At 40.1% G+C, this 51,733-nt stretch overlaps 2 protein-coding genes across 3 annotated transcripts; both read right to left on the minus strand.

The window, feature by feature from the left end:
• Positions 1 to 12,210: 12,210 nt before the first annotated feature.
• LOC137137125 (leucine-rich melanocyte differentiation-associated protein) lies at positions 12,211 to 19,267 on the minus strand. The gene is made up of 5 exons (XM_067523055.1): positions 18,522 to 19,267; positions 17,380 to 17,614; positions 15,278 to 15,460; positions 15,095 to 15,172; positions 12,211 to 13,254 (listed from the first exon to the last, which is right to left on the minus strand). The coding sequence occupies exons 2-5, from the start codon at positions 17,541 to 17,543 to the stop codon at positions 13,062 to 13,064; spliced, it is 618 nt and encodes a 205-aa protein (XP_067379156.1). The 5' UTR covers positions 17,544 to 17,614; positions 18,522 to 19,267; the 3' UTR covers positions 12,211 to 13,061.
• A 133-nt stretch (positions 19,268 to 19,400) lies between these two features.
• On the minus strand, positions 19,401 to 51,369 carry frem1a (Fras1 related extracellular matrix 1a). 2 transcript variants are annotated; one of them, XM_067523036.1, is made up of 37 exons: positions 51,210 to 51,369; positions 45,607 to 46,002; positions 41,858 to 41,952; positions 41,442 to 41,752; positions 39,426 to 39,622; positions 39,019 to 39,342; positions 38,823 to 38,931; positions 38,362 to 38,493; positions 36,604 to 36,948; positions 36,369 to 36,511; positions 35,712 to 35,908; positions 35,543 to 35,633; positions 35,286 to 35,453; positions 34,996 to 35,204; positions 33,495 to 33,588; positions 33,160 to 33,412; positions 31,493 to 31,693; positions 30,488 to 30,673; positions 30,202 to 30,398; positions 29,904 to 30,114; positions 29,641 to 29,785; positions 29,401 to 29,542; positions 28,019 to 28,211; positions 26,277 to 26,541; positions 25,546 to 25,963; positions 24,380 to 24,581; positions 24,146 to 24,290; positions 23,945 to 24,074; positions 23,719 to 23,791; positions 23,436 to 23,585; positions 23,023 to 23,222; positions 22,886 to 22,933; positions 22,622 to 22,795; positions 22,350 to 22,481; positions 21,789 to 21,904; positions 21,624 to 21,709; positions 19,401 to 20,334 (listed from the first exon to the last, which is right to left on the minus strand). In XM_067523036.1, the coding sequence occupies exons 2-37, from the start codon at positions 45,871 to 45,873 to the stop codon at positions 20,132 to 20,134; spliced, it is 6,552 nt and encodes a 2,183-aa protein (XP_067379137.1). In that variant the 5' UTR covers positions 45,874 to 46,002; positions 51,210 to 51,369; the 3' UTR covers positions 19,401 to 20,131. The 2 variants fall into 2 exon arrangements, 1 of the variants encoding a protein (XP_067379137.1); XR_010915680.1 differs by lacking the exons at positions 19,401 to 20,334; positions 21,624 to 21,709; positions 21,789 to 21,904; ... (17 more) ...; positions 31,493 to 31,693; positions 33,160 to 33,412 and having other exon boundaries at positions 34,996 to 35,179.
• Positions 51,370 to 51,733: the final 364 nt, after the last annotated feature.

A 51,733-nucleotide genomic window follows, 5' to 3' on the forward strand; every position in this document is an offset into this window, starting at 1 on the left:
CTTTTTTCTTCAGTAGTTTTCATAATCATCACTATTTTTCTCTCAGTATGCAGCTTATAGCATATTCTTTTTCTCATTTTTCTAACTGAGCTAAATTATCGTTTGTGAGCGAAAACGTGTCATTTTATTTTGAAAACGCATTCACTCCGTTTCCGGTGTCGCTCTGCGTTGATGCGTTTCAGCGGAGTTCCGAACTAATTCAAAGCGTTAATCTCTATGTTCGTTTTCCTGCCGTGCGTATCTTCAAGTTTCCCCTCGGCAGATGGGACACAGATGGAGCCCGAACAGATCCGAGGACTGAGGAGCGGCAGAAGTGAAACCGTGCCGTGCTTACTGACTTCCCGTTATCTGCTTAAAATGCACAGTTCGTCCTGTTGAGTAATCCTGTTAGAGAACCAATGACCCCCCCCTCCCCCTCCCCCTCCCCCCAAACACACACACACCCACCTTCCTCTCCCTCTGACTACCTCACCATCTACCTTCTGCTGCTTTCACTGGACAGACTGCAGACATAAACACCGCATGTAATTTTCATCATAAGACAGTTCATAACACATGTATTTGTGTAAACTGAGGGACAAGGTTTCCATGCAGTACACTCCAGCACTACTATACTGTATAAGCGCTCACATGTATTATACTTCCTGTATAATCAAGCACATTAACTAGTTTTATTGTGATTTGGCTCAGTGGGGCTACTCCTACTTCATTTTGAGGAATTAAAATCTTTCCCCGTCATCATGTATCCGTCCATCCTCCCATTCAGCCACCCTGCAATGACTGCCGTGGCCAGATGTCAGGAAGTCTTTTAACCGGCTATTTTGGCAGGAGGTGGGGTGGCTATTTTCCAAATCCCTCTAAGGAATAGCGTCTGAATTGCACTTCTCCGACGATACACAGGAAGGTCTCTGCAGACATATGCAGGGGTGTCATGGGTAACTGTGAGCCGGTAGCTGGTTATAATCACAGAATGGACTTTAATGAATGGGTGGGTTTGTATTACAGGCCCAGACAGAGGAAGACTCACATTAGTAACATCATATTCAGGGGAATATAATTAGTGGTTTAATTATGTTCTAATCCAACTGGGATTATTTGTTCCTTAGCTCTGTATCTCCCCTGTGAGAACCGTGGTGTCTGTACACGTTTGACACACTTTGACCTACTAACATGATTGTCAAAAAGGCCTCACTTTGAATTGCAGTAGCCTTGAGTCAGTCGACGTGTGTAAGCAAGATAAAGACCTGTCACAGCCCAGACAAATATGCAGCACGTCACTCACTTGACTGGTCATGTTCTGCAGAGGTGAACGCACTGCTTTTAAATATTTATGTCCTCCAGTCATGAAAAACAGAACTTCTCACTTTATTTTTTAGCGTAATGACAGAGGAACATTTCGCCTGTTTGTTTTAGTGGCGGTTGCCTTCCTCTTCCTGAAAGTCAGGTGCAGCCACTCTAGGGCAGATCGTGCGTGATCAGACCAGAAGAAAATGATTAGAGTGTAACAGACGAGAAGGTGACGACGATGATGAGCGGAGAGTCAGTCAGAACATTTCCCAACTAAGAGCAATCCTCAGTTGAAATCCATCACCTACAAAAAAAACCTGAAATGCTTTAACAGCTGTAAATATAACTCACTCATAACTTTTGGTAGTAGTAATACTCAGTCCTGAGTAATTCAGAACAGATAATAGTGTTAAAGTGTACTTAGATCCAATAATGCTGTCTATCCAATTAAAAACAACTACCATTTCCACATTATTTGACCATCCAAATTAATTCTATTATAAGACACATTATAGTCGGGTAGAGGTGTCAAGTGGTGCTAACTTGCAAAGGTCAGCTTGTGCAGTTAGCATTTAAACACGAAAACTCAGCAAACTCACTCCCAATGTTCAAAAACTGCTGAAAACAGAACTTTTCTGCACCTTCCTATGCACATAAAAAATTTTTTTTTCTGCTCTTTCTTGCACTTGCATCTGATGAGACAGAAACACTTCTTCTGTTAAGACTTTGCTACGATGTTTGGGACATCTTGACTTAGATTTTTGCTGCCTTGTACGTCACTTGTAAGTCACTTTGGACAATAGCATCTGCTAAATGACTAAATTCTTCTACCACCTTCGGAACATTTGCCAAAATTAGGAGCATCCTGTCTCAAAGTGATGCCGAAAAACTGGTCCATGCATTTGTTACCTCTAGGTTGGACTACTGTAATTCCCTACTTTCAGGATGCCCCAGTAACTCCCTAAAGAGCCTGCAATTAATCCAAAATGCTGCAGCAAGAGTGCTGACTGGAACTAGCAAGAGAGATCATATTTCACCTTCACTAGCTTCTCTCCATTAGCTTCCCATTAAATCTAAAAAGACCTCATAGCACCATATCATCCCAGTAGACCACTTCAATCTCTGAATGCAAGCCTACTTGTGGTTCCCAGAATTTTCAAAGTTAGAACGGGAGGAACAGCCTTTAACTATCAAGCTCCATATGATTATGTATACCGGTGCTTGTTATAACTTCATGGATGGCTATTTGGTAGTCTTTAATTGTCATGTAGCCTTTATATTTGGTGGTCAGTTGACTTGGTTTATGCGTTATATATATTAGTGCTTATTAAACCACAGTTTTCAATGGAAAACATTTAACTGATCTCCTCCTGTGCATCTTAGTTCATGTATATGAACTATTTTATGTTGGACGTTACTTTTGCATGTGGGTACATGTGCACCTCTGCATATAGATGGTATTTATTTACATGTATTTGCTCGCCGTTACTTGGGGACTGGTGGCTCAGTGGTAGAACATTCGGTTGGGATGCAGAAGGCTTCAGGCTCGAATCCCATTCCACCAGGTTTGGCCCTGCTGAGCCACCAAGGGGCACCTTGGTGCCGGTCCCGAGCCCTTATAGAAATGGGAGGGTTCCAGCAGGTAGGGCATCCAGTGCAAAAACTCATGCTAAATCAAGGTGCGGAACACGTTCAACCGTGGTGACTCCTGTAGGGACAAGCTGAAAGCCATTGATCTTGATTTACTCTCTGTTACAGTTTATTTCTGTTTCATGTAAAATGCTAATGTTAATAATAAAGACAGTACACTTATAAACCCTGTTGAGAAACGGACTGGTCTTTGTTGGATTATCGGTTTCCACAGCAACGTTGAGCCAGCAGCAAAAAGCTGTCTGTGATCCGCTGTGGCGACCCTGAACTCACGGGATAAGCTGAAAGGACAAAAAAATAATAATTCTTGGTGCTTTTCTTTTCTGTTGTGTTTAAACAGGAACTGTCTCTGCATCTTATCTTGCACAGACAGTTTTCCTCGTACTCACGTCTCGTTTTCAGTTAACAGTTATCAAAGTTTCAAACTGTCAAAAGTTTGAAACTCTACACTGTTGCTAGCGGAAGTTAGTGTGTTTCATACAAGAGCTCAACTTTACCTAGTGAAGTGAAAGCTATGGTTCATTGTTGAGGTTTGGTGAACGCACATGGCTTTAAGCTGAGTTTATGACGGTTCAACTCTTTCAAATTTGCAGCCCAGGCTCACCGCATTTCCATGGAAACCACAGAAATTACAGACGGGAAATGATACAGGAGCCCATTTCACAGAGCCTCAGTTATCTGAATGACACATCTTTCTCCCAGCAGAGGAGCAGCTTCACAGTTTGATTTCCTGCTATGAGGAAAGAAAGAGAAAACAACGTTTAGGATGCTGGTTATGAAACCCTGCATCACAAGGTTAACTATTTCTTCCCTTTTATTTCACTGTCCCTTGGCTTTAACTGCTACGTGACATTAGAAGCTTTGAAGTGCAGCAGTCTGTGGTCCAGGCTACAGGCTGATTGACTGATAGGACTGGAATGCTGCCACAGGGAATCACATCCTGTTGCTGCAGATGCAAAGCAGAGGACTTGATGTAGCTGAACACTGAAGTTACCTCTTCACGGCGTTGTACTAAACAAACAATCCCAAACCCAAACTGTATGAAGCTCTGGAAATCGAAAAACACTTTATTAATACATCTACACAATCGAATACAAGCCAGAAGCTCTGCCATGAAATCTACTTTAACAAAGTTAGAATTTCTCTGTAGTTCATTGATTCCCAGAGAAATTTAAGGCACTAAATGCTCAAATAAACTAAATAAATTCTGAATAAAAACAAAATAAAGAATGAGTAGGACAAAATGAAAAAAATACATAAAATATGAATATACATAGAATAGTGGAAGTACACCCTTATGCCGAGCCAATAAATGAAGTTAGCTTAGTATTAGAGTGCACTTTGATAATAGTGCTAAGGTCGGGGTTGCACCATTGAAACACAGTACCACAGTCCAGGGTGCAACAGCACAGTGTTCAGCCTTGTGCTGCAGAGCTAAGTCAAACAGTCTGATGGCCTGGGGGACAAAAGTTATATGCTTATCTGCCTGGTGATTGTGCTGTGCAGAGGTTTTATTAGTGTTATTGAGGATCCTTCTCTCAGCCACTGATGTGAAAGGATCCAGTTCTGTCCCCAGCACAAAGCCAGCTTTCTATGATGCCCCCAAGTCCATTACCAACTTTGTCCTCTACAATAAACAGAGAGTAGCGTCATCACCTCTCTGACAGTTCAAGCTCAGCGGGCTTTCCAAAGCCAATGAATTAAAATGTTATTTCTGTCCTTCGTTTAATATTTGCATAAACATAAATAGATTTATTTGAGAGGAGCTTTAGAAATACACTTATAAATGTGTATCTTTCTAAATATTGTCCAATAAATCTAAATGAAGCTTTGTAAGTCTTATAAGTGCAGTGAGGCGTGTGAGCATCGACCATCATGACTGGTGCTAGAAGAATGTGGTCATTGAGGAACATGTTTGTGTGTGTGTTAGGTGTGTGTCACCTGCAGTTTGGAAAGAGGGCTGATGATTGATTCACTAACCAGGAAAGTAGGCATAAAACTCGGCGCTGTATTGAAGAAAAGGAAACCGTGGCTTCCTTCCCACCATTCAACAGCAGACAATACACTTTACCCGTAAACAACAAACCTAGTAAACATTATGTTCTTTGAAAGAATATGAATCGACAGTCACCAAAGCCCAGGTCCGGCTCAGGCTCCGGATGTTCCTCTTGTTGGCTTTGGGATGTGGCATCAATCTTGCGGTCACACGTGGTCACACAACTGGTATGAAATTAAGTTTTGAAGAAGCAAAGCTGCATGGCTTTATACTCTTCATAGACTCTTCTGTATTTTGTAGTTTGAAAATAGCATTTTGATAAAAGCTTTCTGTGCGTCTTTTTACTGTTTATATAACATTGTCTTTATTCATTATAGAAATATAAAGCATTATGATGCTTAGTGTTAAAACAGTTTCCACAGGCTGAACTGGAAATTTTCTGAACCTGACCCTGTGGTCTGTCTTCTGGATACTGGATTCTTGGACCTGGACCTCGTCAGTGCTCTAACCCTGTTGCTCTCTGCCCCAGCCTTCTCCTGTCTCCACAGTTCTTTTTTGTCCAGTTCCTGTCTCCTGCAGTACTGCTCTGGGCCCGACCCAATTTGCTCTGTGGACCTCAAACCCTTGGAACTCACTGTCAGGACACCGTCATTGAACTGTATCCATCTCACACACTGGTCCAAGTCCTCATTCATTTCACTCATTCATGTACTGAATATTGCACATTGTTTATTTTGTTATGCAATATTCTTAATATCCATTGGACTGGTAGAATTTGCACATACTGTTTATAAATACGTTTTTAATGGTTATAGTTTCTGCTGGGACTTAGAATAACACACGTTCATCTGTACATTATCTCCATTGTACTTCCATCTGTATATATTAGTCCATAGTTATTCCACATGTACATTATGTCCATAATAGTGCTTATCTTGTAACTACTGTAATAACTATATTTTGCACTGCTTATTGAACTTTTAGTTAATACTCCCCTAACAATACTTTACAGTCACTGATGTCTTTCAGATTACAGCGTCTACACAAGATGTCGTCCACCTGAGTGTTTCTACCTCTGCTCTTATACGTCACCTTATGTTCCTGCCTCTTCTGGAAGAAAGTTTTCACTACAGCCATTTCCATCCTCTTTGCAAAGTCAACCACCATCTGTCCTTCTGTGTTCCTGTCCTGAAGACCAAACCTGCCCATCACATTCTCATCACCTCTGTTCCCTTCAACTACATGTCCATTGAAATCTGCACCAATCACCACTCTCTCACCTCTGGAGATGCTCTGCATCACTTCATCTGACTTATTCCAGAATTTCTGCTTCTCTTGTAACTCAAATCCTACCTGTGGGGCAAAACCACTAACAACATTGAACATCACGCCTTCAATTTCCAGCTTCAGACTCATCAACCTGTCTGATACTCTTTTCATCTCTAGAACATTCCTCACAAACTCCTCTTTCAGTATAACTATCTGACCCATGGTAGAACAACTTGAACCCTGCTCCTAAGCTTCTAGCCTTGCTACCTTTCCACCTGGTCTCCTGGACACACAGTATGTCCACCTTCCTTCTCTGCATCATGTCGATCAACTCCCTAACCTTCCCTGTCATAGTCCCAACATTCAATGTCCCTTCTGTCAGTCCTACATTCTTAGCTTTCCTCTTCTCTCTCTGCCTAAGAACAGGCCTCGCTTCTCTCCTTCTTCCAGCAGTAGCCAAATTTCAACTGGCGCCCTGTAGGTCAACAGCACCGACGGCAGTCATTGTTAACCCGGGCCCCAACCGATCCGGTGGGAAGTCATGATTCGCATGTTTAATTTGGCAAGTGTTTTACGTCGGATGTCCTTCCTGACTCAACCCTCTGCATTTATCCAGAGTTGGGACCCGCACAAGAATGGACTGGCACAAAAAGACACTGGCTTGTGTCCCCTTCTGGTTGCATTTTTTATTACACTCATGTATGCAATTATTTATGTGTGTCACTTTTGGACCCACATAAACAAGCAGCTTCAGATTCATTCTAATCTACAGGTATGTAAGCAGTTCTATACATTCTGTGATAGTAAATGTCTATGTTTGTTGGTGGTCTACAACATCTGTTATAGTGTGAAACACTGTGAGGAGTTTCATTTTGTCACACCAGGAGGGTAGGTGTCCCCAGATAACATCAGTTCAAAGGTCACATAAGGCAGGTACACTGATAGTTCCTGTTGGAAGACAGACACGAGGCTCAGAAAGATGCTTACTTTAAACAGGATGCAGACTTTGTCATAGCTCCTGCAAATCGCTACTGGCCTTTTATAAAAGATTTAGTGCAACAAAAGACAGGAAACACACACATGCTGATAGTTTGCTTTGCATTCTGGTCATTCTGAGCTGAACGAAGGAGCAGAGTGTTGGGTGGCCCAGCATTCAGTGAACAAGCAAAAGGAGCAGGATCCTTCCCCTCCTCGCTCCACCAATTTCCGGCCTGCACACTGGAGATGAATCAACGTCCAGAAACACTGATTGTGAGCCTATCACAAACATCCTCCTTCTGCAGATTTTTCAGATGGCACCAGCCTTTTTCTTCCATGACCTTTCTGTTTGCTTTTTCTTCAGTTTTCTAATTTCCTCTGTTATTATTAAATACTTATTATTATTAGTCCTGTAGTCTCAGTATGAGCCTCAAAACAACATCACATGTGGTCCTTCAGAGACATTTTTAGACACCCTGACACTGCATTGTACAATGCCTATAAAAAGCAAGCTATAGCACTTTCCTGTTTTTAAATACGTTTATGCATTAGATGATCACCCTGTTCAAGTCAGTATTCAGTAAATACACCTTTGGTAGCAATTACAGCATTGATTAGCACTTAGCTTTAATATGTGGGCAAATTTTCCACATTCTCCTTTGCAAAACTGCAGAACTTCTGTCAGGTTGCACAGGGAACATGAGTGAATAGTCCTTTCAAATCCAGCCACAAATTCTCAGTTGTATTGAGGTCTGGGCCCAGACTGGGCCAATCCACAACATTAACCTTGTTGTCTTAATCCAGTTGTGTGGAGTTTTGGCTTTTTGTTTTACCATCAAGACTATGAGCCCAAGCAAAGATTTAAACAAGTAGCAGTTCTGTTTTACACTGCAACAAGTTTCCCTCCAGTGATGCTCTAAACATCTGGTAAAAATTACCTGAATTCTGCTTTAAATAATCTTTTCACATTTTCTTGGAGTGTACTACGTAGTTTTTGGCCAAAGTATTGATTCGCCAGTAACTGGATTAGTCAAAAAATAAATAAATAAAAAAATGAATACATTCATGATGATTCAATATTGTAAAAACATTGAGAGACACTGATATTTAACTTGTTTCTGCTGAACTTTTGACGACACTTTTGATAAATTTATAAGGTTTTACATGCACAAGCGCTGTTCCATTACCTTCCATTACAGTTTATTACATGATTACAAAATTACTAATTGTGAATATATACTTTGTTAAACGTTACTAATAATTTTGAAATTGGCACTTTACTTTTTTGTATATATTTGATCATAGCTGAATGGCTGGTCAGCCAGCTGGGCCTCATGGTCCCTGTAACTGGCCAGTTTGGCACACCAGTGCTCACAATCTGCAAGTAACAGAGAACGAGACAGGCATTTAAAGAGACAAGGAGGGGTCGTGGAAAGAACATCCAGGAACAAAGGGAGTGGAGCATCGACAGAGGAAGGAACCAAGATAAGATAAATAGCGATGAAAGGAGCCGTGATATGAATGCACCGTGGCACAGAAAGTAAAGAAGGAGTCATTCTGAAACAACAAAGCATGTGGTAAGAAGTGTCAACAGGAGGGAAACAATGTTTGGAAATAGTTCACATTTCTCAGGTTTTATTTTTCACTTGAACAACTGTGTTGGTATGGTTCCCCAAAGTGGGTAGTGTATTAAATTAAGTTCCTAAAACTAGTGATAATGTATATCAGCCTGTTATCACCCACATGCACATGTCTAGTATAAGCCTGTGCTTCTGCCATGTGCATGACATAAATAAAACTTTTGTACACGTGATGTGGTTGAGCACTATAGAGATTCCTTTCAACTCAACGTGACAAATCAGTGGGGTCATATTTTTCTTGCAAACAAAAGTGAAAAATAGCAAACTATCAGGTTAAATGTGGGTTGTTAAGGTTATGGTTGTTTAGGTGTCCCAAGCAGTGAGAGTGTGTTTTAGATATAAAGGCACAAAAAGTTCTTGCTATTTTTGAAAATAAAGAAATTTGGGTTTACGTTAATGTTCTTTGCCTGACAGAGGTTGTGTTGGGAGGCTGAGGGAAGGTGCTGCTTGCTGAATCCTGAGCACACCGTGCTGCTATGTTGGGTGTCCAGCAGAGGGAAGCCAAGGTTTGGGGTCACAAAAGCAAGCGGGAGAGAAGGGGTTATTCCACTCAATTCAATTCAACTTTATTTATATAGCGCCAATTCACAGCAAAGTCATCTCAAGGCCCTTTACAGAATAAAGTCAAGGCTATATAGTCAAGACACTGCAGGATTAGACAGCAACCCTATTCCAGCCCCAATGATGGAGGGAGGTGTCCAGCAGAGGGGCACACTAAGGGGTTAGGGTTAGGTAGGGCGGGGAAGAGGGGTGGAAGGGCCAATATGGCAAAAGGCTATTATCAGTTTGGTCACGACATCTGTAGGTTGCGTGGAGCAGAACAGAGGTGTGAAAGTTGGTATTTTGGAGGCCTATATGTAAAAAAGGTCATCTGTGTGCAATCCCTGCAATAAAATCTTCTGACATGCTTTGCATCTCATGTGGCGAAGCAGTGGCAGCCTAAACCAAACCATGAAACTCAGACTGTTTTTATATGTGAGCTCTCTAACCTCGCCCATTAGGTGGCCACCTAAAATCTAAAGGCACCTGTTAGTTATTAGTCATGGCTATGCAACCGGCTTGTAGTGTAGCATTTACTGGCACTACTTTGTCACATGTCTGTTTCCATTATTGTTGTATTCCTTTTGTGTTTGGGCAGTTGCAACTTAAAACCCAAACACACATACAGAACATTGGTTATGATCAAATCCCCACTTGAGTTCCCCTCTCCTTACTCAAGCTCACTATCATCTCCTATCATCTTGTCCGTGTTGAGGTTGAGGTTTTGGTCCTCACACCACGTCATCTGGCCACCTCCATCCCGTAGGGTGATCCATCCTCTCTCTGTGGTTTCGTCTGCAAACTTCAGGATGATGTGACACATATCATGTCTCAACAGTGTGTAGAAGATGGGGCTGAGAAAACACCCCTGTGGGGTGCCAATGTTTGGTGGCTGTTGGTCCTATTTCCAATCCTGACAGACTGCAGCCTGCCAGTCAGGATGTCTAAGAGCCAGTAACACACTAAGAGTGTGGGTTATGATGTTGGCTGTAGTCTATAGAAAGTATCCTGATGTCGGTGTCCTTATCTTCCACGTGGGAGAGGGAAATATGGAAGGAAGCGGCAATGCCGTCTGTTGTTATACGAACTGCAGCAGGTCCAATGTGTCTGGTACGCTGCTCTGAATGTAGGCCAGCATCACTCTCTCAAAACACTCACAATGATTGGAGTGAGTGCTAGTCCATCATGCAGGTCGCGGGGTTCTTCTTTGAAAGGGGGGATAATTGTTGTGGTCCTAAAGCAGGTGGGTATGGTTCTCTGACTGAGGCAGAGCTTAAACATGGAAGTGAGTACGCCAGTCAGGTCTGTACATCAGCCCCTGACCCCAAACCAGCCCCACTATAGGAACAACGTGCTGGTGGCATTGTGCTCTCAGCCAATCAGAATAAGAAAATGCAAAGTTCAGTAGTTCACACTGCTGTGGTAAGCGTGCGGAATGTCAAGATGCTGCAGCTTGGAAATATTCTGCCATGTCCAAACGGGTTAGTTTATTCTACTACATTTTTGTAATTTGGGAGCTTTTGTCCCAAACAAATTACAAGTTACAGATAGAAAGGAGTAACTTTGGGTTCAGGGTAGACTGGGAGAACTGCGTGGGGAGTGAACCCGATTCCCGATGGATGATAGGGCAATGTTCCTTTGTCAAAAAAATTGGGAGGTCTTCACTCCACACTTCTTTGCTTGACCTAATTTATTTTTGTTATTAATTCATCTTATCCTTAAGTTGCTTATAGTTCCCCCTGTTCTGTTATTTCCTTTGTTGAATTTGCTTTTTAGGGATGCCACAGTGCTTCTGTATGGTAACCTACATGTTCGCATATTCAATTCACTGTTAAGCTTTGGTGATGATAAAATGTGATAATAAAGCATCTCCTTGATGAAACATTTGTTCAACATCCTGCAACTTGGAAGTTTGATTTTTTCAGGTTTGTCATATACACTGAAATCTACTTTGGGCCTTTATTGTATTTTACAATATTAGGGCGACTTTACCAAATTTCGAACTTGCTCTCTAGGGCTTTGTTTTATGGTGTTAACATACATTAATGCTTTTAAACTTCCCTATATTAAAATATTTCTCTGCATTCATTTCATTTCTACATGAAAAACTACTCCACATGACATCACCCAGGAGTTTTTCATAATTGGTTCAGGTGAAATCTGGGTGAGCTCGGGAGTTTGAGCAACAAGATAACATAATCTGAACTGAAGGTTCTTCTAGTAATGTCGTCTGGAGGCATTTTTCAGCTAAAAGAAGAGATATGTTAATGTAGGGAAGTCAGATGGAAGCTTAATGGCATTTATGTACATGTGCTACCCAAACTAGAATCAAAAGAAGCAAGTTCAAAGTCAGTGAAGACTCGTCCTTTAACCCTGATCTTAAATGGTCAAAAGGTAAATAAATGTGAACTTTAAATATGGTCAATGTTCTGCACTTATATTGTGCTTTTCTACCTATTGGCACTCAACGCACTTTTACACTGCTTCTTATTCACCCATTCACACTCACAATCACATACACATTCATCCACCGATGGGGGAGCTGCTATGCAGCTGGCCAACACTCCCAGGGAGCAACTAAGTTGGGCTTCAGTGTCTTGCTCAAGGACACTTTAACATGTGACCAGAGGAGCCGGGGATCGAGACAACTGTTGGATTGGTGGACAACCGCTCTACCTCCAGTGCCACAGTTGCCCGATAATACATAATACTGCAATTTCCAGTAGGAGTCAGTAGGTTTGTCTTGAAAAGATGTTTACTCCTGCGTTCAACTAGTGGACATTTTTACTACATGCTGCCACAAAAATGATTGTTCAGACACGAGCCAAAAGGTTCATGGTTTTATTTTAAATAAAGCTTTCTCCATTTATCTTTGTACAGTAGTACACATAAGTTGATGTTGACTGTTCTCTCTCTCACTTCTCATACTTATTGATAGATTTGGTAGGGAAGTCACGATTCACATATTTAATTTGGCATGTGTTTCCTGACAACCCTCCGTATTTGTCCAGACTTGGGACTGGCACAAAAAGACACTGGCTTGTGCCCCCTTGTGGTTGCGTTCCTCATATTTTTTTATTTTATTTTTTGGATAGTAAAGCCTTAATTCTAGACCAAATGTATCCAGTTTTGCGGATTTTGGTAATTTCCAGATTCAAGTTTATGAGTTGTTCTTTCAGTCATTCCTATACATCTAAACAATACTGGGAAATATTGCTGGACTGATGGTAATATCATAATTTGGTTGTTTGAACCTACTCATCTTGTGGTGGTTTAAATCAGCTTCTGTGTTTCAGATTCCCTCATGTCTTTGAAAAGGTTAAAGGTCAGTACATGGCAGAGCATAAACTGCTGGAAAATCTGTGGATGAAAGTAAAGGACTTTGAAAATGACTGTAGCTTAACTGTGTGCCACAACATATGGACATCCGTGGATTAAAGTAGTACACAGAGCATGGAGTGTTAAAAAGAGAACGTGCACAGATAATGAATGATGACCACATCAAATTTGCTTCTAAAGCTCAGAAAGTGGCCTTTTTAAAGTTCATTTTTGTACACAGTGAAAAGACTTTCATGTGTGAAAGAGGCTTAATGGAATAAAATGTTGAAATGCAGACATCACTTTATTGACTACACATACAAACAGAGCACACAATGCATGATAATGCTGACAGAGATAAAGGTTCAAACACTCACTATAACCTATTGTTGAAAGATGGAATGGGACTTTTTCTGCATGTGTGTGTGTTTTATGGATGAATCTTCTTTTCTCTTTCTGCTGCTGTGACTGCTCTGGTGAAGCCTGTAGGTTTTTCTAGCCTGGACCCTATCTTTCTCCAGGACCTCGGTGTCATCCAGAATCTCCAGACCGGGGATTTGGCTTATGACATACTGTCTAAGGAGGCATGAAGAAAATCATCATCGAGACATAACAGATTTACCACACAATAAAACTTCATCCAGGAATTTAATGAAACAAATTATTCATAACATACTGTGTTGTAAATAAGTTTTTGTAGAATTCAATGTAAGTCTTCAAATGTTTATTTAAAAAAGTGTTCACTTATTTCACATAACTCACTCAACTGAATAAATGTGTTTTTAAGTTAAATGAACTTAAAGATTTTTCAGAGTACCAGTAAAACAAGCTTAAAATGGAAGCAGGAGTCATTCTTAAGGAATAAGGGATGATGAAGCCTGAGAAACTGAATTGTTACTAGCTTTAGTTGCATTTGGCATTTTAGCAATAGCACACTTTCAAAGCTGGAGGGCAGTGTTAATCCAACTCTGTTTATTTCTGAAGCTGTAAGAAACATTGACGTGATAGAGGCCTTTAACTAAAGCTCAAATGTTCCACAACAGTTTTGGAAACAGATACTGTGCCTTTTTTTTGGTTCACCGCATCTGAAGAACACAGCGAGATACAGCAGTTCCCTAAAATGCAAAGCTTATCAAATGCATTTAGGCAAACAGTCAACGCACAAGGGTTACATTAAAATGTGTGTATTGAAGACATAATTCTTACTTTACTTTCAATAATTTGGTAGTTTCTTAATCCAAAGCAACTTAAATACAAAATCCAAAGCAAGCAAAAAGTCTAAGTCAGGGAGAAGACATTTCTTTTATGCTTTAGGAAGTTGAAGAGTTCAGCTCTGCTTCCAGTGCTGAGATCTGGAGTGATGTGACGTTTCCTTATTTTTGCTTAAAATGAGACGTGTTGCTACATTCTTGATTCGCGCTGTCATTTCATTTTTGGACGTCAGTTTTCCCTGATTCCAGGTTTCTCAGCAAACTGCTTGAGAAAGCCCACGGAAGATCTACTACTTGTGGTCTACCACCCTTTCCACTCACCCCAACCGGTCAAGGCAGTTGGTCGTCCACCCTGAGCCTGGTTCTGCTGGAGGTTTCTTCTGTTAAAGGGAGTTTTTCCTCTCCACTGTTGCCTATGGCTTGTTCAAGGGGGGAATTGTTGGGTTCTCTCTATACATCTTTATAATCTTGACTTTACTCTGTAAAGTGCCCTGAGATGACTTTGTTGTGAATTGTCGCTATGTAAATAAAGTTGAATTGAATTGAATTACCACTACCAATTTAACACACCGGGTGCCACTTTCATGAATTAAGTGTTGCCAGTGTTTTTAAAGATAGACAGCAACATTTTGCACTGGTAACTTTCATTATTTTACTATCAAACGTTCCTTGACCATTTGTACTACCTGCATGTGTATTAGATATGCTGATTAAATATGTTTTTCCATTTCAATATAAGCATTCAAACATTGTAATTAAAGCTCAGGACACTTTAGTCTTAAATAGGCCACATGAATAAGTCATTGCTCAAGTAAAAAATTAATAAATAGAATATCCAGCATAAATTTCTTTGATTTATTTTTAAGTAATGTCTGGCTGCAGACAAAGATGGCGGACTACCAACCTCAGCAAAAGTTGGCTAGGGTCCGAGTGAAAGTGGGAAAAGTTATTGGTCTAGGTGCAAATGACTATTTTCACTGTATTGAAACATCTGTATTTTTATCAGTAGCAGCAGTCAGTATTTCAGCAGACCCCTCCCCCGAAATATATGTAGCTCTGCACATGAGCAGAATATTAATTACCACCTGTAACATTATTTCCAATAACACAAGCAGTAGAAATACAGTTCAGAAAAGTAAAATGTCCCAGCGACAAAAGTAACGAGACCTCTCACTTATAGTTAAATGATAAAGTTTGATGGTTACCTGTAGTCTTTGTACTGGGTAAGACTTCCCCCATTAAAATAGCTTGGTGCTGCATCATTGTTCATCATACTGAGGATCCTAGATTTTTGCATAAAGGGAGAAGAATTAACTTTTTATTTTTATGCACAGTAAAAAGAGACAAAACTATAGTTCCTCTACAGAAATGTACAATCTCTGGCTCACTTGATGTTTGGGAATTTTCGGCGAATTTCCTCCACAAACACGGGCAAGTTGTTGATTTTGTTTTTATTGATGCACACTGTGGTGACGCTGGGCATGTAGGGGAACTTTACATGAGACGTGTAGTTATTGCAGTCCAGAATCAGAGTGCTGAGCTTCTCCAGCTGACTCAGCAGAGCTGGGTTCCCATAAAGAGTGAATGAAGGAGAACAGTGTGCTCTTTGAAATACTACACACCAAAAAAAGGAAAAGACAGTTTTATGTCTGATTTAAAAAACGGTGAATTCTTAATCAGGTGGTTCCAAGTTGAGCCAGTGGTGCTATAAAAGGTCACACTAGCCTAATCTGTTAGCTGTACCGTGAGACCACATCCGGTAGAAATATTTAAAGGTGCGCTAATACATTTATTTTCACTAACAATGGGTCCAGATCTGAAGTTTTTCTTGCCCTGAAGACAATGGCAGCATCTTTCAATTCAATGATTTGCTTTTATGACCAGCAAGTCTTTTGGTTCGGCCTACAGGTTTTCATGAAGCTCATTTCCAGCAGCGGCCAGCTGTTTTCAGCAGCCCAGCTGTGGTGACAGAATCTACATCTGCCCAGGACTGAACAGCAGACAGTAACTAGCTAATTCATTAAGAGCTTGTCGATTCTGTCCGACCACTGAAAGGTTTGGGTAAACTGAGTATGTTAGAATTCTGAGGGTTGGTCAGTAACAGCAACACCTTTTACATTATAACTCACATTGAATATATAAAAAATGTTAACCGCTGCACTTTTGTTTAATCCTCTTTTAAACTGCAGTCTTGCAAAAGTTAGTACCCCTTTTAATGCTTGTTGTATTAAAAGAAAATCCTCTGATCGTAGCAGGTCTTAGTTTTAGGCAAATCGAACCTCAGACAAACATTATTTAAAGCAAAAAAAAAAAAGGGAAAAACTGGGCAATATACTTGTAATTCCCTATTCAATAACCTTAGCAGCAATAAGTTGAATGTAATCATATCCTGTATGACTATTTGGCCCATTCTTCTTTACAACATTGTTTTAGTTCATATATACAGAGCTCTCTGAAGGTCCCACCACAGCTTTTCAACTGGGTTGAAGTCTGCATCTTGACTAGATCATTCCAAAACCTTGAATACTTTTATTTTCCAGTCATTCAGATGTACGTTTACTGATGTGCTTCAGATCATTGTCCTGTTGCATGACCCAATTTCAACTAAGCTGTAGCTCTCAGACAGATGGCCTCATATTTGCCTCAAGAATACGCGAGTCATTGACTCAGCTATGAGGTTTTCATGGTTGATTCAATAACTGTAAGGTGCCCAGGTCCTGTGAGTGCAAAACAAGCCCAGATCATAGCCCCTCCAGGGCCATGTCTGACATGGATCTGATGTGTTTCAGCTGAAAAGCTGCGCTTGGTTTTCACTGGGAATTAAGGACAAACAACTCCACTTTGGCCTCATCTGTCCATTGGACTTAGTCAGAAGTTTTTTTTCACACTCACACTCATAAAGCAATGGGGGAGCTGCTATGCAGCTGTCCAACGCTCACCAGGAGCAACGAAGTTGGGTTTCAGTGTCTTGCTCAAGGACACTTCAAAATGTGACTGGAGGAGCGGGGGATTGAACCAACAGACATTTGAGATTGGTGGACAACCACTCTACCTTCCTGCGCCACAGTCGCCCCTAAAACATCAACCTCCAAAAGTTGTTTGGAAATACTTTCCCAATTGATGGGCACCAACACAGTAAGACCATTATTATGTGTTTCCTTTGCTGCAGACCTGCAAACTGCTTTGATAGATGTCTACACACCTGCTGAGGAGCAATTGATCAGGGGCTGATGATGGCTTCATATTTACTAAATAAATAATGTCATAGTAAAAAAGGTAAAATGTTGATGTTTGTCTGAGGTTGAATTTACCTACTAAGGCCCCCGTATGATCCGGTGATTTTTATTATGTTTTTATACAAAACAATTTAAACAGGAGCTACTCATTTTTGGATATGACTGTAGCTTTTTGGAAATTGTGCAGGCTATGTAGCAGAAAATGGCTTTTGTGGTTGTTTTTTTTTAGCTTTGGGTTATTAGAAAAAGGATACTCATCCAGTAGATTGTAGCTCAGATCCAGCACCTCCAGGGTGTCAGTCTGTGTCAGTATGGTTTTATAAGGGATTTCAGTCAGTCCCTGGTAAGCAAAAGAAAGCCACTGAAAGCTTGATGCTTGGCTGGGTTGACTGGCTTGGCCTGATGTATGAGGATCCATGACAAAAAAAACCCAGCAACTGTACCAATATAGCTTAGGAAGGAAGTCAGATGATTATGCCATGGTCAAACCTGAAACAAACATGATGTACGATAAAACCAGTTTGCAGTATCAACAAAATGATCACAGCAGCAGCAGCAACACCACATATTTCTCTGAATATGTCTAATGCAACATGGTTCTACATGGAAAAAAACCGTCTAAAAAAGTCTAAAGACGGAGAAAAATGGGACAGTAAAGATTATAAAAAGAGCCTGATGAATATTCGCACAACATTCTTTGGTCGGATGAAACCAAAATAAATGAGTTTGGCTCACATGGGTTCCAGCATGTTTGTTATGGACCAGGACGACCACAGGGACTGAAGGATCCTTGTCTCTTTTTTGCGTGTGTGTCTAATGTTGCCCTAATTATTTAGCCTTAAAAGTCTGGGCAGGAAGAGGATTTTCCAACATGACAAAGACCCCAAAAACCTTTGGAACTGCCACCACAGGGTGTGTTACATCTTCTGAAAACTTTATTTGGAAACTAATTCTGGATTAGATTAATTCTGGATTCTGGAGAGTCTACAAGATTTGATAGGATTATTCAAAATAGGCCTCCACCCTCAATCTGAAGAAAGTCACTGAGTAAATTAGTGATTTATGTGTAGTTTCCATAATCCACACCTGCCCATAATAAGCTGTAAAGAAATGAGCAGCTGCTAATGCTTGTGATGAGTTACAAACCTTAGCGGAAAAGACTTGACACTGGTGGTGAAACATCAAAGTCGGACTCTTTTCCTGACTGACTGATTGTCCTAAATGCTGATATTGTTATATACCTTACAGAAAGGATATTTTTTCCTCAATAGCAATCGACTATAAAAACACATTACTATTTATCTTAATCTCGACAAATACTTGAAGTTGTGCAGCTACTTTGTGAAACAGTCTCAAAACTTCTCTAGATTCAGTATATTTAGTTAAGAGAACTCACCCAGATATGTTGTATCTTCTCAGTACAATCCAGCTTCTGAAAAGTAGCCACTAATAAATGCCCTCTTTCATACCCAGGCTGCAGATCACATGATAGTGATAATCACATTGGGGCTTAACCTTGTGGTTCACTGGACCCACTGGCCCAGATCTAAACAACACTGATAGTTTGGAATTTTCAAAAGAGGAGCAACAACAACACAAGCTCACAACAGTTCCATCAAACTATACTGTGCACATAACTACAAAACGCTAACATCAAATCCAGTTAAGGAAAGTTGTTTTATTGATCCCAGATAATGGATCACTGGATTTGCTAATAACATAACCTTTGTAATATTATTTTAAAGGGCAAGTTCACTCATTTTCAACTTGTATTCTGTGCCTTTAGTTTCTGGTGTAAATATTTGTACATTAATGCTTTAAAACTTTCCTCTGACTGCTCCACTTCCAGCTAACAGTTTCTCCAGATGACATCACCCGGAGGTTTTTTATCAATAGCAGTTCAGATGATATCATCTAGTGGAGCTCTAGAAAAGAAAGATTACAAACCCCATAGTGTGAGCAACAAGATGAAATAATCTGAACTGAAGATTCCTCTAAGTTGTGTCATCTAGAGTTTTTCAGCTAGAAGTAGAGATATTTTATATACTGTAGGGTCAGAGCAACGTTTAATGGCTTTCATTTAAATGGAAAATGCAAATTAGAGTGAAAGTGTCCTTTAATGTTAAACTTTAGAAAGTCATTTACATAGGATCCCTGTTAAAAGTAAATAGTCTTATTAAAACAGGTTTCCTGAGGCTAATTTACAAAAATGAAAACAATAATTTAACTGAATATGGAAAAATAAATAATTCAATTAGTTCTTCATTTAGACAGCTGATTTCAAAATGGAATTTAATTCAATTGAATTATTTCTGATTCACATGGCCAAATAAACAGGAATTTATATAGTTTAAAGACATATATGAATAAATGAAATTATAACCTGAAGCAATAATTTCATTAAGTGGAAATAAAGTTGCTCTTCATGGGTAGATTTGCCCTTTATGGGTCCCTGGGCCTCCTCTTCACACCAACACCACATGTACATGGAACACACACAAGACATTTTTATTATATTTTGGCTGTAGACACAAAAACCAAACAGAACTGCTCTGCTGGCGTGGTAATCTAATATATATATATATATATATATATATATATATATGTATATATATGTGTGTGTGTGTGTGTGTGTGTGTGTGTATATATATATGTATATATGTATATATATGTATGAATGTATGTATGTATATATGTACAATCTAAGAATTGCTTTAAAAAGATATGGACACAGTAATAGGCAATATTTCTCATGAACTTTACATATATAACACTATTTTAAGTATTTATTTAGAATAAATGCCGCGTAAACAAGGTCACCTTGTGTAGCAGGTTACTTTTTTGACACAATAGTGGTCTCACTGTTGATTATAAATCATGGAAACAGTTCCAACAGTGATCCCATTGATCATTTTCTAGAAAGTGGATGTGTCCTCAGTCCTTTCTCCTTACAGCTCTTCTGAAACAACACAGTGCATGACTGTGACACTGTACACAGATTTAAATTCAAGTCTTGACCGAGCACACAAAGCGATGACCTCTACTTGTCTTGCAGTCCCTTATTTGCCACTTTGCCCTTCTCCACACTAGGACGCACTTATTGCTCTGCTTCCTTTTGGACACAGGAGGCGTTTTTCTCCAGTTTGTGTAGCCAACAGGCTCACCGCCTGTCCACTCCCAGCGTCCTTGGCCTTCCCTGTCATTCAGGCCTTAAACAATTGGAGAAAAAACAGTCAGCTGGAGAAACTAGAAGATACTATACAACCAAAAACATTTTTAAATCATGATGGATGCCACTGCACTTTGGCAAAATGATGGACACTGTAAACTGTGATGTGAAAATGAAAACATTGTTTTTACTGATTCTTTTATTAGAAAAACAAACATTCATTGCAGTATTATAAAAAGTCTTGATAACGATTTACAAGTCCCTACTACAGCCAATTTCCTTCAGTGAGCCCCACTTTTGCTATCAATGACTACCTGAAGTCTGGAACGCACAGACATCATCAGATGTTGGCTTTTTTCCTTGGTGATGCTCTGCCAATCCTATACTGCAGCTCTCTTCACATCCTGCTTTTTAGGGGGGGTTTGTCTACCTGAAACCTTTTTGCCCCCAAGAAGTTTTGAGTACTCTTGTTCTCAGCTGTCCCATTATGAATATGTTTGAGGAAACCAGTTCTGTTTGCACCCATGCCATAACTTATCAGATGAAGTGGTAGCTTCTAACTGTTTTCTTCCTTTTTTTCCTGGTGCAAGTTGATCTAGGTCTTAGCTATAGGATATTCTTTCAGAACTTAAAATTCTAATATGGTATTTTTGTTTTTGAGAAGTACCCATGATTTACATCTTGTGATAAAACCTAATTTTTTACCTTGTGATATTTTCTCTCAATTCTTGATTCTGACACAGACCCACCTACAGTACATCCTGGAAGGTGTTCTTGATCTTGACTATTTATGTAAAGTGATTGTTCTACCCCAGGAAAAAAATCCTCCACAGTTGTTTTAAATTGTCTTCCAGCCCTCAGATGTTCCTGAATTCACTAGAACCATCTTCTTACCAAATGGTTTTTATTATTTCCATGACAGAACTGTTTTGTTTTTTAGTCTAATGATCGCTAACTTCCTTGCCAGCGACAGATCTTTAGATGTTCTATAAATGGTTAATCACTACAGAATCCAAAAGCAAATGGAAAACTTAAAATTAGCTCTAAACATTTGATCGCTTTACCTGTAAATAAACTATTCCCTCTTTATTCCTAAGGAGGGAATAAAACACAACTGGCTATTGAACAATTGAGCAGCTAAATGTCCTAATATTTATGAAATTGCCAGTGTATGAAAAAATGTAGATGCAATTTAAAATCACTTTCACAGAAACTGATGTTATGACATGTTATGAACAAACAAATAACAGATGTGTAAACCTGAAGAAAAGCCCCTTCATGAAACAAGACATGACAGGAATGCTGTTGAAAAAATTAAATAATTCCCACCTATCCAGAATGGTTTTCTACCGCTAAAGTCCCACAGCCAGTCCATGTCATCTTTAGAGAGGACACTTGCAAGAATTCCTTTATACCTGCGGGAAAATAAGCAAAGCTGTGTTTTCTTTATCCTTTAACACACGTAATATGTGTGTTTGTGTGGATTAACTGTACCTTTCCCTGCAGGCTCTGTTAGCTGTGCTCCATGTGGCCCTGTTCTCAGTACTGAGAACATAACATTGGCCACCATGATACGTCCAGCCTTGAGGACACATCCGAGTTTTGACCATCTGTGTTTAAACAGGAACGCATTGACACATGTGGGTGGAAATAAAGAATTTTACATGTCAATAATTTGTATTAGTCATTTGACAGATTTAGAAACATTGAAATTAAAGAAACAGATATAATTCAGTCTCAAACATCTAGCATTCATCGCCAATATTCATATTAATCATATTAATTTTATATCTGTATACGCCACTATGCAGATGATTGATGATTCTATATAGCTGTTGATCCTGACATTTTGAGCCTCCCTTTACTGTGGTGTGTGAATTTTTCATATATGGTCACATGGTCACACATCGGAAACAGAGGCTGTCATAAATCAGTGGTAGCAAATGCGGTTACGCTGTTCACCATTAGAAGCACAAGAGAATGCCCCTCAGTTTGTATTGCTTTTTTCCCCCTAGAGATGCGAGGAGCTTGTGCGTGCTAGTGAAGCTGCAATACCTGATCACTGGGTGCCCAGGGTTTCCAGGAGATACCATTGCAGTGAAGGAGCTGATTGGTGGTTTGGTTAAAATGCAGGAGTCCCTTGAGTTCTGGCACACAGGGCTTGGGGACGATGCTGTCAGCTGTAACCTATGGGCCACAAAAACTGTGGTAAGTGAGGAACAAGTAATATGCAATTAAATGCATATACAGTACATAGGTAAAGTAAAAGATTTTGTCCTGGATATTTTCAAACAAGAAGAAAAAAGATAAGAGATATTTGCACTCACATATCCTTTAGACTGAAGCTTTGAGATCTTTCTCTGAGGGTTCACTTTTGACTTAGTAAACATGTGTGATGCCTGCTGTTGTGCCCCCCTGCTAAGCACACGGATGTTTGCTCTTCTGCCCTTTCTGGCTGGAGAAGTGTCATCTTCTACTTGCATTTGCATGATGCCGTGATACTGGGGTTAAAAAGATTAGCAAACAAAAAAAAAGAGGTCAGCATCTTGAAAGGTTAATTCCCACTGCCACCAGATTTTGTTGCTTCTTACCGTGTAAATGGTGTCTGTCCCATTGTGAAAAACAGATGAAGGTGCAATCTGATGAAAGACGGTAAGAGTTTAAAGAAATATTTTAAACTGGAAAAAAAGCTGCAGCATCAAGGAACATATGAACAAAATGTACTTACAGTCTTTGGATTGCCCATAACTCTGAGTCTCTTTTTGGGGAGACTGACTCCAGGCCTGGAGATGCCGTCTCCACGGGTCAGAATAATTGACTCTGTGCCCAGGGGAAGTTTCTCTAGCTGAATGGATCCATGCTGGCGGTATGTGTCTGACAAAACCTCTGTTCCCCCAATGACAGGAGCCTGCTCCAACCTGCACTGCCCTGTAACGTTTAGGTTTTGTCTGAGATTTTAATCCGAACTACAGGTTCCATCAAATAACTGGTTTTATACATTAGAGTAAAAGAAAAACAATCTTAGATTTGTGACTTGACATACTTTCCATGTATCATATGTAGAGTCAAATAAAAAAATGAATAATGTGTAGTGATTCTACCTTGCAAAACTCTTAAAATACACAACAAGTTTATATTTACCTCCTTGTGAGTCTCTGATCATGATTTGAGCCCTTTTGGTGCTGCTGATTACTGTGCCTTCAGGGGAAACCAGCAGGACTTCAAACATCTCCTCAGCCTCCTCCAGATGGTCCTGAATGACCTCTGCCTGCCAACTCCTCTTTGACACTCCTGCATATAGAGGACAGACACAATATTTTGCAACACACAAGATACTGTAGCTTAAATAAAATCATTGAAATTGTTAAAGTTGATATATTGATGATATTTATATATACACACAGTTTATATATAAAGCACATACCTGGATCGAACTGAATCAGGGATGAAGGGCCTATAAGGAAATCTATTCCAGTGGTTGCAGTCACCGATGTGACCTAAAAAAAGAAAGAAACCCCCCATCAGATAAGCACCAGGTACCAAGCCCCCAGCACAGTCGTGAGAAGCTAATAGGATTGTGATCAGTTTGAATCGGGGGACCAAAACATGAAGATCCAGCTTGTCAGTTTTAATTAAAATTGGCTTCAGACCTTGACAGTGATATAGGAAGACTCGGCCAAATTTCCGTTTCGAATGATGTCCAGGGAGACAGATCCCTGTCCCTCACACACAGAGTACTGAGGCTGAGACAGCTCCACACTGGACCAGCTGAATTCGAGTCTACAGAGACAAAGTGAAGGTAAAAACTACAGCAATATTCTAAAAAGAAAAATGAATGTAGAATTTCTTACATGTTAGGAGGTGCAGTGTTTCCCAGAGGATCAGACACTGTGAACTCCAAGCTGTCAGAGAGAGTCTCCCTGTCTGGGTTGATGATGTAGACAATGGTTCTCTTTTTCAGCTCCATCTGAGAGAAGTGCTGGGCCACAAACCCACCTGCAATAGCAAAAAAGAAAGCTTACTTTTTTATTTTCATTTCAAGTTCAACTAATAAAGTAGCTGGACAAACATTTTATTTTCTAAACCTGTAGTTATGTTTTCGAGGTAACCGAAGTAGGGCAGGCGAATAATAGAGAGGATCAACTCTTCGTCTCGGCTCTCGCCGTCTTGCACCTTCAGCTCTCGAGACGTTACGAAGATCCCATATCGACCGTCATCCAAAAGCTCTGCTTTCCAAAGAGGAAGTAACTTCACAACTGTGGGAGGTGACTTATCCAAAAGCCTGATCTGAAATTAGATGTTGTTTATAAATATTTATTAATAAAAAACTTTGAATTTATGAAATAGGTTGTCATCTATTATATACACAAATTTACTGAGATTAGAAAAATAGGTTTTCTACAGCACACTGACCTGCACCCACTCATGGACCCAACCCATTACCTGCTCTTGGATATGAATTAAAAGTGGAGCCAACACAACATTCAGTTTGCAGGCTATTTATAAGAAGGCCTTGCAGAAGAAATTGTCATAAAATACTGATCCATTCGAATGTGCAAAACACTCCAGCTGTTGTAAAATGACAAATTATTGCAGAATCTGCCCACATATCTGATCGAAACTCTCAAGTATCGAAGATGACTATTTGGGATCAATAGTTCTTGTAAAGCAAAAAACATGTCTTTATTTTTATTAGTTTAGATTATTAGAAGATTAGAATTTTATAATCAATGTGGAAAAATACAATAGCGCTAACATTAAATAACATTAATTTAACAAGGTGTTAAAGTTTGCTGTACATGATTTGTCTTTAATATATATTTTAAATATTAAATATATAAATATATTTAAAGTTTATATACTATTTTATTTAATATACACATTTAATATAAATATATATTTTTGTTTTCAATTAGCTTGGAATGTTTTACATGCATGTTTTTGTTGTTACTTTTCTTTGTTTTTGTTGACACATTTTTGTAATGTTAGATACATTTAAAGAAAGATATTGTTGCTACTCCTAAAGATTTTCTCAGAAAACAAATACTATTACATCCTATTCAACTACGTTATTATGGGGGAAAAAAGGTATCTAAAATATATGACACATTACACCTGAGTGTCCTAGTCCCGTCCCTTCCTCGTTAGACCTACTTATAACTTTCAGTGTACATAACACATCCTCTATCGCTCAAATATGATGGCTGTGGACAGCTAATGTTGCTAAGAGTTTTGGGACATGATCACTTACCTGAATAGTGAAGAACACAGGTTCAGAATGCAGCTGCCCATCCAGCAGGAAACCTCGACTGGTGCTGTCAGAAGCAGTAAAAGCAAATCGATCGATCTGTGATGGACCCCCATCATGTTTATATGAGACCTCTAACTCCTGTATGTCTGCCTGGGTAAAGTTTGAACCAGTGGTCAGTGTGGCACCAGCTAGAAGAAGCCTGCCGTACTGTGGAGGCCGCAGTAGGATAAAAGTCAGGGCACTGGGTGGAGTGTCTGGGTCAGACAGAGCCAGGGAGTCTGGGCACAGGATCATGGAGGAACCCTGGGGCACGTTGAGGCCTTTATTGGAGGAGAGAGATGGCAGCACACGATCCACCATTTCCACTGCAATCTCAAAGCTTCCATTTCGGGTGGTCTTTCCATTACTCACAACAAACCTGCCAAACATACAATACACTGTGTATAAGAGTGTCTGAACAATCACTGCTAGAAAAAGTTTGAAACCAGGAAAAGTATTAACTAATTCAATAACAATGATGGACAGCTGTGGGTCAGGGCCACACATTACACCGTACTGAAGTTAGTGTGTAGTGTACTTACTTTGTATGATGGCTACCCCCAGTATTTTCCCTCCCTTTAGAGATTTCGTTACATTTTAATACCTTCAACTCACAGCTTCTTCTTATTTAAAGCAAGAAAATCACTGGTCAATACTTTCTGGGCATGTTGCACAACGACTTCTTAACTCACTGAAAGGTTTCTGTGGGTGTGATGGCTCGGTTGTCATGAACATAAGCCACAAGGCTGCCTGCTATGTCCATCTGGCTGAAGGTGGAGATGGCAAGTCCTGGGTGCTTGATGTACTCTATGTGTCCATGAGCAGGTGGGTTTGTGATGACATAGAGAAGTTCTTCAGGCTTGTCTGTACCATCTGTGGCAAGCAACACATCCGTGGTGAGAACCACTCGATCACCCCAGCTGACATTCACTGGCCTCACAAAGATTGCAATATGTCCTGGCAGTTGAGACAGAGGAAACGTTAAAAGGTTATGTTTAAATTTGGACATCAATACAAATTCAGGAATGTGTTCAACTCTCTTTTCATAAATTTGACCTAAAACAGGATCAGATCTCCACAGAAGTGTTAAAACTACATTACACTTTTCACAAAAAGTTAGGGATATTCGCCTTTCGGGTGAAATTTATGGAAAAAGGTAAAATGTTCATGCTACAGGGATATTATATGATGAAAGTAGGGCATTTAAGTAGAAGCATGCAATGGTAATTTCTCAAACAATTTAGAAAAAGCTAACAACAGGGATGGATATACACAACAGAAAATGCCAATTTCTCAACAACTTTTTTTAGATGTTGTCTTCGTCTCATAATGTCAAAATCTGAACAGCATGTTGAAGAGGACAGTTTAAATACAAATTCTTTCAAATTCACCTCGTTAGAGCATGAATGCAATAAGTTACAGCATGTTATGCAATAAGTACTGAAACACTGAACATGTGCGTTCAAACGTTTAGAAAAAGGTCAAATTAAACTCACCTTTAAAGGTTATAGTGCATTGTAGGTGCACTCGGAAATTTCACCCGTAAGTCGATTATCCCTAACTTTTTGTGAGTAGTGTGAATGCAACCCAATAACACAAATAAGACAAAAATGCAACTTTTTTCATTCATTCATTAACGAAAAAGCCTCAAGGATTATTAATTTATTTTAAAGGGGAAATTAGAGTCAGGTGCTTCGATCAGTTGGGTGTGAGTATGGAACCTTTGTCTTCACTATCAAAGTTTGATCTTGATTTTGGTTGGTCTACAGGTTTGTAGATGTGTGTCATGGCTCCAACCATGGACATTTCTGAAGATCTTTGATTTGACTCAAGATGTTGGATTTCTCACAGCTATCAGATCAATGATGTACAGATTAAGAATGTTCACCCGCAATTTTATTCTGCTCAGAATGGTTGCCCAACATCTTTATCCATCTTTATCGTTGTCTTTAGCGATGACCCTTTGGACCATAAAAAACCTATATGTGAAACGTGGTGGTGGCAGTAATCGTGATTTAGGTCTGCTTTGCTGCATCTGGACCAGGACGGTTTTTCAGCATTAATGGAGCAATAAATTCTGAGTTATACAAGAATAATCTAAAGTAAAATGTCGGTATCCATCTGCAAAATGAGACTCACAAAATGGATCATGCATGGATCATGGTTTAAGCAGAAGAAGTACAACTACTATGTTTTGGAATGGGCAGTCAAAGATCTGACAATTCCTCCAAGTCAATGTGCAGGATTGATACAGTTACGGAAAATGTTTAGTTGAATATATTTGTGGAAAAGCACCTTGTGGCTCGAAGGGTAAAGCATCAGGCTGGGATGCAAAGCATCAAATCCTCATATTTGTGAAGACACAGTGGTTTGCAAGATTTGCAAACTTTTTAATACAAATGTATGTCTAATAAAGAATATAGATATTTCATACCTTTCTCAAGATCTTTGACAGAGATGTGAAAGTGCTGTGGGGGTGATTGATTTTTTCCATCCAGCAAGTAGAAGACAAACATGTCCTGTGTTTTAGCACCATTCAGTGTGTGCAAGTAGCGCAGAAGATTCATGTCCACCATTTCCTGTGTACAGTTTCTCCCAGCTGTCAGCGTCACCCATTGCTGACCTTCCTGAGAACATCAGTCACAGTTAGGAGCACAGTCCCAATGTTTACAGTATAAAGTTGAATTGGCATTGACATTACTAATACTAATTCTAATAAAGAGTAGAATTTTCTTTTATAGCCTGCAACAAGAATACTGCACCATTGGTTCACATGAGTCTTTTTAAAAAGTGGGCTGAGGTGCATCCAAACAAATTTAGCCAAATTTTGGAGATAAAATGTGCACATTTTGTATTGTATTATAGTCATGTGCGAAAGTTAACACCCCCTTGTTTTACTTTAAGTTATTTTAAACAAAACCATAAAATTAGCAGGTCTTAGAACTGAACAGATGAACAACAACATACAGTATAACTTTTTAAATCTGAGCCTAAAAGAAAAAAAACATGCAAAATAACCCCTTACTGCTGCCATAGGATTTAACAGAAGTTACGGCCAGGTTATGCTAATTATCAGCCCTTGATTAACTGATCATCTAAAGGTCTTTAGATCCCTATAAAGCAGAGGTTTTGGTAGTTTGCGGGTCCAGAGCAACCGCTGTCAAGCACTGCCTGGCAGGGTGATGAGCTGGCCTTGTTTTGCAGCCACAGGACCTGCGTAACTTGAGTTTTCTAGGGGCAAATGTGAGTCCATCTGTCCTACAGCTAAAACGTGGTCCAAATTGGGTCATGGAACAGGACAATGATCTGAAGCAAACCACTACACATACATCAGAACAAAAAGGAATAAAGACCTCAAATCAACTGAAATACTGTACAGAAACCTTTAAAGAGCTCTGCATTGGGGAATGCCCAAAAACCTCAATGAACCGAAGCCATTTGGAAAGAAGAATAGGCCAAAATTCCTTCACAATGATTTGAAAGACTGAAGTAATCATTTCCTGTATGCCCTTAAGTTATTGCTGCTAAACATGGATCTGCAAGCTCTTTAAGCCTCATTTTTGTTAGATCAGTTTTTCAGGTCAGTCAAGGTCACTGTACAGAAGAAGCAAACACACCCAGTCAATGTCAAAGAACTAGCACCAACAAAGACCAACTGCTGCGTCGGGACGCGTCAGCTTTGTCTTGGCTGACAAGTGGTGCGCGAGCATGTAGCATGTAAATCAATGATTTGCTATATTGTCATTACTTAGGAACCCACACTTGTATCAGACAATTCGGTGCATCTCTTTAAAGAATCTATAGCGTTGCACCAACCTTGAGTTGAAGTAGTCCTTGGGTAGGGATCGTCTCAAACATGTACATGACCTCTGAAGGTAGATTATCACTGTCGTAAGAAAAGAGTGTAACACTGGATATCAACCTAGCCTCTCCTGGTTCCACCTCTAGTCCACTGTTCCTAAACGACAGAAGAGTCACAAACCTTTTTTATTACTTTTCTACATTCAAACATGTGATGACTATAAATGGGAACTGAAATGAAAGTGTTAGAGAAACCTTATAACGCGTGGCTCCTCATCATTGACTGGGAGCACTTTAACCATCACTTGTTTGTGGAGCTGGTGCCTGCCATCAGTTACCTGGATGGTAAAGCTGTCCTCCATATTTTCGGAGTCATCATGAGCATACATCAAATGCATCCCTGCAAGACGGTTATGACAATTTATTTCCCTTTAAAACTGTACCTATAAATTTATGTAAGTCGGTTTCAGCCCTAAGTAAAACGAGTCCCCATCAGAAGTACAGTGTGTAGAAAGTACCGTTAGTAAGATAAGTCATGTCAAAGTCGACCACAGGGGACTGGAGATTGTCCTCTCGTCTCCTGGTGACTGGCCTGTCACTGTTGTGCTCAATGATATTGCCGTGCTGGGGGGGTTTAAGGACGCTGAACAGCAAGACGTTTGCAGGGACATCAAGATCCATCACATGCAACACAGATGAGTCCAGCTGCTTCATTTCTCCTTCTCGTACCTCATTACAATAGGACATCAATGAATACATAACCACATTTTGTGAATTATCAGATGTGAACGGGAAGAACTGACCACAAACACTTACTGTAATATTGCGAACCACAAACTCTGGTATTTCATCATTTGTTGGGTTGATAATAACATAGAACGGGACATGGGCAGAGCTGTGTTTGCCATCTGACACACAGAGCATGAATTGGTCGGCTGTGGGCTCCATCCTCTGGTGTCTGGACTGTACGTAGTTCACATGTCCATCAGTTAGATCTTTGTATGAAAATGAAGCTGGGGAACAGTAGGTTAGACAGAGAAACAACACATGAAACAAACAGTAGTTTCACCAGCGGGATGCAGAAATTGGAGAAGCCGTTTACCTATGCTTATGCCCATGTTGCTTTTCTCAAAGCCGGGACTGGGCAGGACATTTTCAATGTAACCAAACTGGGGGGGAGAAATCAGACTGACCACCAGCTGGTCTAGGACAGTGTCCACATCAGAGGCTTTCAAATGAGATGCCGTTAGTGGGGCAGTCCCCCCTTCATCCACCGAGAAGATATCTCCTAAAACGAAAAGAAAGTAATGCTAAAACACGGCAGAATACCCGTAACTATTCTAATGGTCAATAGTTAGGATCCAGAGAAGAATGTTTGCATGCATTTCTTTCAGCTTACGATGTTTTAGTATTGAAAAGATCAGTTGTAGGTTTTTTTTTGTGTTTGTGTCTTTTTTTGATTTAATCGTATTTAAATTAAAGTTATTGAATTCAATAAGTGTCTGTCTTTAAATCTCCCCAAAAGTTGTTGACTTCCTACATTACAAGTATAAGTGCTACTGTAAATAGTTATCTGGCAACTTTTACTTTATATGTGTTTGATCCATTGACAAAAATATAAATACACACTGAAACAGATTAATTCAATAATAAATAAAGGACGTCATCATGCAGTACAAAACAATAAAACATTGATAATCGGGAGAAGTTACATGGCCAAAAACCAATCTTGAAAGGTGTGTGACCTTTTTCTTGCACTGCAATAAAAACATGATTCTATAGTAGAAATCACTACATGGGCTCAGGTGAGACTAATGATAATTTATTCACTGAGAGTTAAACCTTAGTGAAAAGCCTTCATCAAATATTACCCTACATTTATTGTTTTTGGTTTTTTAAAAATAGATTAATATATTGGTTTGATGGTGTCCACAGATTTAATAATAAACAAAACCCAGACTGAGCTCAGATTCATTGTTTATTAGTTACTTGGTTTAACTGTCAAACTTAGCTGACCAAAAATGGACATTTAAGGGGAATATTTCAGTTGGTTTTCAACCAGTGGCACCAGTGGCAACCGCATATAACGGTGACAGAAATGGCCCACCTGTTGTTAGTGAAGGTGATTGGCTGTCCACCGGAAACACTGTGACCTGGAGGTCATACACAGGCATACTGTCTCGCAGCAGAATTGTGCCTCTGGTCCTGATAGAATCTCCTCCACAGCACAGAGCAGCGTTTTCCGTTTCTCCATCAGAAATAACAAAGGTGATGGTGTCATGGCGAGGACTGAGTCCAACCTCCAGCCCTAAAACCAAACCAATTACTTATTATTTATACTGAAAGCACATTTAGCTCTCAGTATAGCATTTTATTTGATCTCTTTGATGGTTGAAAATATTTACTGTATAGTACGGTGTGTGAATTGTCCACTTGGTTTGAAAGATACACATATGATGTGAGTGCATTAATCATATGTGCAGTTCTTGGCAAAATATCACTAACATAAAGATCATTTCAAATATTCTCTATGTAATGGGACCAAGCTTAGATTTAACCTCCACAATACTCATCTTCTTAAATGTGAATATACATTACACATATCCCAAATATCTATGGGAAAGGAGCACACACAAAATAATAATATGGGTGTGTGTTCAGTACAGAGTTGGATTCCGAATTTGCTCCTCCCGCTTTGCATAATGCACAAAAACTCCCACAAAATGCACCTGCCAACAACTTTAACAAATACATACAGTATATAAGGACTTTTGTCCAGAGAGGTGAATCGTGTGACCGTAATATTTCTTCCTCCCATCTGTCTTTAAACTGGTATCTCTTGAATCCAGCTTTTTACCTAACTTTGAAAAGAATCTCAAACAACATGTGTTACAGTCCTGTTCCCGTGTTTAGTTGTCCAGCTTTATTTCCTGTCCTTGACTTTTATTCTGTTGCTCCTCCTGTGCCTCTTCCTACGTCTGTTTGGTTTCCTCACCTTTCCTGATTTGTTTCCCCTGTCCCTTTATACCCAGCTCTCCCCACTGTTCTCTGCCAATTCGTTTGTGTTCTGCTCACACTCCCGGATCTTCCCCGTTTTGGACTCTGTCTGGTTTTGGTCTGTGGTTTGGTTACGTCTTTGCCTGAGTTTATCCTTCACCTGTCTGTTTATATCCTGGTCCCAGCATCGGTTAATGTTAGTTATGTGTTTGTGTGGTCCCTGGGTGTACCCTACATTGGTTCAGTCTAGTCAGTGTGCACCCCGTTGGTTTGAGTAGCTGTCCTGTCTGTCGTTTTCCCTGTACGTGTTTGGTCTGTTTTCGTTGCTACCCTGGCACAGTCCCAAGGCAAAGTTTTACTTTTTGGATTTATGTTTTCATACTTTTTTCTGTAAGTTCTTTGCCCTCCTCGTGGAGTGATTTTTAGTTAATAATAAACACCCCTTTACTTTGTACCTCCTCTTGGCATCTCCTTACTTGGGTCATTGCAAATTACTTTTACAAACCGTAACAACGTGCTGTTTTAAACAAAATCAAGGAAGTAATATATCATAGGCTTGGTGTTTACTCCTCAAACTTAAAGCATTAACCACAGTTGGGTTTGTATGGAGCTTTCTCAATACATGTCAAAAAACCCCATTGTTAATAAACCCATGGCCCCAAAAAATAAAGCTGCAAAACTGGCTTGTCTTCGCATAGACAAGTGTTATTGATCACTTTTACTATTGACAATATAGTTTGTCCTATGTTTGGATTTATTGGACTCCTTGTTGTGTACCTGTATGCTTGTAGGTAATGATCCCTGCACTGATGTCTGCCTGGATGAAGCTATCGACCACCACTCCACTGCGGAGCACCACACCATGATGTGGCTGCCGAGCGATTAGGAAAGTTAGGCTGTTGTTGTCGCTGTCTGCATCAGTAGCGTAGATATACTCTGCTGTGATTACTATTTCCTGTCCCTCTGCACAGCTGAGAACAGGTTTCAAACCAGCAACCAGCACTGGGATCTCGTCATTGACTGGGATGACCTGGAAACAACAGGCAATTCAGGGATGAACGGTGTAAAGCCATTAAAATCCAGTTTAATGTTTCAGGAACAAAAATTGTTACCTTTACACGGAGAATAAAACTGACTGAATTTCTGCCGTCTGTTGCAGTGAATTCAATGTTGTCCTCTACAGTTTCTGAGCTGTCGTGGTTGTATCTGAAAAGAGCCAAAAGAAAGATTTTGTAAAATTGACGGTCTAAGTGTATCAAACCACATTTTCAAATGACTGTTGGTTTCATCTACGCAGTGTTTTCAAGGCTCTAGTGGTGTTAATATTTTATTATTTAGCTAAAGCTGCAAAACCATATTCATTGTGTTAACATTATAATTTCCGCTTAATTCCTCTAAAATTATATGAAATAACAATAAATCAAAGGTCTTTATCATTGGCCTGGGAAGTATTAAAAGACCCACCCCAAACTGAGAAGTTACGTGCATGGTAATTTCCATTGATACTTTAATATGGATAAAAATATTCATTAGTTTGAAAATTTGTTTAATTTTGCTGTTTCAAATTGATCAGTTTAGTCGCTTGTTGTTTTGTATTACTTCATTTTGTCGGTTTTAATGCCAGGGTCCTTAGACACTGAACCCCAAAGCAGTGGGATATGACATGGAGCAAAGGTCCTGCATTGGATTCACACCCTTGTGCAGACATTTTAAAACACCTGTTGTCAGTAGATGATGCAGTTAACATTGCAGCGTATATCTGAGCACTGGTCCCAGGCCTGGTAGAAATTGCATCAGGAAGTGAAACTAGTTTTAAAAAAGTGCCAAATTAACATGCAGACCTATGTTTAGGGATCCCGAGCTTACGGAATAAGCCTAAAGGAAAAAACGTAACTATCACTTCAGTTATCCTATTCACCAAACTCTACTAGCTCTCTGTATCCCCTTCCACCTGTCAGTGGATCACTAGTTCCGTGACCAACAGGACACAGTAGTGGCTCAGTCAGAACAACCTGGAGCTGAACAACCTCAAGACTCTGAAGAAGAGAGTTAATACCAAAGGGATCCCCCTCCCAAACTGCCTCCACTCATCATATCCTTCAGCCCTGTGTCAACTGTGGAAACTTTCAAATTCTTTGGGGCCCACCATCCACTTTATGTTCAGAAAAGCTCAGCAGTATGTAAAGAGTATGTACTTCCTGCAGCCACCGTGGTGGCTGACTCATTTTTACTCTGCTTTCATTATGTCTGGTTTGGAGCAGCCAACAGAGAGGACACGAAAAAACTACAAGTGAGAACTACAAAATAAATCATGGGTGCTTCTCTGCCCACTCTCTAGGACTTTTTCATATTGAAAACCAGAAAAGGGGAGAAGGAAATCACTACCAACCCCTCACAACCTTTCCAGTTTCTCCCCACTAGCACCCAAACCACCAGAAACTCTGTCATTGTTATTTTGGCACAGTCGGTCAATAAAGTTAATTCTGAAAATATCTTCATAGCTGATACCATTAGAGCTAGGGGAAGAAATATTCCATGCTTTATGTCATTTGGATCATTTGACACTTTAAATCCAATAGAACAAGATGGTATGTATAAAAAAAGATGTCTGACCTAACTTTTAGGCTTTTCATGTCCTGCACAGTGAAAGTTTGGCCTGGTTTTAGGGGCCGCCCCCCTAGCTGCAGAGCTCCATGCTTCGGTTGCCTCCACAGCTCCACCTGCAGGACTTCTTCCATAGAGTCAATGTCTGACAGCAGCAAGTGCTCAGGGCTGAGCCAGCAGTGCCCTCCCTCATCTACAGTGAGAGGGTTGGTGATAACCTAAAACACAATGTTTCCAGGGTTTTTACAAACACCAACATACATTAGCTGAAATGCAAATGAGTGAGTTTTCTCTCCCACCTGTGGTGGTTGGTTGTCCACTGGCATCACAGTGATGTTAAAGCAGATCCCAGTCACTGTCTTGCCCAGGCGGTTGGTTACAGAGAGAACAAACTGAATGTACTGAGGGTAAGGACCTATATCGATGATCGGAGGCATGTAGGCTACTTTCATGAAGTTTACAGCATGCTGAGACACAAACAAACAATTCAGGGATTGTCCTGGATAAGTTAAACAGTGTTTAAAGTGTGTTCTGGAATAAAAACTCAAAGAAGTACCTGTGTGAAGAGCCTCAGCACTGGTGCATTGGGGTCTTTAGTGAATTTGGAAATACTATCCACCAGGAACAACCTCCCTGCATCAGGACTGCTGCTCATCAATACAGGAGCACATTATTCACACTGTTCAAAATGCTTTTCCACTATTTGATGCAGAGGACATACAAACCTGTGAGGACCCGTGAAGAAAGGGGGAGTAGTGACCGTGTATGTCAGCTCACTGTCTGGGGACTCCTGGTCTACAAAATGAAGCTGCTGTCGTGTTATATGGACTACATCTGTTTCTTTGATCACAAGACACCGGCTGGTACCAGGAACCTCTTTTGGTGGCTGGTCTGGAACAGGTTCTATGTGCACTATAACCACCTGAAGACAACATTTGTGGTCACTGGATAAGATACTACTCTGAAATGAAATTTCTTTGCAAAAGAACTGTAAGAGATCTCAGAGCAGTTTCTGGGTTTCTTATGCTGGATTTTGCTAAATATGAAGGATGTTTTCTAAATTGTGAAGTCTTTTGAATAAGTTTCCATTAAATCTGTAAGTTGCTGGATCAATTACTGCAGACACAGGGGTCACATTGAGACAAAAACTATAAAATTAAAAGATACCCAATCAAAGCTCAAAGGATGTGAAACATGGAAATATGGCATTTTGCTTTGTTTCATGTATAAATGGGAAGGTTAAAGTCTTTTCATTGATCCACAGAGATTTGATGATTTGATGAAATCAGACTGTTTGTCAGTATTTCATTTTTGTTTACACTGCAGTCATGCTTTTGTGATAAACCTAATGAAAAACTTAAAAACTTGTTTCTGTTACCCACTTGAGGCTCTGACAGGTTAGGGGGGTCATGGAAATCAGACAACACCACCTCGAAGGAATCATCAAACACCTCGTTTCCTAAGTGGCGATAATAAACAACTGACTGGAACAGGTCCTTCTGCAGAAAGTGGTTGACAGGATAACCTGGATTAAAACCAACACAAAAATAATGTTATATAGGTAAAAACAAACTGCATGTACCAGAAAATACAGTAAAAAAAATCCATATTCCCAACCTGTGAGCCCTGGTCGTGGAATTTTCATAACCTCTCCTGCCTGTGGGGGGCGAGTGATGTTGAAGAGGATGTAGTCGTCACTGGAGTCCATGTCAGAAGCCTGGAGAGTGGAGCCTCTCAGCAGAGCTGTTTGGCCCTCAGACACCTCAATCAGCATGTTGGTAATGAGGAAAGGAGGGCTGTCATCCTTTGGGAGGATCTTGATGGGGAACTTGTGTCGGGTCTGATGGGGACCATCGGTGATGCGGAAGATAATGAAGTCTTTGGTGGAATCACTGTCGTCGTGATGATAGCGAACAAAGCCTGCTTTGATGTCACTGACAGTAAACATGAAGCCCTTTCCACCTAGATTTTACATCAAACATCAAATTAAAAAAATACCACATACCAGCATGAACAGTTTCTGAGAAAATGGGCCCTTGAGCATGGACCCCTAAATCTTTCTTCTTAGAACTTAGATCTTTAGAACTTATTTTTGGATCATTAGTGATCATTGGATCATTAGATCATTAGTACAGACACCAGTTGGTAAAGGCAGTTGTCCATAGACAACAGGGTGAGTGGTTCGATCCCTGCCCCTGGCTATATGTCAAAGTGTCCCTGGGTAAGACACTGAACACCTAATAGCTGTGCACTGCCGGTCCAAGCCCGATAGAAATTGGGGAGGAAAGGGCATCTGGCGTAAAAACTGTGCCAAATCAACATGCGGACAATGATCCACTGTTGCGACCCTGAACTCATGGGATAAACCGAAAGGACAAAAAAACCAAAGAAAATACCAAAAGTGTGTATTTGGGATGTTTCCTCTCTGTTTCTGGATAGCTCATTTTTTAAAATCATTTTGTGATTAAACCCACCCACTGGGGTGTGTGTCATGCACATTTTTGTGATATTTTAACTTTTCCACATGACCTCTCGAGCCCCTGGCCTTGTGCCCAGTGGGCCCATTCAGTCACCTTTCCATGCATTCTATGGCTTAAAAGTGTCCAACACTAACTCATGTAGACGCTAACATTCTTCTCAGTGATGCTGGAATGCTGTAGATGTTGCAAAATAATTTTGATGTGATGATTATTTTACTTCTTCAGGAATCTGAAGACAGACAAAATGGGAGCTTCACCTTTTGGTTAAAATGTTTGCAACTCAAACACAAACTCAAGACAAGTGCCTGACAGTCATCTGTCATCCTGTCATCATTTCAAAGCGTAACAAGCCAAAAAGACGAGAGAAGGTTGTATCAAACCTAACTTTTAACAGTTGTACCACTATTACCTAGATAAACACTTCTGTACACTGCATATAAAGAAAAACCATCAATCAGCTGAATTAGCTTAGCACAAAAACTGGAAAGAAAGGGGGAACAGCATCCATGCTCTGTCTACAGGTAACAAACCCCCCCTACTTATGCCTCTAAACCTACTAATCAATCCAAAAATTTTTAAAAAAAAAACGAGAAACTTTTTTAATGAGACATCTGATCAAAGTGTCCATCAGTTTTCTTAAGGCAAAGGCACATTTGCTTCGAAAAAAAAAAGGTGGTACTAAAAGCTTGGTGACAAAGAGGGTTTTCAACCTCATTTTACTGGTGGGCTCACAGTTTGCTACATTGCCAAACTGTGAGTCAGGGAGATTTGTTCTAGAAAAAATTTGTACTATTCAATTCAATGTATTATAAGCCATGTTTTTTCTGTGGAGCAGTTTAGACTTGATTAGAGCAGACTACATACATCTGAAAATAAACAATAAGTTGTTGTCTACCTCTGACAGTGAGCTGTCCATGCAGCAGACCATCCACAGTGATGATCCGAACAGCATTCAGGTTATCATTGTCCACAATCTGGAGCTGCTCCCACGTTATTGGACGAGATTGACCTTCTAAGAGGCTGAGACCTATAAGACATTTGATCATAGAAAAACTTCTAAGGATATGACAGAAGCCAAGTCTCACTCAAATTGATAAAAAAAAAGGACCAGATATACAAGCTCTACTCCTGCAGAGTCGAGTTTTTTATAATCAGAAAATTGACTGAATGCTACTCAGAGGTCCACACTACACACTATATTTTTGCAAGACAGTTCCATTTGTACAGATTCCATTTGATGATCCCTGAGAAGAAATATTGTTTTGGCTTTTCACTATATAGTCTCTTACGTTGTCTGCAAACAAATTGTTTGCTCCCTTTAAAAACTTTTTTTGTGATGGGACAATGCTAACATACCCATGTTCCAGGACACTCGAGGTGCATTGGTGTCTGCATTCCTTACAGACATGTGGACAGTCAGTGATGGACTTTTCTCAAAGAAAAAATCATGAACCTCAAATTCCACCTGTATGGGAAGATAACATTTTCAGGCTCTTTCCACTATACCAATATGATTGTTTATACACCGTAACGCATATAAAAAGTAGTTTACCTCATAATTCCTGCGTTGGGAATGTGAGGAGTTTGGAGGTTGATACCCAATGAGCATGTCATTGAGATCCAGCCATGTGAAAGAGGAGATTGGTCGAGTGTGGTCAGACAGATGGGTGATGAAACCATCCACTGGAGGTTTAGTGATGTTAAAAACCAAAAGCTGTTTTGGAGTTTCTTCATCTTCAGCATCTAGTGTGGCAGTGGAGATTGGTGTGAGGATGAACTGGTCTACTTCCAGGATAAACATGGACATGAATGATGGTTTGGGAGGTTGGTTGGCCATTGCACCGGCTATCCTTACTGGAATCCAGGCCTGTTCAGACTGCATCACAATATAAGTCAGTGACATTCACAGACACCGAGAGGAGAAAGGAATCAAACTGATACAAGCTCTATCACTTGCACCTGATATGTACTGCCACTTCTGGTGTCTTTGAGGTCCAGGCGAATTGCAATGTAGTCTATATCTGGAGATGGAGGGTGTATGTGCTGATACTTCAGTCCCATCACCAGGAAATCATCACAGGACATTTTGGTGAACTTCACAAGCTTCAGACCCTTTAGGCAATCTTCAGATTTACACATTGCTCTGGCTTTATTATCTAAATAATGATAAAACCACACACACATAACACAAAACTGTCAGACATCATCAAATACTCCACAGGGAAAAACCAACTGTTGTGTCTGAAAGATCTTCTTTCCATCAATAACAGTGTTCTCTACTCATGCTGTGGTTCCACCTTAAATGAAATGTTAATATCAATTACAAAAAATAATTTGCCAGTCAATGCATATTTTAAGAACAAGTGGAAGCACATGGTGACCTAAAGGAGTGGAGGGAGTTGGATAAAGCAACCTGAAAGAGATCAGAGACTGTAAGGTGGTGGCAGGGGATAGTGTAGCCAGACAGTGGTAACCACTGTAAGGTGGTTTGCAGGATGACTTGAGGACTGAACTGAGGTCGATTGATGATGAGTACTGAACCAATTATCAGATGGTGGAAACTAAGAGGAAGACTTTTGTCTGACATTCAGAGAGAAGGTGAGTCAGAAGCTGAGTGGCAGTGAAGATGTGCTGGCTGACTGTATAACGATTGCAGAAGTGATGAGGGACAGAGCTAGGAAGGTGCTTGGTATGACATCTATACAAAGAAAGCAAGACAAAGAGACTTGGTTGGTGGAATGAAGAGGAATGAGACAGGCAAAAAAGAACTGGGATAGTACGAAAGATGAGTAAAGCAGACAAGTATACAAGGAGATGCAAAGCAAAGTGAAGCGAGAGATGACGAAGTCTAAGGAAAGGGCATATGATGAGATGTATGAGAAGCTGAGCACTAAGAAAAAAGAAAAGGACTTGTATCGAGTGACAGTGGGACCTAGATGGGAGGGATGTGATGCAGGTTAGAGTGGTAAAGACTGCAAAAGGAAGTGTCCTGAAAGATTGTGTTAAGAAGGTGGAGAATGAATTTGGGGAGCTGATGAATGTAGAAAAATGAGAGAAAGAGAGGTGGTTGGATGAGAGAGGCATTAGGAAGTGCATGAAGAGTGGAGAAGAAGGGCAGTTATTCTCAGGAGGACCTGAGAAGTATGCAAGAGTGGTACAGGACAAGTATAAAAACCGTGTGACAGCAGTGAGGTGTGCAGACAGGTTCAAAGTGGAGGTAAGTTTGCGTCAGTAATCCGTTTTCAGCCACTTCCTTTTTGCAAGAGTGATGGACAGGTTGACGGACAATTTCAAACAAGAGTCTCCATGAACTATGATGTTCGCAGATGACATTGTGATGTGTAGGAGAAGTGGAGGTAGAACTGGAGAGAAGGGGAAGTAAAACCAGTAGAAGTGTAAATCAGAGAGAGGGTGCTGGAATGATGATGTTACAAGGTGGCGAAGGTGGATGACTTTAAAAACCTAGGGTCAGAAGTGAAGCAGTGAGTGCAGGCAGGGTGGAGTGGATGGAGAAGAGTGTGAGGGGTGATCTGTCATAGAAAGGTATCTGCAAAAACGGAAAGGAAAGATTTAGAAGACGTCAATGAGAGCAGTCATGATGTATAGTCTGGAGACGGCGTTGACAAAAAGATAGGAGACCTGAAGGTGGCAGAGTTGAAGATGTCAGACATTCATTAGCAGTGATGAAATCTGGGGTATGTCGAGGTAAGAACACTGTGCATAGAGCTGCTGGACCGGGTGAGAAGAGGAAAGCTGAGGAGGAGGCTTCTAAACACTGTGAGAGAGGACATGTGGGAAGTTAGAGGAAAAAGCAGAGGACAGAGTTAGAGTGAGGTGAAAATGGACGACAAACTGTGGCAACTCCTAAAGGGAGCAGCTGAAAGACAAAGACAAATATTCTAAACCCATTGATGAAGAGGATTTCGTTAGGAACTACTGAGGCTTTGCTATAAACAGTGGACTGTGGTAAATTACCTAACTGCTGACGTAGGTGGATGAAGCTCTCTGGCTCGTCGCCTCTTTTGGTGGCCTTCTCAGGCTCTCCGATGACCAGTTGGCCGTGGGCCGGCAGATAGTTGTCATGGCTACTCAGGTGAATGCTACACTCTATGCTTAACCTCTTCTCATAGTGGAAGGACACCACATTGCCATCAACAGCATTGGAGAGGCCATAAAACTCAGGAACTTCCAGGGGTTTTGGTCCGAGTCTTATCATGGTGCATTCAGGGTTCATAATGTCCACATGGAGAAAAAACTCCTCCATGTGTGTCTCTGTCTCTGTAAACCTGACCAGAAAACGTATTATGACAGATTATCATGCTGCCACACCAGTAAAAACCAGAAATGAGGAGAAAATGCATTTCCCATTTAATCATATCCAGATATTGTACCTAAACAGTCGCAGCTTGACAGTGTCCTCCTTTAACAATGGACAACCATTATGGACATACTTCACCTCATCAGCCAGATAGTGGCAATCGAACACCTGAACAAAGGAGGGGAACAACCTTAATTCTTAAATATAATAAGCAACATTATTAGAAGCAACGTTCTTAGCAGCAATTTTAAGGGGCCTTGTGAATCAGTGGTAGAGCATTGGGTTAGGATGTAGAAGGCAGTGGGTTCAAACCCCCCCCCCCAATCAGCCACCAAGGGCCATCCTGGTGCGGGTCCTGAACACAAATAAAAATTGGGAGGGTTGCAGCAGGAAGGGCATCTGGTGTAAAAACTCAAATCAACATGCATCGGATGTTCAGCTGTGACAAGCCAAAAGCTGTTGACCTTGAATAAGCAACACTATGTCCACTAACTAACGTTTACAATATAATGGAGACGGCTAAAGTATAGTAGGACCAGTAGGAAGAGTCATGCAGTAATCTAAGTAATTCAGTATTAACAACTACAGTTATTAAAGCTAGAAGAATATTAAATTATAGTGTGAGTGTATTAAACCAAGTATTTTCCTCCGTAAAAAGTTACATAATTTTGCTTTAAAGGCCTTTACATATTAGAAATCATGCAAATAAATAAGTAAATGTTTGGAGGTGCAACGCACCACAAATATTAAGATTAAACATCACGCAAATCTGTGAATATGTTCTAAAACAACCATTGCGAAAATGTACATAAAGTGACTCAGTTGGTAGAGTGGCCGCCTACTGACCATAGGCTCGGAGGTTCACACCCGGCGCTTCCAAACCACATGTCGAAGTGCCCCTGGACAACAGCTCCCCAACCCCCAACAGCCCATCCCCACCCCCACCCATGCAGTGCTGGTCCCAATCCCGGTACAAATTCGAGAGGCTTTGTTTTCCCAGCAACTTCTCGTCTGAGGTTTGGTGAGCTTGAGTTGATTTATCCCCAGTCTCTCCCCAGTCGTATTTTCCTTTGTACCGTCCTCTTAGGAGCAATTTCTGTTTATTATTATTTACAATAAATGTGTTTTTTTAGTTCAATCCCTCTCACAGTCGCTTCACTTGTGTCCACCTCAGCACTAAACTGTGATGACGAACGTAAAGACTTTCACTTGTTGGTGCAGGATTTGCAGCTCTACCAGTCACTTGTGGACATTATGTATGTCTGCGTTACAGTTTTATGACTTTCACCTCATTTGGAGAAGCTGAAAAGCAGCTTTAGGGAGCTGATCGACTATAAGAACAGATCTTTCATATGTGTCTGAGGTCGGACATTGCACCAGTGCACATTTGACAACAGTGATGTAACTTAAACTTAAAATAAAACTAACAATGATTGTGATCTCTCTCCGTGACACTTTCCTATTTTCATCCAGTACAAAGGGGATTTTGCATATTTTAACTATGCGCTGCAGCTTCACATGCAAGTAGGTTTACCCTAAAACATAAGACCATGATGTTTGTGTGCATGTGTTGCACTAAAATCAACAGTATACGTGGTGTGTGTGATAGCTGTATGCTATTCCCAGACTGGAAGCCGAAATCAGATTTTTGGTCTAATCTAAATTTAAGAAGTATTACTTTTGTGTCTCTCTGCAGAACCAAACCACATCATGCAAGATTTATAACAAGATTCAGGGTCATATTTGAAGTTTGTCTTAGTATGTGCTAAAGAAATACTGAATCAAATCAATTTTTATTTTATGTGTTTAAAACATTTGTCCTTTTGCTTATTCTTATTCTTCAGCCACTTTAACCAAATGAGCCAATCTACTTAATTAATGTTGTTAATATTTTGAATAGGTTAGTGCAACTGTTATTTTGTACTATTTATTGTTCTATTTAATATGGAAATGAATAAGTCAACCATAACCGATGCAACGAGCTGCTTCTCATTTCTTAATCAACCCTCCAAAGACATATCCAGTACTTGAGGAAAATCTATACGTAACTCTGAAGATCCTTTGATATGCTTTCAACAGTCAATAGAATAATGGAAGGTTAAATTTTTCATATTTTTCATATAAGGCAAATATACAATTAAGAATATTTGCACTAAAACTGTTTGGTCTTTGTCATGGTGGTGCTGGACCACTATTTAGCCACAGTTGAGGGAGCTGTTTCCTCTAACAATGAATGAAATTTCACTTTTTGAGAACAATAACTAGGTGTAACTGACTCCAAACAAGTCCCTAATCCAATAGTTCCAATGTAATACACCTGTGACTCTACATGCTAACCATTTTCTTAAAACTCATTCTGATTAACTCCGAATTGGTTTCCAGATATGACTAATTATTGAAGACGATTTTGTAATAATTTATGTAATTTATGAACTAAATTATGCAAACTGATAATTTCTTTTAAACACTGATGTAACTAATAACTCATAACTCAGCAGTAACTAAGGACAAGGCGTATATGCTGTAAGGGCCTAGTGTATAGTGAAGTGAATGGAGTTTAAATTTGCTTTTAAGCATAGAACAGGATCCATTTGAAATATTTAACGGATTGCAGTATGTGTCAGCATAGAGCCATTAGAGAGAAAAACAAATCTGGAGAGGCCTTCGTTACTCAGTTGTAGACTGACACACCACCCTGATGATGCTTAAATATCAAAAAGCTAACAAGAGAGGGGCCTTGAGTTGACTTTTTAAGCCAAAAGTACAACCTTTCCCTAACTGTAACTAACTATACATAGGAGAAATCTACAATCAGCAATTACAGTTCCACTGACACAAATAAAGCAAATTTGTTACGTATAAATACATTTTGCAGGTGGGAGACAAGGTTGTGAATTGCATGTATTGTATTTTTGTCTTTATTATTTTTGTGCCTATACTTTAATCTGGGAAATGATAGATTCACTTTTACTTTTGACAGGTAATCAAGCTCCTCTCCTGTGGAACCAGCTCCCAGTTCAGATTCGGAAAGCAGACACCCTCTCTACTTTTAAGTGTAGGCTTAAAACATTCCTCTTTAATAAAGCATATAGTTAGTTATAGTTATGCTGCTATAGGCTTAGACTGCTGGGGAACCCACCCCCCAAATGCACTGAGCTCATTCCTCCTCTTGACCCTCTCTCCTCTCCTCTCACTTCAAAATTGTAACTACTGTATGACATTAACTCTGTGTGTTTTCTCCCGTAGTTGTCTTTGTCCTCCTCTGTCCCCCTCTCTCTGTCCCTTTCTGCAGGTGTCCACGGCTTTGGAGCTGTGTGTTTTCCAGCAAGTAGCTACTGGTCCTACCAACCTCTTTTTGTCTTTTTGTTTTGTTGTTGCTTTTGTTGCTCTTTTTTTTTTCTCTCTTCACTTTCCACTCACCCCAACCGGTCAAGGCAGTTGGTCGTCCACCCTGAGCCTGGTTCTGCTGGAGGTTTCTTCCATTAAAGGGAGTTTTTCCTCTCCACTGTTGCCCATGGCTTGTTCAAGGGGGAATTGTTGGGTTCTCTTTATACATCTTTATAGTCTTGATTTTATTCTGTAAAGTGCCCTGAGATGACTTTGTTGTGAATTTGCGCTATATAAATAAAGTTGAATTGAATTGAAATAATATACAATGTTACATAAATAAAATGGGAAGGTGTTCTGATGTCTAGACCTGTGAGGTCTTCCATATATATGAATTCTCTAGGTTAGCAACCAGGGCAAATGTAATTTAAGCCTTCAAACTACAGAGCTTGTTAATTGTTTGGAACATACAGGGGAAATGGATCTTTCCATTACCTGAGGCAGAAGTTTTCCCACCCGTTGAGTTATGGGCTCATTTAAAACCACCTCCACCTTGCATGCATCCTTTTGACGAGGAATATGGAACTGCAGGTCACCCACATCAAGGTAGACTGATTGACCCCGTTTCACCTTTAAACTCCTATTGATTTTTACAAGAGAAGCGTACGATGAGCAGGTCATTGCCAGCAGAAGCATTGGAAGCAAGGTCCGGGCCATTTTTGGACTCCCAAATCCACGTCCTGCAACAGTTACTAACTTCATGCACTTCAGTAAGAGACTTTGGTGAACCAAGGGATGTGTTTCCTTTTGAGAAGAAGCTACATTTTGTTCTGGTTGTTTGATGATTCTTCTGCATGTGAGTTTTCAGCAGCTCACACAATCACTCAGGAGCTGTAAAGACATGAAAAGGAGACAGTTAGTATGTCTTTAATATGGAAATAACCGATGCAATGAGGTGCTTCTCATTTCTTAATTAACCCTTTGAGAATACGTAAGTCTGTACTGTATGAGAAGGGTCAGATTGTTGGCCTGCATCAAAGAAGCAGTCACGGAGCTTGCTAAGGTGAAAAATGTTTGCAACTCTGGACGGAAGTAAATGTTTCGCTAGCAAGGACCACACACTGAAATCTGATATGAAGGAAGAGTGTGTTCGGGATAAACTGTTTAAGCATCTGCTGAGTAGCGACTGGGATGGATGATGGAGCGTGGAACTGTGGCTAAAGGGAGTGATGGCTGCAGTGTGGAAACATGAGCCTGGAAAACTGCGATTTGGGGAAGACTTTGGGCAGATTGCCCTGAGTCCTATGGAGGCAATCACATGGAGAGAAACCGAAACAGGGTAGAAATGGTGAGGTATGAAAAATGAAAGCTGCGCTTTATAAATGTCCTTTGGCTTTAACGGCAGCAGAGCTTTAATTGCAACCAGATGCATGACAGAGATGGTCTTTTGTACAATAAAGCTGCACAAATACATTTTTTGTTCCAGGTATCAGCTGAAGCTGAGTCCAATATGGACCGAATGGAATGAGTCTGTCTGCCAGTAGCTTCTCTGATGACTGTTGTTTAGGTCGTCTCTACATACTTACTTTACACAAAACATTTGATCTGTTTTATCACAATTTAGAAGAGGCCAGAAAAATATTTTGAAATCTAAACTGGGAAAAAAAAGGTTACGTTCGACCAAACAAGACGACTTTTTAGACAAAAAATTTGGTTTGCTTGAAAGATCACATGTATGGCAACAAAACTCTACTATTACTGTACGTGTACAGTCCCAAAATTAATTCAGCTTAATTCCCCTTTAACATACTAAAAGTGTTTCATTCACAGTAATGTATCATATTATAAATGAATATGTCTACAGACATCGGGCGTACAAATCATCCATAAATATAAAACCCAACTTTTTGCGTATTTCTTACAGCAGGTTCCAGTGGTTTACAAAGTAACCAAAATGTAAAAACTAATTCCATCCATTTATCTGACAACAACAAACAACTTTTCCTACTCACGTTCTTGTCATTAACATTTTTTAACAATTGTTATTGGTAAAACTCTCCTTTCTGATGGGATAAGCTGCAGCCATACATCATGCTACTTCATGCAGCTTTGTCAGAAATGAAATGAGATTAAACGAATGAGATTAAATGAAAGTTCCATTGCATGCAAGAGCAGAGAGAAGACGTTATTTTAGCAGAAGATTGAACCAGTGCAGCATTGTGTCACATTCAGTGGCTGCATGTCACTGATATTTGCTGTCATTGTAACAGAACAATAGCCTCAGAAACCCTCCTGTTAAGATGTGGATGACCCTCTGACTGGAGCGACTACCAGTGGGGAGCCAGTAGATGGGAAGTGGGAGTGCCGAGAAAGGTCCTCATGTTAAGCTGCCTTGAGTACTTGCAGGTCCTGTCCCTGTTTGCAGTTGATTCCTTTCCTGTTTTGGCTGAGCTTCATGTTCCAGTTCCTACGTATATACAGTGATGTCAACATGATACATCTAAGAAAGGAATTCTGCTTCCTGTCACGCTGAACACTGTGGATTTAGATTGTGGAAAGGCAAGGAAAGACCACCAACTGCACACTGAATTAGCCTCAGGACTAAACAATAACTGTTTCCCAGGGAGATTGCCAGGATTGGTACTATCTTGACACAAACCAAAAAAAAAAATAAAAAAATAATTAATTAATGTTTGTCAGGAAAACCACAAACTGGTGTTTTGACACTCTTTGTTTGTATGGTTTGAACTTTGGAAAGAGCCTAGATAGTTGATACCTCTTGGTTCTAACATTAATGCTATGCTAAGCTAATAGTATCCTGACTCTGATATGTACCTTCACAAAATTTCACATTTCTATAAAGGTTCATAACTGTAAAAGCAATTTAATGAAAACACCAGCAAATATTTTTCAGCCTCATAGAAAGTGTATGACAACAAGGGCAAAATTGTTCCCTGCTGTATGTTTTTAATTATCAGACAAAGACCAACAGTAATCAGAGCCTTTAACCAGCTCCAGACATGTTCCAGATTTCTGATAAACTTGTTCTGTGTTCAGCTTGTCAGGAAATCTGTTCATTACAAACAAACATCAGTCTTTCCCTGAGGCGAGACACTTTCTCTCTAGTAATGACACCATTTTTCAGTGACCCTAGACAGTTAAAGGGTCACCCCCCCCCCCCCAAAGACAGGCCTCTCTTACTGGAAGAGAAATTTCTGCAGGAGTTTACAGATTTATTATAAGCAACGGAATGCAAATATCGTAACCTTTCAGCTCATGGCATCTTCTTTCTTCTTTCTCAGCCTAGATTCCACTGTCGGTGTGTGTGGCGAAGCTGTTTTCTATTTGAAAAGAGGCTTCAGATGTCATAGTCTTTCAACACTTGTCCGGGACTCCTCACACCACAGACCTCACACAGAAAATACCTTGAACAGAAAACCACCTTATAATCAGCCTCTGCATCACAGGAACATGTTATAGCCTGTTCCTAGAAACAATGCCTGTGTTGAAGGAGCCGCAAAGATCATATTCAAAGAGCTGAGTGCAAACACAACATTGAAATGGTCACAACTCTCCTTCCACCTCCTTTTCATACTCCAGTAAGAGCACAGGTAATGTATTACCTGTTCAATGTCCACAGAAATGTCCACTTTTCTCCTTTTGGTGATTTTTATTCTTTAACTTCAGTTGTAGGATAACGTATTAATTATTGAAAAGGCTCTAAACAGTGTTTTATTTCAGTTAACCAACAAGTCCTCCTAACTCAACAGCCAGTTTCTCCCTACCAGGCAGGCGTCTGTTAAAATGACCCTTTTAGCAAATCTGGTGCCAAAATGACGGTTGGAGGTACAGTTAGTATTACTCAAGGATGGTTATTAGAAACGCTTCAGAAATACACTAAATATGTAAAACAAACAAAACAAACAAAAAAACTAAAGCTGAACCTCTTGATTTTTTAATTCTCTTTGCTAATGATTGTGCTTTTGCCTATTCATACATTCAGCAAAAATGAAGCAACATCAATGTTCAATTAAGGTCTTCGCTCTACTAAGGTCCGTCTAAATGTTCAACCGCTCGTTGCTAACTTGCCCAAGCAGGTAAAAGCCATTGTGCTACATTAAATGACTGTCAGTGTAACAGCGCAGGGGCCTCAGTGATCTTCATGTTTTAAGACGTGAAGGACCATCTGACTGAAGCAAGTCTCAGTGGGGTGGGCAGTAGATGGTGGGAGTTCTAGAAAAAGTTTTAAAGTGAAGCCGCCTGGAGCACTAAGACTCCCTTTTTGCACTTAATCCTTTTCCTGTTTTGGCTGAGCTTTCATGTCGCTATTCAAAAAAATGGCAACATTACTCATTCAGGGAAGCTGCTCTACGTCCTGTCATGTCGGACACTGTGGATTTAGATCCTGAGTTGACAAGTAAAGACCACTGACCGCAAAAGTGACCTCACATGTCAGAATTGAAGTGTCAGTTTGGAGGACTCAGCATCTGCTAAGCGTCAAAGCCAGGAGGCCTAATGACAGACTAAGTTTAAATTCCTGTAAGGTGGTGATAATACAAGATGAACTCTCTAATCCAAACCTAAACAAAACATCAGGGCTTGAATGTTACACTACCACTTTCTGCATCGGATTCACACCCACTTAAAGGGCCCTTTCAAAATTTTAGCTAATGAAGATTTGTGGTACTTGTGCCATAATACTGACAACAGTGAAAACTGTTGTATAAAGCTGTATGTTGCTTGGGTGGAAGACTTTAAATAGCTGAGTATGTAAGTACTTTTTTCCCTTTCTTTCAGATTTTTGGTACTTTTTAACAGTTTATGTTGAGAGGACAGTGTCAAAAACTCAGGACAGTCCTGGCTGACATTTGCTTTTTTTAAATTCCATCCTTTGTGGTTCTCCCAGCTTTATGAAAGTACAATACTAAATCACTGCAGAGCCCCTTTAGTGGTTTGCTATGAATGGAAGTAGATTTAAGTGAGGAAGAGTGGTAAAATTAAAAAAGAGGAATATTTCTCTAAACATTTCTTCAGCAAACTTCCCTCGTGTTTTAAATTAAAGACGCTCTGGATACATCATAAATTACATGTATCATATGCCAGGTTTTATTGGGATAAAGTACCTTGTTAAAGGTACTAAAAATCTCCCCCAAAGGTATTGTAATAATTATTTGATGGTATTTACTCCCTGACATGTTAAAGACAGTACCATGATTGTTCAAAGATTGACTAATCTTGGTTTTAGCCTTAGGTTTTATCTGCAAAGGCTGAATGTATTGTTACAAATTAGAAGTTAGAAAAAGAAAAAATGTTATCTAAGCCATTGAATTTGAGAAAAAAGATTGGACATAGCCAGGAAAGAAACCACTGGTGTACTGAGCCTCAAACAAAGAACAGGTCAGTAGAAGAAAACAACATCAACTGACGAGAGATGCTTTTGAGCCCCTTTTGCAGGGGACTGTGTGTCATCTTCCTGTGAAGGTCAAACAGCGTCCCACAATTCTTCACTTGCAATAAGTCGACCTTCCATGAGCCAGCTCAATTTTGTGCCTTTCCCACACAAACTGCTACTGATGAAAACAAAGCACACCGCTGTGAGGGAATGTGATGTGTCATCTAACAAGTGGCTTCACTCCCACAGCTGGGAATGTCTGTTACATCCAATTCACAGCAACAGCTTCTCCTTCTTATAATCTCAATAATAACAGGGTCCTTAGAAGCCAGTTATTTTCCAAAAAAGACAAGCCACTGGTGAAGAAGAAAGGAAGAAGAAGAAGACGAAGAAGGCATTCTCCTGAAAACATATGTGACTAACATCTGGCCATCATCCAGCAACATGGTTCAGAACGTGCAACAAAGTCTTTAAAGCTCCTAAATATGACAAAAGACGAGCAGAGAGTCACATTTGTCAGTAAAATATTAGTATGGGATCAGATACAGGGATGGAAAACAGGATGAAAAGAAATGAATGCAAATCATTGAAATACTTGAGCAAAAATGAACAACAAAGAAAGAAAAGAAGAAATGTGAGCAAATATTTTGGTATTATGCTCCGGAAGAAGACAGCTCCCCAGCAGAGCATGTGGACATGTCCTTACCTGATCTGCTGGTATCTAGCAATTCCTCTTGTACTGCTTCTTCCCTACCTGTCTGCTGTCCTCAGCTTACAGCAGGAACTACCTTCTTGACAGATTCTGCCTCCGTCTTTACAGACAAACTCCACCCCCTGCAAGAGGGAGATGAGCAGTGGAGGGAGAGAGAGGGAGGGACGGAGCAGAGCCTGAGCTGGCTGGGGGGACACCTTCCTTCTCTGGTTGCTGCTGTGGGGCTCAGTAATCGGACCAGGAAGGAAAAACTCAAGACAAACACCAGCTTCTGAGATCAAAGTCTTGTCCGAAGCGCCTGCTGGTTTGTCATTAACCGAAGCGGGTGAAGATAAAAGGCTTAACCCTGCAGTAATGTAAGGAGACAGACAATGGAAATGTATTTGTACTATTAACAGGAGACGATACATGTGAAAAACTGATTCAGAGTAGAGAAGCTGAAAAGAGGTCTTCTGCTCCTTGGCTTTCTAAGGGAACACTCTACCCTTCTAGGATCATGAGAACTACGTAAAAAGCTC

The sequence above is a fragment of the Channa argus genome, chromosome 12 (genome assembly GCF_033026475.1).
Source record: "Channa argus isolate prfri chromosome 12, Channa argus male v1.0, whole genome shotgun sequence".
In the NCBI taxonomy this organism is placed as follows: Eukaryota; Metazoa; Chordata; class Actinopteri; order Anabantiformes; family Channidae; genus Channa; species Channa argus.

Excerpts from the sequence above, each read along its gene's own strand:
- LOC137137125 (XM_067523055.1), bottom strand. The coding sequence starts at position 17,543 with ATGGATCCTCATACATCAGGCCAAGCCAGTCAACCCAGCCAAGCATCA. Across the intron at positions 15,173-15,277 it reads CGAAAATTCCCAAACATCAA|GATCCTCAGTATGATGAACA; the intron begins GTGAGCCAGAGA and ends GCAAAAATCTAG. Across the intron at positions 13,255-15,094 it reads ACCCAGTACAAAGACTACAG|ACAGTATGTCATAAGCCAAA; the intron begins GTAACCATCAAA and ends ATGCCTCCTTAG.
- frem1a (XM_067523036.1), bottom strand. The coding sequence starts at position 45,873 with ATGAAGTTAGTAACTGTTGCAGGACGTGGATTTGGGAGTCCAAAAATG. Across the intron at positions 41,953-45,606 it reads TGGGAAAACTTCTGCCTCAG|GTGTTCGATTGCCACTATCT; the intron begins GTAATGGAAAGA and ends TCCTTTGTTCAG. Across the intron at positions 41,753-41,857 it reads GTCAAGCTGCGACTGTTTAG|GTTTACAGAGACAGAGACAC; the intron begins GTACAATATCTG and ends TTTTCTGGTCAG.